The sequence below is a fragment of the Ornithorhynchus anatinus genome, chromosome 9, assembly GCF_004115215.2.
Source record: "Ornithorhynchus anatinus isolate Pmale09 chromosome 9, mOrnAna1.pri.v4, whole genome shotgun sequence".
In the NCBI taxonomy this organism is placed as follows: Eukaryota; Metazoa; Chordata; class Mammalia; order Monotremata; family Ornithorhynchidae; genus Ornithorhynchus; species Ornithorhynchus anatinus.
Genome location: NC_041736.1, coordinates 35223526 through 35295614, shown reverse-complemented (window position 1 = coordinate 35295614; position 72089 = coordinate 35223526).

The window sequence follows — 72089 nt, the reverse complement described above, 5'->3', positions numbered from 1 at the left end:
GTTCATAAAGCGTCACACAGATATTATTGTAATGATGTTTAAATGCTCATTTTGGGGTTTGTCATTTACAATTATGCTTTTACTCCTGTTGCCTATTTTATATTTGGCAAATTATGCTCATGTGCCTTCCCTGTTAGGCTGTAAGCTCATAGATGTCAGAGTCCAGCAGCTCTCCACACACAAAACGTCTTCAATAATGCCACTGATGATCAGGATGGAACTAACTCGCTGACCTTGGACTGTGAGCCCCATGTGAGATGGGGACAGTGTCCAGCTTAAATGACCGGTAGTTACCCCAGTGCTTTGAACAGTGTTTGACACATAATAATGTTGGTATTTGTTAAGTGCTTACTATGTGCAGAGCACTGTTCTAAGCGCTGGGGGAGATACAGGGTAATCAGGTTGTCCCACGTGAGGCTCACAGTCTTCATCCCCATTTTACAGATGAGGGAACTGAGGCACAGAGAAGTGAAGTGATTTGCCCACAGTCACACAGCTGACAAGGGGCAGAGTTGGGATTCGAACCCATGAACCTCTCACTCCCAAGCCCGTGCTCTTTCCACACATAGTAAATATTTAACAAATACTATTTTAAAAAAACCAAAACTGTCAACCACTATCAAATTTCATTTCCAGATATTTCCACTGGATCCAAACAGCTATAGAATATTATTTGAGATAATGAAACTCACTACATATTTGACATTTACTGAATATGTGTTTGGTTGTGTTTTTTTTTTTAAAAAAACCCAAAACTGTTCAAGTTCTTTCCCCTATCCCTAATCTACTTTAAATGAGTGTTTCCGACTTTAGACTATAAGCTCCTTGTGGCCAGGATTCCTGCCTACCAACTCTTTTGTATTGTACTATCCCAAGCACTTAGTATAGGACTCTGCACACAGTAAGCGCTCACTAAATACCATGGGTTGATTGATCGATCTGACATCGTCAGAAGAATGGATTGCATATATGGAATACCTAGTGAATTAATCAACAAAAAATGCCTGATAAGAGAAAGCAGCTATTATGGAAAATCATTGTGTATGTATGTCATAAATCATTTTATTGGACAGCAAAATGCACTGAAAATGAAAAGCGGCTAGGCATGTGATTCACTGCAGTAGCTACAAAACATTACTTTTCCCTTTTCCAGTTGTGGATTCAGTAATTATATATTTTGTAGCACCAGCAAAGGAATCAAAAGTTTTTGAGTCAAAGGAAATTAGTGAATGACCTTCTTAACATGTTGAATTGATTTTGGAAAATGTGTTTTCCTTCCTTTCACTCCAACACCTCCTCCCTCCCCAAAATTAATCTACACAGATTGTCCAAACAGGACTCATGTGCATGACACAAATGAAATGCCAATCTATCCAGCTACAAGAAAAAAACATTTTTAGAAAGCAGAAATTCAGTTTTACTGTAGTTTTGCCTACGGTGAATTTGGCTTACAGATTGAAGTGACAGCCTAGTAGAAAGAGTATGGGTCTGGGATTCAGAGGACCTGGGTTTGAATCTCAGTTCAGGCAACTGCCTGCTGTGTGACTTTGGGGAGGTTGCAACTTCTCTGAACCTCAGTTTCCACATCAGTAAAATGGGGATTAAATACCCATTCTCTCTTCTACTTGGACTGTGAGACTCATGTGGTACAAGGACTGTGTCCAACCTACTTAACTTTTGCTTGCTGTGGGCAGAAAACCTGTCTAGTACATAGCCAGTGCTTTAACAAATGCCACAAAAAAAGAGCAGTCCCCTTACATTTTTTATGGTCTTACTATGTGCCAGGCCCTGTACTTAGAGCCGGGGAGACACAAGCTAGTCAGGTTGGATACAGTCCATGTCCCACATGGGACTCACAGTCTTAATCCCCATTTTACAAATGAGGTAACTGATTTACAGAGAAGTGAAGTGAATTACCCAAAGCCACACAGCAGACAAGTGGTGGAGCTAGGATTAGAACCCAGGTCCTCTGATTCCCAAACCCATACTCTTTCTACTAGGCGACGCTGCTTCTCTGCACATCTTACAGAGAGTCACTAAAGAGATTAGAAGAGTATTATTCCTTCCTTTTGGGTGCCAAAGCCCAACTATTTTTTATTGCACTTGACACTGCAATGAGAAATTGAAGAAAAAAAGACAAATCTCATAAACACGGAAGATTATTTTGTCCAACAGAAGTCGCATTAAGATACTCAAAGGCCAAAGAAAGTTATACATTTTACATTTTATAGAGGATGAAAAGTCTTCTCTCCTTTTCCTGTTCAGGAGCACGTAGCTTTAAATGGTGCCACTATAGACAGTCAACTAAAGAGTGGGGATCTTTCCTCTGACAGTGAAAGAACTCGGAGGTGAGATATAGGGTAAGAAAAGCTTTGAGGGTTAAAGGTTTTCTCATGGAACTACTTTAAATAGCCATGCAAGGCTATCAGCATGATCCTGTTAGGAAAACTTTGTTCTAAGTTTGATGCCATCTATAAGAAAGCAGGGCCCTTGACAGATCATCCTAAAGATCCTCCTTCTATATAACCAGAAGCAATATCTGCTGAATTACATACCCATAACATGATTTTTTTATGTTATTTGTTAAGTGCTTGCCACATTCATTCAATCAATCGTATTTATTGAGCACTTACTATGTGCAAAGCATTGTATTAAGCGCTAATGTGCCAGACTCTGTACTAAGTGCTGGGGTTGATACAAGTTGAGCAGCTTGGACACAGTCCCTGTCCCATATAGGTCTCACAGTCTTAATCGCCATTTTACAGATAAGATAAATGAGGCACAGAGAAATTAAGTGACTTGTCCAAGGTCACGCAGCAAATGCCAGAGCCAGAATTAGAACCCAAATCCTTCTGACTCCCAGGCCCAAGCTCTATGCATCTTAATTTTAAATATCTCCAAGAAAAGTGTCTTCTTTGACACTGGGCTTATAGGGATTAATCCCATTACCTACATTACCAAATATCATGAGAATTTGTATTTTTATTAACTAGTCCTAAGTGGGAAGAGAAGCAGGATGGCCTAAAGGATAATGAATGGCCTGGGCATCTGAAGGACCTGGTTTCTAATCCTAATTCCGTCATTTGACTGCTGGATGACCTTTGGCAAGTCACTTAACTTCTCTGTGCCTCAGTTCCCTCATCTGTAAAATGAGGATTTACACTGGGAACACCCTGTGGGACATGAATTGTGTCCAACCTGATTAGCCTGGCACATAGTAAGTGCTTAACAAATACCATTAAATAACAATTTTAAAAAAGTACTATGGGGCTGGGTGAGGGATTCATTCATTCAATCATATTTATTGAGCATTTGGGGTGACTAACAAGTGCTTAAGGGTACAGATTCAAGTGCAAAGATGGCACAGGAGGGAAGGTAAGAGTTTAGTTTGGGATGGTCTCTTATAGAGGAGAGGATGAGGGGACAGGGAGAGGAAGAGAGGGGAATAGGGATAGGGAGAATGGGATCAGAATTACAAATAGAAACTTTCCCTGCCCACAAGAAGTTTATACTAACAAAGGAGACAATCTTGAAAATATTTATTAGCAGAAAACTAGAATGAGAAAGCAGTGCAAATAGTGGAAGTCCAGATTTTAGGTTCTCAACATATTATCTGTGAATTTCAGCCAAGGTCTTTTCTAACATCAGCCAATCCATATTATGCTTTGGACATCAAAGAAAATAAGGCATATTACTGAGGTAATACTTTGTACCTCACATTCATCCAAATGTAATTAGGATTTTGCTTCCAATAGCTTTTTTTTGCTACTAGGAGATTTCTTGAAGGATATTTCCTCACTCTAAGATCAGGACACTACTAGCCCAGTTTGCATAGTGAGAGCATAATGGACATACTCTATCCAGCCATGTTTGAAAATGTAACAGGGGAGTCTGAAATCTGGTGTGAAAATACTCTCCCATCCCTCCAGAAACTTCCATCCCAATAGGGCTGGATCAGTGCCTCCGTTACACTACAAAAGGTGATGGATGGCTGCTCCTGCAACTGACACAGTCTCTACCTGGGTTGGAACGCTACCAGGCTGTAGATGGGAGAAAGGGGTAGGGAGAACGGGGGAATTGGAGAAGCAGAACGCTTTCTGCTTTTGGGACTAAATCTCCTCTCTACCTGAAGTAAAACTGACACAAGAGAAACAACTCATGTTTTTTTTGTTGTTGCTGTTTTTTATGGTATTTGTTAAGCTCTAACTAGGTGCCAGGCACTATACTAAACGGTGGGGTAGGCACAAGCTAACGAAGTTGGACACAGTCCCTGTCCCACATGGACTGACAATCTTAATCCCCATTTTACAGATGAGGTGAGACAGACCCAGAGAAGTGAAGTGACTTGCCTAAGATCACCCAACAGACAAGTGGCCAAGATGAGATTAGAACCTATGACCTTCTGACTCCCAGGCCTATGCTCTATCCACTAGGCCATGCTGCTTCTCTTGTTTTTCCTTTTTGGGGTACATTTGCACCTTAAAGAGCCTGATGCTGGGCCCCAAGGCTCTAACCCCAGAAGTCCTGCATGTCCTTTTCAGAAGGTCAAGACAAAGCTACCCACCCAGAAATCCTCAGCTTCACTCCCCATATCCCAAACTCAGCCTATCACCCCTAGTCTCCTATCCGCATCCTGACACACACAGACACACACAAAACCTCTCTCCAAACAGTAATGAGAACGCCTGGAATCGAGGCTACCAGCACAGAGAAAATGCTCAACCCTGTAGATCTTAACTTGGCAGGACACATGAGGGGCAAAGAGAATAGGCGAAGGGATAGGAGTAAAGCAACTGATGCTTGTTCAGCTGAAATTGGGTGATCATCAGCAGAGAGGACAGGATGAATGCTTGCAAGGCACCAGGAAGGATCACTTCAGATGAAGTGGTGCAGTGATGTAATAAATCATCAGAAGAGGGCTGGGCTTCCTCGAGCAGCCTTTGGCTCAAGTACGGTACTAAAAGGAAGAAAAGAAAGCAGCAGCAGGTGCTGCACGTAGAAAATGCAACAGTCCAGTGCACTTAGGAAATCTCCTCTAGGCTGTAAACTCGTATGGGCAGAGAATGTGTCTGCTAATTTTCTTGTACTATACTCTCCCAAGCAGAGGATCAGCATAGCCTACTGGATAGAGCATGGGCTTGGGATTCAGAGGGGCCTGGGTTCTAATCCCAGCTTTGTTACTTGTCTGCTGTGTGACCTTGGACAAGTCACATCTCTTTTCTGGGCCTCGGCTGCAGCATCTGTAAACTGGAGATTGAGATTGTGAGCCCCATGTGGGACAGGGACTGCATCCAACATAAATAGCTTATATCTACCCCAGGGCTTAGAACACTGCCTGGCACGTAGTAAGTGCTTAAATATCATTAAAATGAATAAAATAAAAAAGTACTTAATACAGTGCTCTGCATATAATAAGTATTCAGGAAAGAACACATTGATTGATAGGTGCTGGCCTTTTCAACTACAATACTCATGGATACGGCTCACCATTCACCAAGCATGACTACTAGATAGAGCACAGGCCTGGCAGTCAATAAGATATGGGTTCGGATCCTGGGTCTGCCACTTGGCAGCTGTGAGCCCCATGGGGGACATGGTCTGTGTCCAACCTGAGTAGCTTATATCTGCCCCAGCACTTAGTACAGTGCCTAGCGTATACTAAGCAATTAGCAAGTACCATTCATTTTTTTAATCAATATTCTCTTCAGAGAGTGCACACTGGGAAACAATCTTAGAGGAAAAATACCAATCCCAATACCATTTATTGGGTGCCTAAATTGTACAGAGCACGGCATTGAACACTTGAGAAAATACAATAGAATTAAGAGACATGATGTCTGGCCTCAAAACATTTTACAATCTAGATGGAGATACAAGCTCAAATAAATTACGAAAAGGAAATAATGGCATCAAAGGCATGCAATAGTGAGAGAAGGAATAGGGCAGATTAGAGTCTGTTATTTGGTGAAAAAGGAAGTAATTGATGATGGAGAGAGAACAGTTTCAGCAGAGAGAAGAGTGTGGAAACCAGATTGTAGAGGTTCAAGAAGGGAGTTTCAGGAGAAGAAGTGGAAGCAGTGAGCGAATAAAACCTAAATGAGGACTTTGGAGAGGAGTGAGAGAAGAGCAATGGGGCGATAGGTGAATGATCCAGAGAAGGATGAAGAGAAGCAGCGCTGGCCTACTAGTTAGAGCATGGGCCTGGGAGTCCAAGGGAACTGGTTCTAATCTCAGCTCTGCTCCTTATCTCTTTTGTGACCTTGGACAAGTCACTTAACTTCTCTGTGCCGCAGTTACTGCATCTGTTAAATGGGGATTAAAAGTGTGAGCCCTATGTAGGACAGGGGCTGTATCCAATCTGATTAATTTGTATCTACTTGTATCTGCACTTAGCACAGTTCCAAGCAAAGTAAGCACTTAAAAACCATAAAAAGGTGTGCTCTTTGTCGGATAATGTGATGTGGGTATCTTTGAAGGGAGAAAGGAAAGAGTCATCAGAGAAGCAATAGCTAAAGACGGCAGTCTGGGAGGGAGTTGGAGCAAGCACAGGTGTTGTTTCAGGAGGTGGAAAAGGATGGGGGTCAGAGTAACAAGAAGGAAGAGGAAAGGGGAAGATCTCCTTCATAGATGGCTAAGAAGGATGAAAAGGTAAATGAGAGGGATGAGGGAATTGAGGAGGTGAGGTGGAAAATATTATGAGCTCACACTTTAATGCTTTGATTTGATTAACAAAATAGTTGGCAAGGTCATCAGGTAAAAAAAGGAAGAGGGGGAGGTAGTGAGGGGTTTCAGGAAGATGGTTTCAAAATACCCTGAGGAACAACACTAAAAAATTCAAACATCAAATCCTAATGTTAGCTGGCTCACATTCTGGTTATAAACAAGTGGATTCTATCAAACTGTTTTAATTTGTGTATCTAGAGATACATCTACAGAGGCAGTGCTGTCTAGTGGAAGGAGCCCGGGCCTGGGAGCCAGAGGACCTGGGTTCTATTTCCACCTTCGCCACTTGCCTACAAAGCAGGTAAGTGACAACTTCTTTGGGCTTCAACTCCCTCATCTGCAAAAAGGGGATTCAATACCCATTCTCTCTCCTATTCAAGCTGTGAACCCCATGTGGGATCTAATTAACTTGTATCTACCCAAGGACTTAGAACGGTACTTTGTGAATAGTAAGCACTAAACAAATGCCAATATTATCATTAATATCATCCCTTTCACATAGTGGACACTTCCTGCTTGGGGAGCACGAAAGGGAGGAGGAAGCAGGGGGCAGGGTGAGTGGATTTACTTAGGGAGGTTTTGGAATTTGCTTTTACAAAGGTTCTTAAAAACTAGAGTGCCATCTAGGTGACAGCATTTAGAACTGGGCATGTCTAGATAGAGACAGGAGCCAAGAGCTAATGACATTTAAAAATTCTTCTCTTCCCTGCCTATGACCTTAAAGGACCAAGAAGGAGCACGACCTAAACTATGCAGCACAGACCAGGAATTCAGAAGGATCTCAGTTCTAATCCCACTTGTCTGCCATATGACCTTGGTAAGTCACTTCTCTGGACCGCAGTGACCTCATCTGTAAAATGGGGATTAAGACAGTGAGCGCCTTATGGGAGCGTCTGTCTGCACGTTAACTTGTAATAATAATGACAGTAATAATAATATCTAAGTGCTTACTCTGTGCCAAGCACTGGGGTAGATACAAAGTAATCAGGTTAGGCACAGTTAACAGACACAGAGAAGTGAAGTGACTTGCTCAAGGTCAGACAGCAGACAAGAGGCAGAGCGGGGATTGTATATACCCCAGCATTTAGTACAGTGTCTGGCACATAGTAAATGCTTAACAAGTACCATAAAAAAGAGCTTATCAATATTTTATGCAGATGCCTTACCAGTCTAAAATTTACTGATGTCCTATGAATATTCATCTTCGGTGAATATTTGCAATATTTGTCTTCTGACGTCCTTTATCGGATTGAAATGGTGCTCTGAGTCTGGCGTTCGATTATCAACAGATGGGTCGACAAATGGATCCCCAACTGCTGCAAACCAAACCTTATCACTTGTGGTAATGGATTTTCATTTTTCAGATATTACACTTAAATGCAATGAACAAAAGTCAACCGTTCATTTAAAATCTTTTTACCTTAGTGATGGTTGCCCAAAACAAAGGTGCCATGGCCTGATGAAGTTAGAAGAGGAGAGAAAAAGGATTGAGGAATATTTCAGCCTTAAAATGTAAAGGAACTAGGCACATTAAGTTGTAACCCAAAAGGGATGTTTAGAGGAAAAGATTTAGTAGTCCTTGGTCTAATGTATGCTGTCCAGTTTGTCCAGTGGGATAGAATCCAAACCATCCCATCTTATTGAGCAACACATCAATAGTATTTATTGAATGCTTATTGTAAGTAAAGCACTGCTCCAAGAACTTAGAAGCAGCATGGCCTGGGAGTCAGAGGACCAGAGTTCCAATCCCAGCTCTGCCAAGTGCTTGCTGTGTGACCTTGGGCAAATCACTCAACTTCTCTGTGCCTCAGGTCTCTAGTTTGCCATCCTATTGTGAGTTCCTTGTGGGACAGGGACTGTATCCGATCTAATTCAAGTGTATTTGCTCTGTAACTATCCCAGCACTTAGAACTTTGCTTGACATATAGTAAGTGCTTAACAATATCATAAAAACATACAACTGAACTAGTAGATACAATTCCTGTCTTCTAGGAGCTTACAATCTACTGAGGGAGATAAATACTAAACTAAATTACAAATAAGAGAAATTATCAGGAAAATTTCTGGGTATTAAGGCAAAAAAAAGATAATCCCCAAATCAACGGAATGTATTATAAATTACTTATTCACATTAATGTCTGTTCCCCCACCTCTTGATTGGAAGCTGATTGTGGGTAGGGAGCATGTCTGCTAATTCTGTTGAATTGTGCTCTCTCAAGTGCTTAGTACAGTGCTCAGCACATAGTAAGCACTCAATAAATATGATCAATGGGTATTTATTGAGCGCTTACTATGTGTAGAGCTCTGTACTGTCTGGCCTGTACTACTGCCCCCAACTATTTGTTCCCCAGTTTCTTTGTATAATTGAAATAATTGCTGAGTAAATGGGTTTGGCCCATATCTGTTTTCAAACATACATTTTGATAAATCCATTTTCACAGAACCTGGATCGCAGAGACCCTCCTCCGAAAGCGGCTCCCAGGGTGGTCTGTCTATGGTCATGGGGTCACCCAGCAGTTCACTGTGACCCAGATGGGAGCTATAGAAACTTCCTGACATTCATCTGGAATCCAACTACACCTCAACCGGCCATCTGTCTCCTTGGATTGCACCCTTCAACCGGTTTTCATTCCTTCTGACTATGCTTCTCCCTCAAGCAACTTCAATTAACTTTGTAAGTCAAATTTGGTACGATACAGTGTCAGATGCTTTAGGAAGAAGATAGAGTACAGTTATTAGAGGGATTTCACTCCCTCCAGCTATTAAGTTGGTGACTACTAAAAAAAGCAATCAAATTGGTCTGGCCTAATTTGACCTCTAGCGTACTACCAGAAACTTTGTTTTTCGCTCTTATAATCCCATTTTCTTCACATGTGGCCATTTCGGGAATACTTTCTTTCCACAGGATGTGTTTTTGTGACTGCATTAAACTAAAAAAAAACCAAAAAACCCCACCCTATATCCAGAGCCAAGACCAGAGCAGTCTCCCAAACCCCTAGGGTGAGTCAATAAAATCCTTAGATTCCTTAGATAGAAGAGCAAGTTTTCACAACTGTGGCCTCACAGGGCACTACAGCTATATAAAGGGGACTACTTTGCCCATTAAATCTTCAGCCCCATGCCTTCTCTTCTCCCCTCCTATATTTTAGTATTCCAGGCATGTTGTCACATGAAATTGTGTTGAACTCCTACAGGGAGTTCCCTCATCCAGCTCACCACCCTCCTGCCCCTCCCACAGGGTCAGACAATGCCGTGCAGTGCAGCAGAGGGTATATCGGATTCTCACTCACAGCTTCAGTATCGGTATTCCGACATGGGCCTTAATGAACGGGAGGAAAGGCAGAACTGCATTTCCCCATCATGCTGAGGGAAAGTGAGCCAAAATCCAGCAAAGCCTAGCCCTAATGGTACATGGAGCATCAGGGAAAGGGGGCCATGATAGGGGTGTCATTTAGGTAAGAGGAATTTGGTTGTGCATCCTAACAGATCAGACACTCTCTCCAACTTCAAAGCCTTATTGAAGACATCTCCTCCAAGAGGCCTTCCCTGACTAAGCCCTCATTTCTTTTTCTCCTACTCCTATCAGCGTTGCCCTAATTTTCTCCCTATTTCAGCCCCCCGCCCCCAGCCCCAAAGCACTTATGGTACATACCCATAATTTATATTGATGTCTGTCTCCCCCTCCTAGACTGTAAGCTTTTTATGTGGGCAGGGAAGATGCCTACCAACTCTGTTAGGTTGTACTCTTTCAAGCGCTTAGTACAGTGTGCTGCACACATTAAGCGCTCAATAAATCAAAAGAGATTGATTCAACTAATCCCTAGTTGAAGGAGTTGGATTATGATCCAACATGGCACTATCTCCCCACCAGGCATCTGATGCAATCTGATGTTAGGTTGGTATACTCCCCCGGCATGAAGCCATGCAGTTGTGATGGAGCAGTTGGTACAAGTGTGGGCTAAGCGCTTAGGAGAGTACAATATAACAATAAACAGACACATTCCTCACATTGTACATTGTACAGTGCTCTGCACACAGTAAGTGCTCAATAAATACGATTGACTGACTGACCCTGGGCAAAGTTGCTTAGAGAAGCAGCATGGCTAAGTGGAAAGGGCCCAGGATTGGGAGTCAGAGGTCATGGGTTCTAATGTCATGGGTTCTAATCCTGGCTCCGCACGTCTGCTGCGTGACTTCAGGCAAGTCACTTAACTTCTCTATGCCTCAGTTACCTCATCTGTAAAATGGGGATTAAGACCATGAGCCCTATGTGGGACAACCTGCTTACCTTGCATCTACCCCAGCACTTAGAACAGTGTTTGGCACATAGTAAGCACTTACATACCATAATTATTAATTATTATTAACATCTCTGTGCATCAGTTGGCTCATCTGAAATATGGGGATTCAATACTCATTCTTCCTCCCACTTAGACTGTAAGTCCCCTGTGGGACCTGATTATCTTGTATCTACCTCAGTACTGAAGCAGCGTGGCTCAGTGGAAAGAGCCTGGGCTTCGGAGTCAGAGGTCATGGGTTCGACTCCCGGCTCTGCCACTTGTCAGCTGTGTGACTGTGGGCAAGTCACTTAACTTCTCTGTGCCTCAGTTACCTCATTTGTAAAATGGGGATTAACTGTGAGCCTCATGTGGGACAACCTGATTACCCTGTATCTCCTCCAGTGCTTAGAACAGTGCTCTGCACATAGTAACCGCTTAACAAATACCAACCTTATTATTATTATTATTTAGCACATGGTAAGTGCTTAACAATTACCACATTTATCATTATAATGCACAATGTGCCTTGGTACCCAGGGAAACGTAGCCATAGAACCCAACATCCTCCATTTGCTACCCTTTCATTCTCCTTCAGAGCTCTCTTCTAATTCCACTTTTCTCCTTGCATACAGTGCCTATGACTTGGGAGGGAGCCAGAGAGATTAAGACAAAATAAGCACAATGGGAAAAGAATGCTCATTTTGCTTTCTCCCCAGTCAACAGTAAAGATAGGATAGGAGATGGTACCTACCAAAGAATGCACAATCAAATGTCAGTTTTCTCCCTGGCTTTGCACCAGCTTTCAATTCCTCTGATGTTGTTCTAATCCAAGAGAATCGGAAGTAATGTCCTTTTGTTGCTTTATTCATTTCTATCTTAAATGGCATCTCTTCCCCATTAGGCTCACTAACAATTCTCTGGGGGTGTTACCCAGGGTAAATATTTATATCATAGGAAAAATAAATGAGAAGAACCCCTTGAGAGTCTAATCTGGGCCATATATGCTTGCTTGAATTAATTTCAAACTGTTTATCTCTCCCAGTGAATTAAGGACTCAAGCTTTACTCTACATTCAGAAATGATTATACATGGAAGGAAATTTAGATTACACAACAGGAGTTCCTACCTTGTTGGGAACTTGTGTGTATTCAAGTCATTTAGGCTTGCGCCAGCCAATGATAGGCTCTAAAATGTCTTGTTCTTTGAGTGTATTGTCTGAAGATGAGATCTGCCTTAATGGTTTGATTTTCTATGGTGTGTTTTCCATATTCTGTTCATTTCCATGCTAGAAGACTAGTTAAAATGGCTTAGAATCCCCTGACCTTGTAGACTTTGAATCACGCACCATTAAATGTTTTATTGTTCAAGTTCTATCATGAAGCCCTTCGGACAACTAGAGGTTTTTTGGTTGTTGTTTTTTCCCCAAAATAGTATCTATATGATTTTCCTTAGAGAAAAATTACTTTCTGTGGATTCAGGCCATATTTACTCTGTCCTCGGATCTCTCTGATTAGAGAGAGGGATGTTTGCAAGACAAAATCAACTTTAGTTCTGGGGCATTAGTAGCATTTCCTGCCACTTGTTATCTGAAATAAGGTTTTTTGGTATGGTATTTGTTAAAAGCTTACTATGTGTTAAACACTGTTCTAAACACTAGGCTAGGTACAAGTTAATTAGGTCAGACACAGCCCCTGTCCCGCATGGGGCTCACAGTCTAAGTAGGAGGGAGAAAAGATAACCTCATTTTACAGTTGAGGAAACTGAGGCTTAGAGAAATTAAGTGACTTGCCCAAGGTCACACTGCAAGCAGTTGGCAGAGTTGGAATTAGAACCAAGGTCTTTCTGACTCTGTGTTCGCTTCACCAGGCCACGCTGTTTCTCCAAATTTCTCATTCAAGGGTAAGGACACTTCCATAGCTGAGGGAACTGGAAAGTTCTCATAGTCACAATGAGGTCAGAGATTCAGACTCGCCGAAGTTTCCAACCAGGCCCCGCAGGCTCAGCCAAGCTAGCTTCCAACCAAACTATTAAAAAGGAAGCACTAAGAAATATCAAAGACTCAATCAGACTTTGGACAGGAGCTTTGTTCTTGAACTTGAATCAATGACAACAACAATTTTGAGGCAGTTCCAAAGAAGTTTTTCAATGAAAAAAAAAAAGCCTCACTTCAGTGAATGGCACTCACCAGAAAGAATGCTCAAAGCAGCGTGACCTCGTAAAAAAGCATGGGCCTTGGAGTCAGAGGATCTGAGTTCTACTGCTGACCCTGCCACATGTCTGCTGTGTGACCTTGGACAAGTCACTTCTCTGGACCTCAGTTACCTCATCTGTGAGCCCCACGTGGGAGATGGACCGTGTCCAGCGTGATGATCTTCTATCTACCCCAGCGCTTAGTAAAGTCCCTGGCACATTGTAAGTGCTTAACAAATACTATATGTATATATATCCTGTGAAAAGTATGTGAGAAGGAGACTTAGTGGATGACCTAGTTTGAGGAAGCCAGTCTCAATTAAGTGATGCAGAAGTTGCGAGCATTCCAACCCCAGCTGCCCTCTGCATTCTTCAGCCAGTCAATAAGAGTTTTGCAGAACCAGATCCAATGACTGCAGGGCTTAGAGGACCAATCAGGCCAGGTTGCCTAGAAGCCAAGGCAGTGATCTCATACTTTCAAAACAACCAGGAGCTCCCCGGTTCCCACCCAATTGTTTATTCCTCATGTTCCAAGTTGGGAGGAACAGCTGAATCGCATTACACTCTTGGATGGGGTTACCCTAATCTGATGATCATTAGCCCATCTATGTGAATATTAACATGGTCTTTTGGGAAATTCTAAGTGGTTCTATTTCACTCTCAAGGCAGTTCTGTTTGCCCCACCCAATGGAAGCTTATAAAAGCCTTAATAATAATGAAAAAATCATAATAATAATTGGGGCATTTAAGGGTTTACTATGTGTCAGGCATTGTACTTAGCACTGGGGTAGATACAAGCAAATCATTTGGACACCGTCCGACACACATCTGAGAGAATCTCCCCAACTTCAAAGCCTTATTGAAGGCATAACTCCTCCAAGAGGCCTTCCCTAAGCTTTCATTTTTTTCTTCTCCAACTCCTTTCTGCAATCACCCTAACTTGCTCCCTTTGTTCTTCCCCGCTCACAGCCCCACAGCACTTATGTCCATCTCTGCGATTTATTTACATTAATGCCTGTCTTTCCCTCTAGATTGTGAGCTCACTGTGGATAGGGACTATGTCTGTTTATTATATTGTATTCTCCCAAGTGCCTAGTACAGTGCTTTGCACACAGTAAATGCTCAATAAAGATGAATAAATTGCTCTTTCAAATAAGTATTTTGCCTATGAGAATTGCCTTTATGGTTTGATTTCCCTTAGTATGTTTGCCATGTTCTGCTCAATTTCCATTCTACAAGACTAGTTTAAATAGTTTAGAAATGCTTGACCTTGTAGACTTTGAATCACCCACAATTGAATGTTTTATAGGTTTAAGCTCTACCATGAAGTCTGCCATCCCACGTCTCTGTGTAAACTAGATCAGTTCCTTTACCTCTGGGTTTCTTTCCCCATCTCTTCCCCAGCTGAGATGGATCCATCATTTACCTCTCCAAAGGGGACAAGGCCAATGGTGGTTACTTCCCCCCAGTTAAGATTGCAGTGTTAGCACCACTTTCAGATCTCAGTGCTTTGAGGCAAAAAAGTTACTGAAAAACATTTCTCTGTCAGTTCCAGGGTCTCACTTCAGCCTCTCCCATCTTGATTCCCTGGAGGACCCTGGTGACTGATGGGTCATCTAGCTGTCTCCCTCAGGTTCTTGAATTTTTTTTTTTCCCCACCCAAGTAGGTCCGGTCGTTTGGGAGCAATGGCTTTGGGTTGTAGCACGGCCCCCCGTCATTAGCATTCAGACTTGCTGTTCCCTTGTGACGGACAGCAGAGTTGATGCAGAAAACCGGAGAGGAGATTCAGAGATGGGGATTTTCCCGCAGGGGCAAAGGGATGAGCCAGATAACCTGTAGGGCTTTTGGATTGCTTTTTCTACAGTTTGCTTTACTCCTGGATGTCTTCCTCCTGGTTTAGTTGGAATCAAACATTTAACCGGGTGCCCAGGAACACGCTAGAGGTTTGTTGATAACCCCTAGATCAACATCATCCTGGATCTGGCAGTACACTGGTTGCTTGGGGCCAGATCCAGGAAAGACTGCAGAGTTTGAGGGCAAGGATGCACTAAGATGTTTTTCTGGAACTTTCTCTGGCTCAGTTCTCATGAGAAATGGGAAGATGCAAATAGTTAACTTTGTCTACTGGGGAGCATGGGAACTCTAGCTTCAATTTCCTTCTTCGCTCTCCGTATTTCTCTGGCCTGTATTATTCCTTTCAAGCCAGCATGAGGGGGAAAGGAAGAGGGATGGAGAGGGAAAGGAGAGGGAGAGGAAAAGAGAGGGAGGGAGGGGGAAAGGAGAGGGAGGGAAGGGGAAAGCAGAGGGAGAGAGAGAGAGAAGAATAATGAGACATTTTCCACTATAAAGTTACTCAGCTGGAGAGCATCTGGGTGTGCAGTGATTGTTTGATGCGAAGTGTTCCGGGAGGTCACTTCCGCCTTAGACCCTGGAGCAAGAAGAATGATCTTGACCCTGGCCCCTAAATTAGCAGCTAATCTAAAACCGCAGCTCAAAAAGGACATCCCTGCAGGCTCCGGAGTGTGGAGAGGGACTGAGTCGAGGTATTCCACACTGGCCCCCACTACTCTCAAACCCTTCACTCCTTAGCCATAGCAGGCGACTAAAGATGGAACTTTTGTGTCTGGGAAACTGCAGGTAAATCTATGTCTCTCTCCCGGAGATGTCTCTTCACTGTTCCATCAACACAGGATATATTACCAGCACCCTCTGCTGTCTAGAGATATATCACCTTCCTGCAGATGGTTTTCAAACGGGTGGTTTCAACCCAGACAGCACCATGAGAGAGGGGATTCTGGAGGGATGCACTCTAGATGACACCAGATTTTGCCTGTCACCAGGATAGATTGGGAAAGCCCTTCCTCCCCTTTGACTGCTGGCACCAGAACTCACCCTATGGACAGTGACAGAGAAAAGCTCTTCTTCCTCTTTGGGGGGCCGTGATTTGATGGATTCTTGGTTCACTTTTGCTGACATACAGGAATCCTAGAGCCTAGGTATAGCTGGAATTTTCTGCCACGAGAGAAGAGGAATAGCCAGGGAAGGAAGAGCTGGGAATCTCCTTGAGGGAAGGGAACGTGTTTATCTCCTTGCTCATGTCCTCCCTCTGGCCTGGAACTCCCTCCCTGCTTCACGGCCGACCCACCCTCACTTCCCCAACTTTCACAGCCTTATTAAAATCACGTCTCTTCCAAGAGGCCTTCCCCGACTAAGCCTTCCTACTCCCTCTCCCTTCTACGTTGCCTATGCATATGTACACTTTAAGCAACTGATATTCATCCTACACTCAGAACTTAAGGATGTATCCATAATTTAATATACGTCTCTCCCTCTAGGCTGTAAGCTCCTTGTGGGCAGGGAACGTGTATTCCTGCTCGACTATACTGTACTTTCCCATGTGCTTAAACAGTGCTCTGCATAGAGTAAGTCCCCAATAAATACTGTCTTTTAGGGTATCTGTTAAGCACTTACTACGTGCCAAACACTGCAATACGCACAGGGGGAGAGACAAGCTAATCAGTTTGGACACAGTCCACGTCACATATGGAGTTCATGATCTTAATCTCCATTTTACAGATGAGATAACTGAGGCACAGGTAAATGAAGTGACTTGCCCAAAGTTGCACGGCAGAAAAAGGGTAGAGTGATATTCTATTCATGTTTCCCGTGGAAAGGGAGCACAAGAACAAGGCAGAAACAGCTGAGATTTGTAATTCCATAGATAAGGGTCACATGTGTCATTTCAATAAGGAGCAGGAGCAGTGACACGAAGCCCCCGGAAGAAATACAAGATGCATCCTAACAGAGAGTGACTGAAGTGGGGAAGACCAATCAATCCTATTCATCGAGCACTTATTGTGTACCCGGTACTACAATAAATGCTCGGGAGAGTACAAAATAGAGTTGGTAATCATGTTCCCTGATCCCAGTAGACCACAGGGCAGTGGTTGTGATATCCCTCACTGCTGCTGAAGAGGGGTGGTACTAAATCAATCAGTGGGATTTATTGAATGCTTACCTGGTGCACAGCACTGTACTAAGTGTTTGGAAAAGTACAGTGCCGTTTGTAGACAATCCATGCCCTCACAGAGCTTAGACTCTGATGGACTGTAAGAAAAAGTCCAAAGTCCTTGAACGTAGTCCGCCCTCCACCCCGACTTTAGCATTAACCCCAGCTCTGCCACTTGCCTGCTGTGTGACCTTGCTCAAGTCATTTCACTTCTCTGTGCCTCAGTTTCCTCATCTGTAAAATGGGGATCAAGACTGTGAGCTCTATGTGGGACAGGGACTGTATCCAACCCAATTCTCTTACATCTACCCCAGTGCTTAGAACAATGCCTGGCACAGAATAAAGCACTTCAAAAATGCCATAATTATTAAACCAATCCAGCACGGCAGAGTGGATAGAGCACGGGCTTGGGAGTCAGAGGTCTAGGGTTCTAATCCTGGCTCCAACACTTATCAGCTGTGTGACTTCAGGCGAGTCACAACTTTTCAATGCTTCAGTTACCTCATCTGTAAAATGGGGATTAAGACTGTGAGCCCCACATGGGACAACCTGATAACCTTGTATCTTCCCCAGCTCTTAAAACAGTGGTTGGCACATAGTAGCGCTTAACAAATACCATCATTATTATTATGTGAAGCAGTGTGGCTTAGTGGAAAGACCACAGATTTGGCAGTCAGAGGCCTTGGGCTCTAACCCCGGCTCTGCCACTTGCCTGCTCTGTAACCTTGGGCAAGTCACAACTTCTCTGTGCCTCAGTTACCTCATCGGTAAAATGGGGATTAAGACTGTGAGCCCCACGTGGGACAACCTGATTCCCATGTCTACCCCAGCGCTTAGAACAGTGCTCGGCACATAGTAAGCACTTAAATACCAACATTATTACCTTGTAACTACCCCAGCACTTAGAACAGTGCTTGGCACATAGTAAGCACTTAAATACCATAATAATATATAATAACTTCATCAAAACATGAATGATTCATTTGAAGCTTAGAACAACTCCATCTTTACGAAGTGGACAATTTAATAACAGATCCTTTCAGAGACAAGCTATCCATCAGGTTCTCTTGGTGTTGTGGGCAGGGAATGTGTCTACTTATTCTCTTTTATTCTACTCCCCCTAGTGCTTAGTACAGTGTTCTCCACAGAGTAAGGGCATAGTAAATACCTTAGACTGATCTACCACAAATGCCCATTCCAGCTTGGTACGCATTAAGCACTTAAATACCATTTTAAAAAAGCATTTAATTAAAAGGCAGAGCCTGTAAATATGACAGGCAGTTTCTGCCACAGAGCAAAGACCACCCCTTGCTCTGCTGTAGCTTTTACTCCCAGCAGTGCCTGGTACCGTTCATCTTTTGGGGTCATTCTCTCCTCTCCCAGTCCCATCATTCTCACCACTCCATATCTTCCCAGAACCCAGCCTGCTGCTGTGCTCAGAAATGCCGTATGATCTGCGCTAACCCTCAGGGCCCCAAAACTAAGCAAAACAACCAACTAAAATGAAAGTCTAATAAGGAACCCTGGTGGGCAGAAGCACACAGAGATGGAATTTTATAGCTATCAAAGCGGAGAAATCATCCTAACAACCTCTTAGCCTTTATTAAGTCAAACATCATCTTTCTGGTCCTCTTCTAACTCACAAAGGCCAAGGGTCTTTCTCTTTCTCCTTCTATCAAATACACTCTAGTTGTCCTACCAGGTCTGCATTATTGCCAAGTGTTATTTATCAAATGGACAAAGCAAAACATGCTACTACCCGGATATGTTATAGAACAGAAGCAGTGTGGCTCAGTGGAAAGAGCCTGGGCTTCGGAGTCAGAGTTCATGGGTTCAACTCCCAGCTATGCCACTTGTCAGCTGTGTGACTGTGGGCAAGTCACTTAACTTCTCTGTGCCTCAGTTACCTCATCTGTAAAATGGGGATTATCTGTGAGCCTCACGAGGGCGACCTGATTACCCTGTATCTTCCCCAGCGCTTAGAACAGTGCTCTGCACATAGTAAGTACTTAACAAAGTCCGCTCAACTGTATATATTTTCGTTACCCTATTTATCTTGTTAATGAATTGTACATCGCCTTGATTCTATTTAGTTGCCATTGTTTTTACGAGATGTTCTTCCCCTTGACGCTGTTTAGTGCCATTGTTCTTGTCTGTCCGTCTCCCCCGATTAGACTGTAAGCCCGTCAAACGGCAGGGACTGTCTCTATCTGTTGCCGACTTGTTCATCCCAAGCGCTTAGTACAGTGCTCTGCACATAGTAAGCGCTCAATAAATACTATTGAATGAATGAATGAATGAACAAATACCAATATTATTATGATTATGATTATCAGAAGAGGAGCAGTGTGGCCTAATGGAAACACTATAGACCTGGGAGTTACAGTACCTTCTAATCCCTGCTCCATTACTTGCCTGCTGTTTGACCTTGGGCAAGTTACTTAACTTTTCTGTGCCTCAGTTACCTCATCTGTATAATGGGATCAAGACTGTAGGTTTTATATGGGAAAGGGACTGTGTCCAACCTGATTAGTTTGTACCTATCCTAGCATTTAGTGCAGTGCCTGGCACACAAGCACTTAAATACTATAAAAAGGAGAGATATCTGCCTTACTTTCCATCAGTCACTATTTAGAATTGAGAGGGTTAATTGGAATGGCGCTTAGTTGAGGGTAAAGGGATGGAACAGAAGTAGGCGGACTACATTTGGGTTCAGCGGTGGGAGTCCCCGCATTTTGTAAAATATTCCGGGCAATTTTAGAAAAAACAAGCAAATGTCCTGGCAATGAGCTGGTCTGGTCAAATTGGTGTGCTTGACTTGCACCAACCCTTAGCTGCTCATTTTGAATGCTTGAAATCCTGTGTCCACTCTCTAATAGTTTTCCTATGTAATGGAGGAAATCTTGGACTCAACTCTTTTAACCAGTCCAATGGGTAAGAGAAACTGAAACCAAGTGTATATGCATGTATTCACTCTCGCTATATCAATCTGTAGTACATAAACACACACACACGAAGCCTTCCCATAAGCAGAAAAAAGCATCTTCAATGAAATGCCTGCACAATTCCTGATGACTGAACTAAAAGGAATTGTTGAACCTTAATTAGTAGAGACGGAGTTGATGTTCAAAAAAAAAAAGTGGAATATTTTGTACGCTATTCCAGTTCAGAAGGCCATATGTTGGAGGAAAACACCTAGTTAAAGCTGAGATTCTGCAGCATATATAGAAATGCAAATACAAACTAAAATCATTGCCCCCCTGGAAAAAAAAATCAATATTTAATCTCTTGTTTAAATGAAATGTTGCCTATTGATGAATAAGTTCAATCGGGAATATTCATATTTTAGAATGATTTTTTTAAAAAAAACTTCGTGGGTGGATTATTTTTCCAAATGACTTTGACTCCAAATTTACCCTTTGTAAATATCTTGTACCCATCTCAACTGGCTGTCTTGGCTCTCCTTTTTAGAAAGACAATACAGTTGGAAGGACTCAAGAAATAATGAGCTAATTCTCTTGGTACAATATGCATTTGGAAAGCGCACTGGTAATGCAGCATATTGCATTATACTCTCCGAAGACCTTAATATAGTGCAAATACTATTGACTGATTGGTATGGGAGAGATGTGGACTAAACAACTCCAGTTAGAGGAGAATTTGAGTCTTTTAAAGTTTTATTCCTAGGAAAATGCTTTTTTTTTTTTTTTTTTTTTTTTTTTTTTTACAAATGGCTCTTCAAAGTTTCCTGTTTCTGGATTTTCACAGTGCTTCCTTGTCTGCATCTGTGGTGGCTTCACTTCAGCTTCACAAATATTCTGAAAAGTAAGTGTCAGAATCAAGACAACCTACACTATATCCCCAGTCCAGAAAGGTGAGGCAATGCAGGAAATGTTTTCTAGTAATCGGGCCAAGAAATACCTTTTTGGTTAAGAACTTTCAGCTCCTGGCATAGAATGGCCTAGTGGAAAGTCCGTGGGCCTGGGAGATCAGGAGACCTGCGTTCTAATCCCTCCTTTGTGCCTTGTGAGCTGGGCCACCTAGGGCAAGTCACTTAATGATAATGACAATTATGGTGTTTAAGCGCTTATTATCTGCCAGGCATTGCCCTAAGCGCTGGAGTGGATAAAAGCCAATCAGGTTGGACACAGTCCCTGTCCCACGTGGGGTTCACAGTCTCAATCCCCATTTTTCAGAAGAGGTAACTGAGGCACAGAGAAGTCAACTGACTTGCCCAGGGTCACACAGAAGACAAGTGGAGGAGCCAGGATTAGAACCCAGGTCCTTCTGACTCCCAGGCCCATGCTCTCTCCACTTTGCCACACTGCTTCTTCTTTGCCACACAGCTTCGTGGCCTCAGTTTCCTCACTAGTACAATGGGGATTCATTAGTTGATCTCACTCCCTGTGTCCAACCCAACCCCAGCGTTTATGAAGCACTTGGCAGCTAGAAAGTGCTAAACGAATACCGCAGTCATTATTATTCTAAACTTGACAGAGGAAGATTATCAATCAATTGCATTATTGAGTGTTTACTGTATGCAGAACACTGTACTAAGAGCTTAGGAGAGAACAATATAACTAGAAAAGGAAGAATGCTCTATTTCTTTGCAAAGAGATAGCCGCCAAAGAAAAGTCATTAGATAGGAGAAAGAGGCCACAGAGATCGGAGAGAAAAGCGGGGGAATATACCAGCCACAAGTAATTAATTGAAACCTCTGATCAAGTCTCAGCGTATTCTAATGAGTCACAGCCCGCATCCTTCTTCCCAGGATAATCACACATGAGCCCTGAGATTTCACGTTATTTTACAGTGCTGCCTAATCCAGTATAAATGGGATTGGAGGAAGAAAATATGTTAATGGCTGAAATGTGGAGAGCGCACTTAAGAATTTTTCACACTTCATATAAAATTAATTCTCAAGGTAGCATGTCTGAGCTCAAAGATGGCAGATCCCTTTCCTCCTGGAAGAAGTCCCTAATGAAATGTCAGGATCCTTGTTTTATCGTTTTCTAATTTTCCTACCCCATTCACCAGCCATTTTGCTTTGTTTTTCATGTTTATGATTTCCTTAGGAATACTTCTTTTCCCATCATCCCTTGACATGTGAGATTCGCTCCTCTGTCCCAACCTCCTTTCATATACTCCTTAAAACCCTAACTTTACAATGGTATTTCCCCTCCGTAATTTATTTTAATGTCTGTCTCACACTTTAGACTGATAACTCCTTGTGGGCAGCAATCATGTCTACAAACTTTACTGAATTGCACTCTCCCAAGTATACACAGTAATCCCTTAATAAATAGCACTGACTATTTTGGGTTGTGGCTTTGTTACTTATCCAGGTTCTTTCTATCTCCCTCCCTTAGATTATGAGCTCTCTGTGGGAGAGGGACTGTTCACTAGAGGCTTAGTGCAAAGCTCTGCACGTAGTAAGCATTAAAGAAATACCATTGATTTGTAGTTCACTCAGTTCTCCTACGTTCCCTGACAAACCTCATGTTAAGCTAAACTCTAGCTATAGTGTCTGCTGTAAATGCACCACCATTACAACCATTTCTTCCGACATTACATCACATCCCAGTTAGCTAGCTATGCATTGTTAGAAGAATGTTGCCTAATTTCCTAATCATTCTCTCACAAATGGGTAGTAAAAACATCCATTAAGGAAGATCTTAGTGCATCCTGAATCTACTGTAGGGCTCAGCAAAGCTTAGCTTGTAGTGACGTTGGCGTCTCCTTCTGACAGTGACAGATGAACCTCAGAGTTGACACTTTGGGACAAAAAGCCTACATGAAGGATTTGGCTATGGTGATAATTTTTCTTGCAATTCCATTCAAACTCTCTCATTCCTGCTGGTAGTGTTACTTCTTAAGCACAGATAATAATAATAATTAGGATACTTGTTAAGCGCTTACTCTTTGCCAAGTACTGTTCTAAGCATTGTGCAGATTCAAGTTAAACAGGTAAGAAACAGTACAAGTCCCACATGAGGCTCACACTCTTAATCCTCATTTTACAGATGAGATAACTGAAGCCCAGAGAAGTAAAATGACTTGCCCCAGGTCCCACAGCAGACGTGTGGTAGAGCTGGGATTAGAACCCAAGTCCTTCTGACTCCCAGGCCTGTGCTCTATTCACTAAGCCACACTGTTTCCACTAGCAATCAAGGGAACCGAAACATAGAACTGTTGCCATATTGTATTGCAGGGAGCTAGCAGGTGGTTGTCTTGATAGTCACTGCTAATGAAGCCGGCTAATTTTCAGGGTACCAGATGGTTCTTGAGACAGAAACTTTCACCACTACTAAATAACCCTAACTGGCATTCCTATACTTGCAGAGAGGGGATTAGAACCCAAGTCTCCTGATATCTACAGCAGTACTCTTTCCTCTGGACCAACAGGAGGCTTCTAGCTCTAGTAAAAATTTTATACCATTAGTAACTTACTAACTACTGACCAGGATTCTGTCCAGTTCCTGTGAGGTGACATTACCCTAAAACCATATGATTCTCACCTATCGACAAGTCACCATCAATAGCTTTGCTTGAACACCTGCAGTAGATCAGAAAAAGGCAGCCAAGCTCCTAGAGAGAAGTATTTTCATTTCTTTCCTACCCCAGGCGAGCTCTCTTTCCCATTCTAAGATGATGATTAATGTACTGTAATTCCTTGCATAAGACGCACGATACAAGTGTCTCCTGCTGGAGAATAACTCTAAATATCATGATGATCATCAAATATGATGATGATCGTCTGCATTCACTGAACACTGCCCATCTGCAGAGCACCAAACTAGGTTCTTGGAAGTGAACGATGGGAATAGGCAAGTTTTTTTTTTCCCCATCTGCAAGATGGAAAGGTGTCTCGAGCAGCTACTTAGCTGGTATTTCTCTTGCTGGGCTGATCCCCAGGAGACGAGAGTTTTGTGGCATTTACAGACAGCGTGAAGACAGATCTTTTCCTCCCTTCGTTTTTATAGTGGAAACAACATAGGGACATTTGCACAATTAGTATCCAGAAATGACATACAGATGGTAGAGAATGAATGATGCAGTGTTATTTGAGAATGACTTTTATTTCAATAATAAAATTTCAGACTCTCTCAAGGGGTCCTGGGCAAATAGGCCTCAGTTTCCACTGCGTCCCGGCTCCACCCAAAGGTCAAAAGGATAAGAAAGATGCAAGCCAAATTTGGAAGGACTCCAGCCTGCATCTCCCAGTAAAAGCTCTGTTCTTTCTTGCCTGCATTTACTCTAGTTTTGATTCATTTAAACTTCACTGTCTATAACTAGAAGGAAGAGAGGGAGAAGAGATATTACTTCTGCATGGTGACTCCCCATTATTTCTCTATTTCAAATCACCAACACTAAGAGGGTTTTTTTATGAATTCTTTTTAAGTGTTTACTATGTTCCAGGCACTGTTCTAAGTGCTGGTGTACATATAAGATATTCAGATTGAACACGGTTCCCGTCTCTCATGGGGCTCACGATTTTAATCCCTATTTTATAGATATGGTAACAGCCACAGAGAAAGGACTTGCCCAAGGTCAAACAGCAGACAGGTAACAGAGCTGGGATTAGAACCCAGGTCCTTCTGACTTCCAGGCCCACACTCTAACCAATAGATCACCTTGCTTCTCAAAGCTGTGCAATCCCTTCCTGCCTTCCAAGCATACAAGTGCGAACTAACTTCAGCCCTATAAAGTGAGTTATTTATCTCCAACCCAGCAGTGTCCAGGATGCCAGCATGTGCATGAAACCGTCAAAGCAAGCCATTTGATCGGTTTCCCAGGCAGAATAGATAATAGTGTGGGTGGAACCTCAGACTTTTTAAAAGATTGTTGGCAGATGCTTGCCAAGTCAGAGCCTACCCCTGCCAGCCCTGAAGATTTAGGAACGGGCAAAAGAACAAAAACAGCATTTTTATCAGATATTCAATTCTTTTTAGTAATTCTCTTGAATAGGATTTGAGTCCAAATCACAAGACTTTATATGGCAGTAACTGCCAGAGACTTTAAATTGGAAAATCCTCAGTTCTGAAGCATTGTATACTTAAAGGAGGGCAACACAGTCAACTGGATTTATAGTGACAAATCACTACCCCCTAGCCCTTTCAGACACTCCCCATTTAGAAGGGGCTGACCACAAACTAGATATAGGCTGGAGCTCATTACAACGGGGAACACGTCTACCAGATCTGTTATGTTGGACTATCCCAAGCATTTAGTACAGCCCTCTGCACACAGTAAGCGCTCAATAAGTACCAATGATGAATTGATGGCATACGATGACAAAGATTTAATATGTCTAAGTAGTGAATGCTTAGGGGTGGCACTACCCAGAAGAGACTCATCTCCTGTTGCTTGGACAGGATTCCAGAGCAAAAAAATTCCCCAAAACCCAAATAAGATTTCCATCCCTGATGACGTGCTGGGTCTGACTTTCCCCCTCCAACCCGTACGCATCTTTTCATGTTTTGTGTTACTATATTTCAGGAAGTTTGCCAGTGCCACATTTGCCATCTTTCAGTGGTTGCTTGATGACAATACTGTTTATATTAAAAGCTTACTACGTTCCAAGCACTCTACTAAACGCTGGGGTAGATGGAAAATAATCAGGTCCAACATGGGACTCACAGTCTAAGTTGGAGGGAGAAGAGATATTGAATCTCCATTTTGCTTACAAGGAAATTGAGAGCCAGAGAAATTAAGTGACTTGACAAGATCACACAGTAGACAAGTGGCAGATTGGTATTAGAACTCAGGTTCTCTGACTCTGTTCCAAGGTGATGACAATGATATTTGTTAAGTGCTTATTATCTGCCAAGCACTGTTCTAAGTGCTGGGGTAGATGCAAGGTAATCAGGTTGTTCCACATAGGGCTCACAGTCTTAATCCCCATTTTACAGATGAGGTAACTGAGGCACGGAGAAGTTAAGTGACTTGCCCAAAGTCACACAGCTGATAATTACCCTGTTTATTTTGTTAATGAGGTGTACATCCCCTTGATTCTATTTATCGTGATTATGTTGTCTTTTGTCCGTCTTTCTCCCCCGATTAGACTGTGAGCCCATCACTGGGCGGGGATTGTCTCTATCTGTTGCCAAATTGTATATTCCAAGCGCTTAGTACAGTGCTCTGCACATAGTAAGCGCTCAATAAATACTATTGAATAAGTGGCAGAGCGGGGATTAGTACCCACGACCTCTGATTCCCAAGCCAGGGCTCTTTCCACTAAGCCACGCTGCTTCTCAAGGTGAGGCAGAGCACCAACCATCTCAAGGTCAAATGCTATCACATTACTATCCGAGCTAGCAAGCAGAACTTGGAAGTACTGATGGGACATGACCCCAGCAGCCAAAACCGCCAGGCATTCCAGGCCAGGAATACAGACGGTATTCCCTCACCTCCGTGCCAGTCAAATAAGGTATGGAGAGGGGAGAGAAGCATCGTGGCTCAGGGGAAAGAGCCCAGGCTGGGGAGTCAGAGGTCATGGGTTCGTATCCCAACTCCACCTCCTGGTCGGCTGTGTGACTTTGGGCAAGTCACTCGACTTCTCTGGGCCTCCGTTACCTCATCTATAAAATGGGGATGAAGACTGGGAGCCCCACGTGGGACAACCTGATCACCTTGTAGCTACCCCAGCGCTTAGAACAGTGCTTGGCACATAGTAAGCGCTTAAATACCAACATGAGAGGGTGGAGATTAGATAAGCAAAACCAGAAGCCCAGGTGATATCACCCCCCTCTGATATCCTGAGGAGCAAATCGAGACTTGTAACAGCTGGCTGCCTGTCACCTCTACCCAGAGCGTGGGATACCGGATATGTCTACACCAAGCGAGGATCAGGTGAGAGTTCACACTGAACACTCGTGAGAATGGAAGCGAAGACGCTTTGCCACGTGCCTGTAATGCGTAAGGGGATTCCTCCAAAGAGGGAAGCATTCATGGGTGAGAGCTAGATGCTTCGCCATGTGCAAGAAACACATAAGTGACCCCCGAGTGGGAAGTGCTCATGGGCAAGAACGAGGTACTTCAGCATGTGTGAGCAAAGCCTAAGTGTACTCCTCCTGAGAGGGAAGTTCAAATCACCACAGTTGAATAACTGAAATAAGTGTATTCCTCCCTGAAGGAAAGTTTAACTCACCACATAGAATAAATCTTGCATGGCTCAGTCTGACTCTGGTCTTTCCCTTTTGCCACGTTAATCCTTGAACCCATCCTCACACGATGTGTGACAGTCTCCCAGGCCTCTGCTTTTTAAATAGTCTTGTTTTCGAGGGAACATCCCAGCACTTAGGCAGTTTTTGTAGTAACCTCCAAAATTTCTGGTCAATGTTCTGATAAGGCTAGGAAAATATTGCCAGAATGATAATAGGAAATCAGCTGCCCAGTGAAAAGTGAGCCAGAGGAGGAAGAGGGCTTTTCTGTGGGGCTCCTTGACAGGTAAGAAGAAGAAAAGAACACAAGATGCTTGGCCTAGTGGATAGACCACAGGCTTGGGAGACAGAAGAACCTGGGTTATAATTCAGGTCCTGCCACTTGTCTGTTGTGTGATCTTGGACAAGTCACTTCACTTCTCTGTGCCTCAGTTCCCTCATCTGTAAAATGGGGATTAAAATTGTAAACCTCATGTAGTAACCCAGTGCTTAATACAGTGCTTGGCACATAGTGGGCATTTAATTCCATTTAAAAAAAAAACAACACCCTCCAGAAGTTTATTGGCCAGGGCTCTACTCTAGTAGCCCAAACCAGATTCCAATCCATTTCCCTCACAACACTACTGCCATGGGAGAGAAATGACCCATGTGGAAAAGAAGGCAACCACTGCTCCTGAAAAAAACATGGAGGAAGCAGGCTTGGCAAGGGATTACCACAGCATGGGAAAATTTAAATAAAAAAGGGCAAAATTTCAGGAGGATCTTATAAAACAAAGAAGTTTTCACTGAGCTTATACAGGGTCCTTCTGGGAGGGAAGGATTCAAGTACCTTTGATTTGGAAAGCACATATCTTTCGAGAAGGCCAAGTGGTCTTTTGTTTCTTTTTTGCCCCTGTCACTTTTCCCAGGGCTCTTATATTCTAATGTAACTTGACAAATCAGAGATCCCCACAGAGCTTTAAGTAGGGAGGCAGGAAAGAAATCAGGTGGAGAGAAAATAAGAATTGATGTTTCACTGCCATTAGATGCCTCGTAAGTCTCATCTTAACCAAGGTGGAAGGAACTGGTAAGATGGGTCCTGGCTGGTTGATTTTATAAATCTTTCTGCAAGGCTATTGGTTGTTACTGAATCCCACTTTTTTTTTTTTTAAGTGAAAGTGGATCAGGGTGAGGGAAGTAAAGAACTATGAGGAGAGGCGAAGCAGCAGGAATGGGTTGTGGGACATGGCAATTACAGGCAGACATTATAATTGACCAAAGAGAAAGTCTGATTATGCAAGTTAGAGCTATTTAGGTGCTTCCTCACTGCCTCTTTATAAAGTTCCTGGTATTGTACCCAGTAATAATAATAATGGCTATTGTTATTATAGTACGCAATATGGGCAGATATATGTGCAGGTCAGATATGATTTGTTACATATGAGGCTCACCAGTCTAAGGAGAACAAGTAGCAGCATGGCATAGTGGATAGAGCATGAGCCTGGGAGTCAGAAGGTCATGGGTTCTAATGTCAATCCATCACTTGTCTTTTCTGTGTGACCTTGGACAAGCCACTTCACTTCTCTGTGCCTACGTTACCTCATCTGGAAAATGGGGATTAAGCCCATTGAGCCCTGTGAGTCACATGTGGGAGAGGCAAGGACTGTGTCCAACCCAATTTGCTTGCATCCTCCCCAGCATTTAGTGCAGTGGTTGGCGCATAGTAAGCACTTAAAAAAATACCACAATTATTAATCTCAATTTTATATATGAGGAAACTGAGTCAGAGAGACATTAAGTGACTTGCCTGAGATCACACAGCCAAATGGAGTCAGGATTAGAACCCAGGTCTTCTACCTCCCAGGCCTGTGCTCTGTCCACTAGGTCAAACCACTCCTCAATGCCCCTCAGTGAACTATTTTATAGGCAGTTCCTTTTCAAGCCAGCAATTAATAAGGAAGCAAATGATACTATCGACCATTGCCTGAAGAATTTAAGAGCTCCTCTAACCAGTTCTGACTGCTGTTCACTTGCAAGGCAAAACCTACAGTTATATGAGGCACTTAATGAGCACAGGTAAAAACTCATCCATTAAAAAAAGCCAAAACAAAAACAACAACAAAAAAAAATCAATTCTCTCAATAGAAATACCCTATTCAGTTAAAGTATTGGTCCATTCTCAAAAAACAAATATATAACATGTATGTATTTGTTTATTGCCCTGTCACTGGCCCAGTGCTAAGTGTTCAGGTCTTAGTTCACAGCTCTGCCCATATTAAGAGCTCAGTAAATATCAGCAATTGATTCACTCTGCTTCCCAGATCATTTTTCTAAAAAACTCTCAGTCCACGTCTTCCCACTCCTCAATAATCTCCTGTGGTTCCCATCCAGCTCCACATCAAACTCCTTGCCATCAGTTTTAAAGTACTCAATCACCTTGCTCTCTCTTACCTTACCCTTATTGATTTTCTACTACAATTCAGCCTGCATGCTTAGCTCTTCTAATGCCAAGCTACTCACTGTACCTTCATCTCCTCTATCTTACCACCAACCCCTCACCTACGTGCTCCATCTTGTCTGGGACTCCCTTCCTCTTCATAACCGACAGACCACCATTCTGTCCACGTTCAAAGCCCTCCTAACAAGCACATCTCTTCCATGAGACCTTCCCTTAAGTAAACCATCATTACCTTACTTCCTCTCCATTCTGAACCTCCCATGTCCTTGGATGTGCATCCTTTATCCTCCCCACTCACATCCCCACAGCACTTATGTACATATTGGAAATCTGCTTTAATGTTCATCTCCCGCTCTGGACTGTGAGTTCCTTGTGGGCAGGAAAGGTCTCTATGAACTCTGTGGTGTTTTTCTCCACCAAAATGCTTAGTGCAATGCTCACTGATTGAGTCAGGGAATCTGGATACCTGCGTTCTAGCCTTGGTTCTACCTGTTTGGGCTATATTATCAACGGAGAAGCAGCGGGGCCTGGTGGAAAGAGCATGGGTCTTGGAGTCAGGGGATTTGGGCTCTAATCTCGGCTCTGTCAATTGCTTGTTGTGTGACCTTAGGCAACTCACTTGACTTGTGTGCCTCAGTTTCCTCAATTGTAAAATGGGAATTGAATAACTGTTCTTCCTTTTAGACTGTGAGCTCCATGCTGAATAGGGACTGCCTCAGCTCTTAGAATACTTAACAAATATCGTTTAAAAAAAATGGTGAAGGTTTCTGACCAAAGAACCACCAAGGGTTCTCTGCAGTGGGGAATCCCCGTTGGAATCCTGAAAACGCTTGGTTAACGTGGGCAACAAAGACAGCAGCAGCTACCAAGGCAAAAAGTCTCCTCCAACTCTGTGGGTGATTCAGTGTCACTAGCTCTACCCTAGCCCTTTAGCTCTCAGGAGCAGGCTTATTGATCTCCCCTAATGCGAAATCATCATAAAACATAATAATAATAATGTTGGTATTTGTTAAGCACTTACTATGTGCAGAGCACTGTTCTAAGCGCTGGGGTAGATATAGGGGAATCAGGTTGTCCCACGTGGGGCTCACAGTCTTAATCCCCATTTTACAGATGAGGGAACTGAGGCCCAGAGAAGTTAAGTGACTTGCCAACAGTCACACAGCCGACAAGTGGCAGAGCTGGGATTCAAACTCATGAGCCCTGACTCCAAAGCCCATGCTCTTTCCACTGAGCCACGCTGCTTCTCCAACATATATGTAGAAGAAAATGAGGTAGTGCAAATAATAGACACGCTTCACACACTCGCCTTCTCAAACTTCGCTCTCGACTATGGGAGGGGGCAAACTAGATTGTGGCATTAATTGAATGGCATTAATTAGTACAGTACATTGTCCCTGTCCACGAGAGGCTTACAGTTTAAGTAGGAGGGAGTAGGATTTAAGTTTCACTTTACAGAGGTGGTACCTGAAGCCCAGAGAAGCACTGTACTAAGCGCCTGAGTTGACACATTCCCTGCCCAGATATTTATATTAAGACTCAGAAATAGTTTAGGCTAATATGATTTTCATTTTCTGCCCACAGATTCTTCAGCATTGCTTATTATTATGCTTGGAACTTTTTTATTGCATTAACTTGTTCCTTCTACATTAAATCTGGTTTAAGGAGAAATAAAGGTCAGCCTTTATTTTGTCAAATCATCTTCTGATACCTCATGGGAAATGAACTCAAAGTTCTATTTACTTAGAGAACGACTACTCTGTTTCAAGGTTTTGTTAACTATTTGACAAAAGATAGAATGCTTCGTTTTAATGGCATTTATTTGATCCTGCTTCTTATTCTCTACCCATTGTTGTAGTTTCAGGTTTGAAGCCCAATAGCTACTATATAACAGTTCCATTGAAACTTACATAATTATAAAAAATTATGATTCCAGGTAGGGAAGAATTTAGGGATTAATTTCTTTTTGTCTCCCCCATCCTCTTAAATCTCCCCCAAAAAGTGGCCTTGCATTTTTGCAAGTATTTTTGGAAACTGGGCGATAAGGGAGAAAACTACAAGGGGGATTGGCAAAAGTGCAGCCTATAGAACATAACTAAATTTACTCATTACATAAAATTAGCCAATGCTTTAAAATTTTGAGAAGCAGTATGGCATAACGGAAAGAACGTGGGCCTAGGAGTCAGAGGACCTAGATTCTAATCCCAGCTCCATTACTTGTCTGCTGTGTGACTTTGGGTAAGTCACATCTTCTCTGTGCCTCAGTTTTCTCATCTGTAAATTTGTTTAAATCCTACTCCCTCCTACTTAGACTGTAAGCCTCATATGGACAGGACGATGTCCAATCTGATTATCTTGTGCCTATTTCAGCTTGGTACACAGTAAGCACTTAAATACCATTTTTAAAAAGCGCTTAATAAAAAGGCATTTGTGATCGATCAAAGGTATTTATTGTGCCCTTACTATGTGGAAAACACTGTACTAAGTGCTTGGGAGAGTAGAGTAAAAACAGAATAGGTAGACATTCCCTACCCAAAACACCAAGAGAACCTGATGGATAGCTTGGTTCTGAAAGGATTTGTCATTTAACTCTTAAGCTTTCATGCGTTGGGATCCATCCCAAATTTAAGATTAAGAGGGTTTTTCCAGAGATCTAGAAATCTTCTATGCTCAAATTAGTACTTGAAAATAGTTTTAGGAGACCCCTGGGTCAGCTGCTCATAGACCTTCATGGATGATAAGGAAATGCATAATTAAGCTTCCTTTAAGAGTTATCTCCTCTCTCCCCAACTATATAAAACCAACTCCTTTACCATTTAATCTTAGGGCTCAAATCCTAAACTTTTCATTATATGTGCTGCCTTATCCTGGAAGCTCATCCTCTAGACTGGAAGCTCACTGTGGGCAGGGAACATGATTGTTATATTGTTGAATTGTACTCTCCCAAGTGCTCTGCACTCAGTAAGTGCTTAATATTCACTGTTGCCCTTCCCTAGGCAATCTTGTATTGTTTCTCTCCCCTCCACCGGCAACCCACTCAATATTAATCTGTCGGCAAATCTTTGTATAATTCTTTTTGCTCATGCTCATTGTATTCACATTTCACCCTATCTGAACTCCCTCCTCACCTAAACCTACCACCCCTGATCTGACTAATCCAGTTGTCCTTTCGAGCAGTTGAGTTTCATCTATTTGAATCTTCCCGGTTACTCATTTTCCCAGACTCTTACCAGGTGTTTCAGTATCTGCTTTTGGGTTTCATCTATTCATGTCTTCCATTTATTCATTTTCTCACTCTTACCAGTTGTTTCAGTATTAACTGATGTTTGCTACTCTCCTCGATTAGATTGTAAACGGATTGAAGGCATGCACTGTAATCTTTCATTTTTATTATACTTTTCCCTAACACCTAGTACAGGGCCCTGCACCCCCTAGACACGCAATACTTTTGATTATCATTTTAGAGTTTGAGATTATTCTTAAAGTAAGCAGGATATCAGCCTTCAAAGCTATTACAGCAAAACCAACTAATTTATCTCATTTGTCATGACAGACTTCCCCCAATATTTTGACAGTCCCTCTGTCAAGATTGAATGTTGATGTCACTTTATGCAAGCTTCATGACAATCCATTTCCCTGAAGAAAAATACAATTAAGAGCTCAGAAAATTCCTGCTTATGTAGCATTTATTGGATAAAGTTCGCCCTTGTTTGGATCAAGGATCATACCCCTCTGGAAGCTCTTGGTGGGTATGGATTGCGTCTACCAACTCTTTTGTGTTGTACTCTCCCAAGTACAATGCTTTGCACATAGTAAGCACTTCATAAATACCACTGATTAATTGAAGATGATCCAGACTGGAACCAAATCAAAAGCAGAAGTCCTACTGGAAATGTAACATTGTTAAAGTGGTGGATTTCCTCCTTTTCATTGCAACCTGCCGTCAAGGTAAGAGATCTGCAGAGCATAAAAATTATTCCAAAGGAATCCTTTGTTTGACCTTCTAAGCCACAGGTATATAGTCAACCTAGCCCATTAATTTGCTGGCATGATGGAATTTATTAATCCAGTCTACTCATAATGGACCCTATTCTGCTGATAAATGGATAGCGAGAACCCTACTTTTAATAATAAAGAACTTTAACATTTGTTAATAATAATAAAAATGATGGTATTTGTTAAGCGCTTTTATGTTCCAAGCACTGAAGTAGATACAAGGTAATCAGGTTGTCCCATGTGGGGCTCACAGTCTTAATCCTCATTTTACAGATGAGGTAACTGAGGCACAGATAAATTAAGTGACTTGCCCAAGGTCACACAGCTGACAAGTGGCAGAGTCAGAATTAAAACCCATGACCCTTGACTCCCAAGCCCATGCTCTTCAACTAAGCACTCTGTGCCAAGCACTGAACTAAACTCTGGGGTAAGATACAAAATAATCAGATTGGACAGAGTCCCTGTTTCACATGGGGCTCACAGTCTAAGGGGGGAAGGAGAACAGCCATTTTACAACCCCATTTTACAGATGAGGAAAATGAGGCACAGAGCAGTTAAGTGACTTGTCCAATTCACTTGGCAGAGCCAGGATTCGAAAGCAGGTCCTCTAACTCCAGGCAAACAGCCTTCATTTTTTAAGTGGTGTTAATTTACAAGTACTCTTTATGATCGACACATACAGTATGCTAATCTCATGAGTTAATAAACCCCTATCACTGGGGGCTTCACGGAATGCAATCCTATTTCACCAGAAACTTCATCGCTTTGATGATTAGCTGCCTTTGAGAGGCTGAAGCACTTTAACACATGTGTAAATGGAGCTGAGGGAAGGGAGGAGTAGAGATGCCTCACAATTCTGAGGAGCTACAAAGAGTCAATCAACCCAAGGTCTCCTTGCCTTCAGCACCACACCCTGCTGGAGGCCCCGTGACACCTTGACGGAAGACCATGTCTTTGTCTCAACCTTGACCTCCTTCGGATGAACTGAAAGGCAAGAAATCAGTCTTTCAAATGGGTGTTCCTGACTCCGATGAAGATCGGTATTACACGAAAATCGGCTCCCTTTTTCTTTCCTGCCACAGGCTGAGCCCTGTGGATCGGTTGTAATAAAGTGCACTGCTGGGAAACTAGATTTCCATAAGCACCAAAAACCCTGAACATAATATTTAGTAGAAAGAGAAATATCACTATCATGAATCCCAAAAGATGTCTAGACCAATTATTAAGACTTGTGCTGGCTCTACTGATAATTACTGTAGATAGTAGTTTGCACTGCACACACATTCAAAATTACACTGTAATTCCTGGTTCATAGCCTCAAGAAGTGTGCTAGAATCAGGATGGCTTAGGGGAAAGAGCATGGGCCTGGGAGCCAGAAGGACCTGTGTTCAAATCCCAACTATGCCAATTGCTTCCTGTGTGACCTTGGGAAAGTAACTTAACTTCTCTGTGCCTCTGTTTTCTCATTGTAAATTGGGGATTGAATAACGGTTTTCCCTCCTCTTTAGACTCTGAGCCCCATGCAGGACAGAGACTGTGCCTGACCCAATTAACTCATACCTACCCCAACACTCTGAACAGTGTTTTACACATAGTAAGTACTTACAATAAATGCCCTAAAAAAAAAAAAGACTGGAGTAGATTGTGATTTTTTAAAAAAATTCCATTTGATTTAAAAGCTTTCTGTTGTAATGCAGTGTTTAGAACCCAAGCTGGGCAAATGCCATCGTTACTGGGTTCTTGCTATACTTGGCTAGGGTAACCAGCTCTATAGAAATAATTCCACGAGAGGCAAAATAATATGCCAAAGAAGATCACCTCTATAAGGTCTTTCCTATCACTAGATGATTAAGCCGTTCTTATTGACATCCATTAGTTTGAGTTATATGACCTTTTCTTCCCTGCTGAATCTCTGAGAAACTGTTTGACTAAATTGTGATTGCACATTTTTTCCACAGCAGCCTACAGTGCTATTGTATAACAGTAAAATGCCTTTAGCTTCTCTCGAGAGTATCACTCTCTACCTGGCCTGTCAAAAACACCTCACAACTGCCTCACCTGAAATTCATTTGCTTCAAGTTGGGTTAGATTGATATTATGTAAACTATGTTTATAGTGCTCTTTATTGAATCAAGTCTCCCACTTCCTTTTATCAGTGACAGGACGCCCATTTCTAATCTCACTTTCATTTTCTTTCAGCCCCTTGTGCTGCACTCCTGTTTGCCATTAGTTGTTTGTTTTGATACAGAACTTTCCTCCAACATCAATATTTTCCCCTACAGGCTTGCATTCTTTAACTTTCCCACCCACCAGTTCTTTCCTTCATCTGTAATTTATCCTTCCACTTGTCACCTTCTCCCACGCTCATTTTTAGAATGTCTGGAAACCCTCACCATGTTTCCCATATTTTAATAATTAAGAATAACTACTGTGGTACTTAAGTGCTTACTATGTGCCAAGCAATGTACTAGGTTCTGGGGTGGATTCAAGATAATGTGCTTCTTAACAAGATCAGATTAGAAACTTTCCCTCATCACTTCCGTAACCCTGTCCATTCCTTCATTCACAAAAATCAGAATTAAGCATTTTTTCCTTGCTCTCCCCACCTTTCCACCATCCCATCCTGCTAACAGCCTTCCTTTCTCAATGCGCCCTGTTCCCTTTGATGCTGTCATGCCAGCAGCGAAATGCTCCTCAGGGCCAGCTCTGAGGTTGGTGGAATACTCTTCCAAATAGACAACCACTTCCAATCAAGGGGTTTTAAAACTGATGTCACAATTGCCATTCCTTTTCTCCAGCTCAGTTCTTCCCTCAGGGTTTCTGTTTTTTGGACAAAAGAGGTTTTGAGTGAATACATATTATATTTTCTGATGTTAGCCCCAAAATTAAGCCTTGCTACCAAGCTGAAGGAAAACTTCTAGTCACTGCTACAGGAGGAGCTCATCTGCTCACATTGACTAGCTGGGGGCTTGTATATATTTTTAATACCCTATTTATTTTATTAATGAGGTGTACATCCCCTTGATTCTATTTATCGTGATTAAGTTGTCTTGTTTTGGTCCATCTGTCTCCCCTGATTAGACTGTAAGTCCGTCAATGGGCAGGGATTGTCTCTATCTGTTGCCAATATGTACATTCCAAGTGCTTAGTACAGTGCTCTGCACATAGTAAGTGCTCAATAAATACTATTGAATGAATGAATAATAGGACCAAGAATTCATAGGGCAAAGAGGTCTCAGTTTTGCCTATGCCAATCTTGTCTCTCCCTTCTCATCTAGGGGGCTCCTTCTAACAATCTCTTCCTATCAGTCTTTCCAAACAGAGTCCAGACTATGAAGCAGCATGGCCTAATGCTAATCCCAGCTCCACCGCTTGTCTGCTGTGTGACCTTGGGCAAGTCACTTCACTGTGCCTCAATTCTCTCATCTGTAAAATGGGGATTCAGACTATTATCCCCATGTGGGATAGGGACTGAGTCCATCCAACCCAATTTGCTTGTATCCACCCCAGTGCTTAGTAGAGTGCATGGCACATAGTAAGTGCTTAACAAATACTACAATAATAATAAATTGAGGATGCTGGTGACCGGCAGCAGCTGGGGGAACTGGCATGGGTGGCAAAGAGGAGTCTTGTGTTTGGGGCAGGATTGTTTCAAACCAGTTCCCATTGCCACGAGAATTATTGCAATTCATTTCTTTGTCTGACCCAGCTGTTGCTGAGCAAGGTCTTGCCCAAATCCAGGTCCCTACGTCACATAGAAACTGGGTTGTCTCATTTACCCCACTATTCTTCCAGTGACAAATGTCCCTAATTCTCCACTCATGACGAGACTGTCAAGAGGAAGGGATAGTTAGGTGTGGGAATGTTAACATTACTGAGAGAGAATGGAGCCAAAGCTAATTTGGGTTAAATGGAAACTTCTGAGGCTCATGATTTTGGAAAATCCCGTATGCATACAAAGGGGAAGGTAGAAAGCAGTGTTTCTTATTTTTTGATGAAATATATAGTCCAAAATGAGCAAGTTGTTTTAAAAATTCAGCAGTTTTAGTAAGGGGTCCAAACAGACTAGAATGCTGTATTGGATTGAAAACCCCTTAAGGGCAGGGACTGTGTTTTGTGTCTGGAAAATTCTTCCAAGCACTTGGTGCAGTGCTGGTCCAACATCCAGTGCTTAGTAGAGATCACTGTGGAAAGTTAAAAACCACACTCCTCATGACCACCTTGCCTAATTCGAAAATAATCATACAGCCTACCAGCTTCCTGATCAGATAAAAAGAAATAATTATGGTATTTGTTAAGTGCTTACTATGTGCCAGGCACTGTACTAGGTCCTGGGGTGGATTCAAGCTAATTGGGTTGGACATAGTACCTGTCCCACAGGGGGCTCACAATCTTGATCCCCATTTTAAAGATGAGGTAACTGAGGCACAGAGAAGTGAAGCGATTTGCCCAAGGCCACAAAGCAGACAAGTGGCAGAGGCAGGATGAGAACCCTGACCTTCTGAATCCCAGGTCAATGCTCTATTCACTACACCATGCTGCTCCTCAAGACCATGAGGGTGAAAAATGTCCTTAAAGATCCAGCAGGCCCTTCATTTGGGCTGCTTCTCCAACCAAATACTTTTCTCTAAATCCCTTACCTTTAAAAAAAAAATGGCATTTGTTAAGTGCTTACTATGTGCCGGGCACTGTTCTAAGGAGTGGGATAAATACAAGGGAATCAGGTTGGACACAGTCCATGTCCCAGCCTTAATCCCCATTGTACAGGTAAGGGAACGGAGGCAGAAGAAAGTGAAGTAACTTGCCCAAGGTCTCCCAAGGTAAGGTAAGGTCAGAAGGAGAACCCAGGTCCTTCTGACTCCCAGGCCTGTGGTCCATCCACTAGGCTACGCTGGTTTTCACTCCCAAAGTCAGACTAGAGACTCATGAGGTATTGTTTGGCTGAAATGGAATGGTTACTGCACACACACAGAGGCATCATTAAGACCGAAGTATCCTCCTGCACTTAATACTTCTCTGAAGACATCATCCACTCTCATTGTTTCAATTACCAGCTCAGCGGCCCCATTCATGCAAACTGCCACAGCTCCTCATGCGAAGACTTGTTTCAATATATTTTTGATGATGGCGACACTATGGAAATTACACTGCTCTAAAAGCTGAAGCAAAGTGATTTGAATTCGATTTGGGCACGGAGCTACCGAGTCCTCTGCCGTAATGAGAAATAAATGAGATTGGAAGATTAAAAACCCACTCCAGGTGGATGGGTTTGGGATTCCTGTTGAGCTGGGATCTAGCACGCTTTCTGAAGTAGCTAGTCCGTTCTTTAAAAAACAAAAAAAAAAAACCAAAAAAAGAAGTTTAACCAGATCAATCCACAATTTATCCATCATTGGGAAAACTGTAGGTCTCCTCAAACAGGGTGGCTTATTAATCATTTTGCCCACTCAATAATATTAATTGAGTACTTACTCTGTCCCCTCCTAGCGTAGCACCTGAAGAGTTTCCAGTACTCTAACCAGTCTTGACTACAGGAGGGATAGTCAAGCAGAGGCATATCCATTCAATTCCTAGCTTGGGCAGTGGCTAACGAGTGGAAGGCAAGTTACTACAAGTCAAAACTCACCTGTGCTGGGCAGCAACAGAACAGGAGAGAGTCAAGGGCTGACACTCAAATTAATGCCCAGAAGGAGGAGATGGTAAAAATGGGGAAGTGGTTTACTGAGAAAACTCTATGGATACACTACCATAATGACTGCAGATGGAGGTGGGGTATTCTGGGAGAGATGTGTCCATGGTGTCGCTATAGGTCGGATACAACTTCACAGCATGAGACAAGACTTACTCTGTGCAGAGAACTGTCCTAAGTGTTTGGGAGGGTACGACAGAGTTAGATAGGATCCCTGCCTTCAAGGAATTTAGAGTCTAGTTTTCAATCTACCCATTCCCCCTGCTGGCATATAAACCACACTGGAGCATCTCCAAGACAAAGCTTCAGACAAGGTCATGGTAAATTCCAGATACTATTTATCCCAGGCAGACTGAAGGCACCAAGGACAATGATTAGAATGACCAACTTCAAGGCATTCATTACATTGCTCTTCTAATTTTATTGTTTTTTTATGTTATTTGTTAAGCACCAGGCACTCTACTAAGCTCTGGGGTGGACACAAGCTAATCTGGTTGGACACAGTCAATGTCCCACATGGGGCTCACAGTTTTAATCCCTATTTTACAGATGAAGAAACTGGGGCACAGAGAAATGAAGTGACTTGCCCAAGGTCACACAGAAAACTAGTGGCAAAGCTGGGAATAGAACCCATGTCCTTCTGACTCCCTGACCCGTGTTCTATCCACTAGGCATACTGATTCTTATTCTAATTTCTATTCTTCTAACTCTTCAAAATAAACAGTACTTTGCTTAGAATGTCTTTGTGAGGAGTTCACATCATTTAAGGGGTGGTAAGAAATGGCTTCCTGGGTGAGTCAGGTACCTCTGGAAGAACATGAACTGTCCAGTACTTCACCAGAGTGTTTCTCAAATTCGTCATTATGCTCTTTTCGTGCCCTAGACCAAAAGAGTGATTTCAAAGGGAATTGATTATATGGGAGATTTTTTAAAAAAAGGAAAGGCTCAGGAGCAGAAAGAGAAGGAAACAGGGAAAAGCTGTGAGGTCTAATAGAACATAGGACTGGGAATCAGGAAACTTGGGTTCTAATCCCTCCTATGCCACTTGCTTGTTGTGTGACCTTGGGCAAGTCACATCTTCTCTGTGCCTCAGTTACCTCATCTGTAAAATGGCGATGAACTAATAATAATAATAATGTTGGTATTTGTTAAGCGCTTACTATGTGCCGAGCACTGTTCTAAGCGCTGGGGTAGACATAGGGGAATCAGGTTGTCCCACGTGGGCTCACAATCTTAATCCCCATTTTACAGATGAGGGAACTGAGGCACAGAGAAGTTAAGTGACTTGCCCACAGTCACACAGCCGACAAGTGGCAGAGCTGGGATTCGAACTCATGAGCCCTGACTCCAAAGCCCGTGCTCTTTCCACTGAGCCACGCTGCTTCCCCAACTACTACTGACTCCCCACTTACACTCTGAGCCCCATGTAGGACAGGGCCTGTGTCTAACCTGATTTAATTATATTCTCAGCAGTGCTCAGCACAGTGCGTGACACATAAACACCTCATTTATCATCAGTATTATTATTGGAAAAGCTAGGGGCTCGAAGAGTAGTAAAAGAGAAAAATCTAGTCCTTTCAAAAAAAAATCCTATTAAAATATGCAAGCCCTTGACATAAGAATGAGCCCTCAAGGCGCACCAATATTCTTGCTACAGCTGAAGTTTGCTTGGGGCTTTTGTAACTTTTTCCAAAGTGGCTGCTTCTATTTTAAGTGATTTTGAGGAAATGTATATGCATCAGGGCTGGCTAGTCATACCGGATACCATTTGCTGGGAGAGTTGCTGCCAGCCCAGTAAGATAGACTCTAAATTGAAATATCAATTACCGCTACCTGCCACAGGTACCCTGCCATATTGGTAAGAGCCAATTGTCAGAAATGGTGACATCTCCTTTTAATTAGTGTCAGAGAGGTGCATTTTTACAGATGAGATAATTGAATCTATGAAAAGTGACTTGCCCAGGGTTACACAATAGAGATTGGTGAAGCGGGGATTAGAACCCAAGTATTTCTAACTCCCAGGCCCAAGCTCTATCCATTAGACCATGCTTCTTCGCATTGCCCCCTCCTCCTCCCTCCACCTCAGAGACTACCACTCTTCTTCCCCAAGTCCCGCTTATGTATTCATATGGAGAGCCAGAATTTTATAGTTTTGGAGGTGAATGAACCTTGGAGGAAATGGACTATTTCTGTTTCCATTTACCTGAAATTTTTCCCCAAATGATGTTAAATGACCCATGAGATTGATTGTGCTAGAGATTTAATGGGCTAACTTAATTTTGAGGCACGTTATTTTTTATGATTTATAATTTAAGCTCTTGGTTCATTTGAATATGAACCTTAAAAAAAAAAAAGATTTGTACCCAAAAGTGACCTTCTCAGGCCCAGAATGTAAGCCTGAACTCTGAAGACGTCTTGTCCTTCTGAACAAGATAGAGTGGTTTGCAGGAAAATAACATTTTCTATTCCATCAAAAATTTCCAGGAGCCTCTTCTGACAAAATATGACAGTCATAAATACAATTCACATTTCAGGGATAGTTCATCACCTTATTACAGAAGTCTATTTCCATAAAGTGGGGATATGTACTTTCCTCACTATTTAGTATTGTCATGTGAAATGTTATTTACTTCTTTTCAAACTAAAAATTTACTATATCTAAGCTTCCCTCATAGTAGGTTACATTTCTTTCTCCTCCAAAAGCTTTATCAAATGTTCTGAAGAACCACTTACAATATATACTTTTTACCCCTAGTACTGTTGTGATAAATACTTTTGCAAATTTTCTTTTCTGTCACATGCATCCTTTGAAGAAATACAGTGGGCGACAAGTGTGCTAAAGAGACAAGATTAAACTACCTCCAACATTTGCAATGTATCAGAATGTCTGGCAGAGCTTTGAGGCAAGACTTGACATCATCCCTAATAAATGGTTCATTTCTTTGAGAAATTTTGTGCCTTGACCAAAAGTATCACTAATGAATGGCTCACTTCGTTGAGAAGCTTTGTGCCAGATCTCGGCTAATAGCCAGATGTTGATTTCACCATGAAAAGTTTCTGTTCTTCCTGCTCCCTGAATTTCTGTCTCCCTAAATTAACTCCAGTTGAAATGCCTGGTAATCTTCAGGCATTTCCAAATATGCCCATCACCTAAAAGAACAAATTACTTAGCAGCGAGAGAGGCAGGGCTTTCCGAGTTCTAGAACTTAATGGAAATTTTAAGGGATTATCATCCGTGTTTTTTCTGTCCTGATCTTTTTTGATGAATTTCATGGGAGCTTGTGCTGGAAAAACATACTTTTTTTTCCCACCTATAGGGACGTGGGGACCAGACACGAGAGGGTGGCATGAGAGAATCCGTGAATTTGTGGTTGCCCACTTGAAATTTTGACCAGGCTCAGAGCATTTTCAAATCAATTTGTAAATGCACTTTGAAACAACCCTTCCTGCATTCAGAATCTGTGCCATGTTTTGGCTAGGAGTAAATAGTTTTTCCTTCTACTTAAAATGCCATCTAAATTCCTGAAACAGAAGAGGTCAAAGCAGAGGTTTTTACCTAGGGTGTGTGCCAAGGGACAGACATTTTAGAATGAGAGTGCTCAGACCCTCATCTAGCTGACCACTTAGCCAAAATGTAGAATCTGATTTGCTAGAGTACTTCAGGAAACACTGATTTGCAATGGAGAGCAACTAAAGATTAACAAAATATTCTCCACATGCTACACAGTCACACTGTCTTCCAAGTGCACCAACTGGGAAAAATTGTTTCTATTTTTAAATCAACAGCAATTTCCCCCCCACCCCCCACTTCAGTGGGATTCATTGAACCACTCTCTTAGAGCACATATCACTCGAGATTGAAATAGTCCCTGGGGGAATGTTTTCAGTAACGGAGAGGTTACTTGAATGAGCCGACAGGTTGTTACTTAAGCAGAGTAATAGTTTTATGCTCTTTGTATGAGTAGGTGAAGCTCGGGACTCAACACAGCTCAGAAAGGAAAGTAGTTTGAGTAGAGCACTAAATTGAAAGTTTTTTGGAGGCAAGGAACCGTGCCTTCTCTATTTCAGAAGAGTAGGTGTCTGGGAGGAAATTAGACTTGATATTATTTGATCAATTAATCCAGAGGTCTTTACTGGGTACTGTGTGCAGAGCACTGTGGTAAGAGTTTGGGAGTGTATAGTCCAGAGTTGGTAGACATGTTCCCTGCCCACAAGGAGCTTATAGTCTAGAGGGACCACCAGCAAAATTTGGCATGCTCCCAAGTTAGTAATAAATTCTTTCACCCTTTAAATCATTTTTCGTATTTATCATATTTGGTAAGCACTTTCTTTGTGTCAAGCAGTGGGGTAGATACAAGATGATCAGGTTAGACAGTCCATGCCTCACATGGGGCTTAGTCTAAGTAAGGAGAACGGGTTTTGAATCTCCATTTTGCAGGAGGGGAAACTGGGGCAAAGAGAATAATAATAATAATGATGGTATTTGTTAAGCACTTACTATGTGCCAAGCACTGTTCTAAGCACTGGGGTAGATACAAGGTAATCAGGTTGTCCTACGTGGGACTCACAGTTTTAATCCCCATTTTACAGATGAGGTAACTGAGGCACAGAAAAGTTAAGTGGTTTGCCCAAGGTCACACAGACAAGTGGCGGAGCCAGAATTAGAACCCACCTCCTCTGACTCCCAAGCCTGTGCTCTTTCCACTAACCCATGCTACTTCTAAAGCCACACAGTAGGCACGTGGTGGTGCTGGGATTTTGACAATCAATAATGTTTATTAAGAATTCTACTAAGTGCTTTGGACAAATGGGAAAGAAGTGGCATGGCTTAGTGGATAGAGCACAGGCCTGGGAGTCAGCAGTACTAATCCCAGGTTCACCACGTGTCTGCTGTGTGACCTTGGGCAAGTCACAACTTCTCTGTGCCTCAGTTCCCTCATCTATAAAATAGGGGCCTAAGGGTGTGAGCCCCATGCGGGACAGGGACTATGTCCAACCTCATCAACTTGACTCTACCCCAGTGTTTAGAACAGCGCTTGGTACATAATAGTGCTTAACAGGTACCATAATAAGAATAATGAGCATTAATTACATATAATATATATTAGAAGTTAATTATAAAAGAATGATTAGTAATAAGTATTCTATTATGCTAATAGTATATATCATACTAATAGTATTAGCAATAAGAATAATTAGTATTTTTAAAAGACAAGACACCTGCCCTCAAGGGACTTAAGATCATTTCCTTCCCTTTATGAATCTTTATACCTTTACACACACATTCACACAAACACGCTAATATCTTGTCTTATGATGTCGAGTCAAACACACACATAAATATGAGCACTTAACATCTAGATGCTCTTATTGGGATTCAGACTGGGTGGACACTTGAGAGTGGTGTAAGGTGTGAATGGAAGAGGAAGAAATGAGAATGAGCGTGTGAGTGTTTCACACCACCTTCCTTCCCCCAGAAAGCCCGTCCTCTGTAATCCTGCCTAATTCCTATTTATAGCTCTGCAAAATATGGTTACTCTACCCTGAACCCCTCCAATTCCAGCTGGGAAGGAAAGCTTCTACTTCGGTTGCTCCCACTTCACACCTTGTTTGGCAGATCAGTTAAGTGGCTTGCCTAGGGTCACGCAACCAACAAGTGGCGGAGCCGGAATTAGAACCCAGCACCTTCTGACTCCCAGGCTTGTGCTCTATCCACTCTACCATGCTGCTTCTCTAAAGGAGGGAAAACAGGGGAAAGTCTGGATACTCTAGATCGTAATCTCGCTGTGGGCAAGGAATCTGTCTACCAATTCGGTGGTACTTTACTCTCCAAGTCCTTCGTACAGTGTTTTTCCACTCAGTAAGTGGTGATAAAAATACTCCTTCTGCTCCATCCACTCCCGCACTCCTGTCCAATGAGCAAGGAAGCAGCGGGGATTTGGGCAAGGGAGCTGGTTAGGCAGCAAGGAGGGCACTAGGGACAGGATGACTGTCAGGACAAGCTGGAGAAGGGAACAGGAACAATGATAGAGGCAGGAGCTACAGCTTCCCCTCTTCAAAGCCCTGCTGAAGGCACAACTCCTCCAAGAGGCCTTCCCAGACTGAGCCCCACTTTTCCTCATCTCCCACTCCCTTCTGCATCACCCTGATCAGCTCCCTTTGCCCTTGCCCCTCTCCACCCCACAGAACTTAAGCATCTACCTGTCATTTTATTTATATTGATGCCTGTTTACTTGTACTGATATTTGTCTCCCTCCCTCCCCTCACTGCTCCCAGACAGTGAGCTCGCTGTGGGCAGGGATTGTCTCTTTATTGCTGTATAGTACTTTCCCAAGCACTTAGTGCAACGTTACGCACATAGAGTTATTGAGCATTTACTATCTGTTGCTGAATTGTACTTTCCAAGCGCTTAGTACAGTGGACACAGTAAGCACTCAAATGTAACTGAATGAAATATGATTGAATAAACTAAGAGCATGGGGAAGAATGGGAAGTTTTCAGTCAGAAAAATTCATGGATCACCATGTGCCATTACTCCGGGGCAAAGAGAGGGTACACACACCCTCTTCACTGATGTTATCTTCCCTGTGCTTAAGTTACCTCATCTATAATATGGGGATTAAGGCACTGAGACCCACGTGGGACAACCTGGTATCTACCCCAGAGCTTAGTACAATGCCTGGTACAGAGTAAGTGCTTAACAAATACCATTTTAAAAAAAAATTCTGAATCCCACCTCACAGCCTCAAGCAATAGATGGCAAATAAACGGTTGTTTCTTTCCCGCTCCCTCTTGGCCAGAAAAAAAACCCACCCAAAACATCTAACAGAACAAGTCCAGCTATCATATTTACCGAGTGCTTACTGTACTCAGGGTACTGTACTAAGTGTCTGGAAGAATATAAGATAAACAGAGTTGGTAGACACATTAGAGGTTTGCTGATGTAGATTTTACTTATGTTATAAACTTGGAAGGCTCAGTGGATGTAGTCTCTTTCCAAATATCGGAGTATTTTCCAAAAGACAGTCTCTGCCCTACTTCAAGATGACTGCAGTGTGAGAACAGGCATATGTTGTAGTGTGGTCTAATAGTAAAGAGCAGGGAACTGGGAGTCAGAAATCCTGGGTTCTAGTCTTGGCTCCAGCCACTTGCTTGCCAGTATGACCTTGGGCAAGTCAACTTCTCCAGAGCTCAATTTCCTTAGCTGTAAAACGATGATAAACTCTGTTTGCTCTCCTCAGACTGTGAATCCGCTGTGGGACAGGGGCTGTGTCCAATTATTTCGTAACCACTCGAGGAGTTAGCACCTCATACACACTTCCAAAATATCCTTATCATGATTACAAAGGAAGAGAGGAAAGCTGTTTGACTTCAGATGTTGATTTTGTCCTGGTATTATGTCTCACAGAGGATTGCAAAGTTAAAGCAAGAATGTCAAAACCAAGAAAAGTGAAATTTGGATAATCTATTGAAGTTTCAATTTTCACTCATTCAACAGTATTTAATTTAATTTAAATTCTGTTTAGGGCAGTGAGTCTCACATTGAAAATTTAATTCAATAGACGCGTGCCTGGATTCCATCATCGTTGCTGAGCTGAGCACTCCACAGCTCCAAAACTCTTTGGAAAAAGGTAGAAGAGTAGAAAGTAGAAAATATGTTCTCTGTCCTCAAGGAGTTTATAATTTGATGAAGTAAGCAGGGAGAAATGAATTACATTTAAAAAGTGAGAACAGGAGGAAGAATTCTAGCAAGATTATGGAAAAGTGAAATAAAGTCAGTTTTGATAATGGGGTTACCTCATCTGTAAAACAGGGATCCCCATTTGGGACATGGACTGTGTCCAACCTGATTAGCTTGTATCTACCCCCATTGTTTAATAGAGTGTCTGGCACATAGTAAACACTTAAATACCATAAAAAGGCTATATTTTTGCAAAATCCTGCATTAAGAAAAATTTGATTGATGTAACGGGGATGGGGACAACTGTTCCTTCCATTTCTGAATCATATCCTAAACAGATTGGGTCACATTGTCCAAAGAACATTCCCTAATTGCTCAATGATATTCTATCCCAAATTCCCAGTTAAAAACCCACAGTGTATGAAAAACTAATAAATGGAGTTCCTATGTCTTCCCCTGCCTCCATTCTTCTTAGAGAAGCAGCGTGGCTCAGTGGAAAGAGCACAGGCTTAGGAGTCAGAGGTCATGGGTTCAAATCCTAGTTCAGCCACTTGTCAGCTGTGTGACTTTGGGCAAGTCACAACTTCTCTGTGTCTCAGTTACCTCGTCTGTAAAATGGGAATTAAGACTGTGAGCCCCACGTGGGACAACCTGATCACCTTGCATCCTCCCCAGCACTTAGAACAGTGCTTGGCACATAGTAAGCACTTAAATGCCTTAATTATTATTATTTTTATTCTTCAAATGAGGATGATCTTTTTCGGTTTAGGAGTATTTTAATATTTTAAATGGCAGCTAACATCAGGGGATAGGATATTATTAATTCAAGTCCAGCATTCTTTTTTAATGAAATTTAAGTGCTTACTATGTGCTAGGCACTGTACTAAGCACTGGAGTAGATACAAGCTACTCAGGTTGGACATAGTCCATGTCCCACATGGGACTCACAGTATTACTCCCCATTTTACAGGTGAGTAACTGGAGCAAAGAGGAAGTGAAGTGACTTTCCCATGGTCACACAGCAGACAAGTGGCAGAGTCAGGATTAGAACCCAGTTCCTTGTGACTCTCAGGCCCTTGCTCTTTCTACCAGGCCATGCAGCTTATCATTCAAATCAATCAATAATAAATAATATTTACTGAGTGGTTACTGTGTACAGAATACTATAGTGAGCACTTGGGAGAGTGAAATACACCAAAATGCTCCTGACTGAATACAATGCCTGGAGCTCAGATGAGATTGTTTGCTTCTGAAATCCTGGACAAGCCACTTCATCTGGGTCCCCATTTGCCTGCTTATAAAATATCTTTTTTTTCCCTCATCTGTAAAATGGGGATTTAATACCTGTTCTCCCTCCTAGAGTGTAAGCCCCATGTAGGACCTAATTTTCTCTCTAGACTGTATGCCTGTGGGAGTGTGTCTACCAGCTGTTATAATGCAACAGCTCTACACACAGTAAGTCCTCAATAAACATGATTAATTGAAAACATCGGCAGGAACCCCAGAAGCTGCTATGGGGAAAATCCAAAAGGCTCAAGATACACAGAATAGTTACCCCAGGCAACACATTTCCCTGCCACCAGCATTCTGGGAGTTCCAAGTGAAGAAAAAGAGGCTACTGAAAAGGCAACTCACTAAGTAAAGGCTTAAAGGGTCTGAGGTGAATGATGATGCATAAATAGAAATCAGCTGCTCTTTGCAAGATCTGTCTCCTTTATCCTCTTCAACTTGTGCTGGGCTTGAATCCGCCTCAGTAAATTGTGAGCACTGCAGGGGAGGGGAAACCAGAGAAGTGGGTAGAAAATCTGCTGTATTGTACTCTCAAGCACGTAGTACAGTGCTCTAGACTGCAAGCTCATTATGATAGGGAATGTGTCTACTAATTCTGCTGTATTGTACTCTCTCGAGTAATATAGTGCTCAAAACTGTAAGCTTGTTATGGTCAGGGAACGTATGCTAATTTTCTGTTGTACTGTACTCTCTTGAGTGCTTAGTAAAGTGCTCTACACAGTCAGTTTTCAATCTGTATTGACAAAGAGAGTGCTAGCGGGTGTTTGGAGGAGAATGCTGACCCAGGAGAGCCAAGATACTGAGAAATGAAGATAATAATAATCATCATGATGGCATTTGTTAAGCACTTCCTATGTGCCAAGCACTGTTTTAAGTGCTGAGATAGATACAAGGTAATCAGGTTGTCCCACGTGGGGCTCACAGTCCTAATCCCCATTTTACAGGTGAGGTAATCAGGCATAGAGAAGTTAAGTGACCTGCCCAAGTTTACACAGCAGACAAATGACAGAGTGGGATCAGAACCCACAACCTCTGACTCCCAAGCCCGTGCTCTTTCCACTAAACCACACTGCTTAATTATTATAATAATAATAATAATTAGTATTTAAGTGCTTACTATATGTCAGGTACTTTGCTAAACTCTGGGAAAGATACAATATAATCAGAGCAGACACACCTTGTTCCACAAGGGGCTCACGATGCAAGGGGGGAGGGAAACAGGTACTTAATCCCATTTCATAGATGAGAAAAATAGAGGAAGATAGAAGTGAAGAGACATGCCCAAGTTTACCCATCAAGCAAATGTTGAAGGGGACCAGGATTAGAACCAAGATAGAACTGTGGAGATGGGAGACAGCATAGCCTATCAGACAAAAAAACAGGACTGAGATCCAGAGGCTCTGGGTTCTAATACTGGCCCTGTCACTTCCCTGAGTGAGCTTGGGCAAGTCACTGCAATTCTCTCTGCCTCAGTTTTCTCAGCTGCACAATGGGGATGTAATGCCTGGTCTCCTTCTTGACTAAGCCCTATGTGGGACAGGGACTTACGTCTGGCCTGATTAATTTATAATCTCTGGACTGTAAGCTCTTTGTGGGCAGGGAATCTTTCTACCAACTCTGTTATATTGTACTCTCCCAAGTGCTTAGAACAGTGCTCTGCACCTAGTAAGCACTCATTAAATATCATTGATGATGATGGTGATATAGTGACCAGTGCTTGATACATAGTAAGCACTTTAATACCACAGTAAAAAACAAAACCCAAGTCTCCTGACTCCCAGGCCTGATTTCTTCTTACTAGACCATGCTGCTCCTCAGAGCTGAGTAAATCGGCTTTGCCTGCCTCTTCCGGACTGGTCAAAGAGAGTCCTGGCAAAGGGAATGGGAGGGAAAGTCGGGGGAAGAGAGTGGGGGAAAGAAAGGGGGGGAGATCACCCTTCATCTTCCCTTGGGAGTCTCTCTCTGCTACTTTGCAGGCACAGCAGCAGAATGCACAGTATTCATCCACACTGCCCAGACTTGCTGCTTCAAGTGATTTAAATTTGGAGCCTATGCAAAAAGATCTGCGGTTTCCACCCCGTGGACATGTCTTAACACACCTGGAGTGAAAGGAATCAAACCCAGAGAGAAAACCTGTGTTTCCAAAGCCTCTTCCAGTTGCTACCCTTGAGAAAACAGAGGTCAGATGTTAGGTCATCTTCAGCATTGTTATATTTTCTCCTCTCTTGAGAGAGTTTTTGAAGTGTCCCCCTTTTGCAGTCTCAGTAATTTCCTGCCATTAGGGGAAAGTGGAGTCTCTAGGCAATGAAGCAACTAAATGGCTCACACCTGACTCAGCTGAAATTAATTGAGTGTGCAGTTAGAGAACTAAGACAAGCTCTCAGCCTCTTAGGACAACAGAACATTTTTCAAGGAGATATTTAGGACACAGGGCTCTATCCCGGAATCAAGATGGGGGACCGCTGATGTGATTTCCATTAGCCCAGTAGCTCGTCACGGCCCAGTCTCATATATACATTTCTAGACAATCATGAGAGCACTGTACTATAAGCACTTGGGGGAGTACAATATTCATTCATTCAGTCATATTTGAGCACTTACTGTGTGCAGAGCACTGTACTAAGCACAATTCAGCAACAAAGATGATCCCTGCCCACAATGGGCTCACAGACTAGAAAAGGTGACAGAGACATCAAAACAAGTAAACAGGCATCAATAACATCAATATAAATAGAATCATAGATCTACTCACATCGAAACAAGTAAACAAGCATTAATGCAAATACAAAGAATTATAGATATGTACAAATATACACAAGTGCTGTGGGACAGGGAAGGGGTAGAGCAAAGGGAGTGAGTTGGGGTGATGAGGAGGGAGGAGGAGCTGAGGAAAAGGAGGCTTAGTCTGGGAAGGCCTCCTGGAGGAGGTGCACCTTCAGTAGGATTGTGTAGATGTCTTGTTGACACCTCAAATTAAACATGTCCAAAACTGAACCTATCTTCCCACCCAAATCTTGTTCTTCCCCCTCTTTCCCATCACTATAGACAACATCACTATCTTCCCTATCTCACAAGCCTTGGTGTTGACTCATAGCTCTCATTAAACCCACATAATCAATCTGTCCTAATATCCTGTCAGTTCCACCTTCACAACATTGCTAAATGCTGCCTTTTCCTCTCCAAACTACTACCACACTGACCCAAACACTTACCCTATCCCTCTTTGACTACTGCTTCTGCCTCCTCATTATCCTCCAGGCCTCCTGCTTCTCCCCACTCCTATCCACACATACTTCATTCTGCTGCACTGGATCATTTATCAACAAAAACATTCAGTTCCAGTCTCCCCACTCCTCAAAAACCTCCAATGACTACCCATCCATCTCCACACTGAACAGAAACTCCTTATTATTGGATTGAAGACACATAAATCAGTTCGCCCCATCCTACCTCAGTGATTCATTCATTAGTATTTTTTGAACACTTACTGTGTGCAAAGCACTGTACTAAGCATTTGGGAGAGTACAACAGGCACTCCCTACCTACAACGAGCTCACGATCTAGAGGAGGAGACAGACATGAGTATATATAAATAAATCTACTACAGCCCAGCCTGCACACTTGGCTCCTCTGGCTCCAGCTTACTCAGTGTGCCCCAATCTTATCTCACCACCAACCCCTTTCCTACATCCTCCCCGTCATGTGGAACAGTCTCCCACTCCATGTACTCTAGACTATAAACCTTCTCCACCTTCAAAGTCTTAAGTTCACATCTCCAAGCGGCTTTCCCCAACTCTTCTTTCTGCATCATCTGTGCACTTAGATCTGTGACCTATGAACATTTGATATTTGCCCCAACCTCACAGCACTTATGTACATATCTTTAAATTATATATTAGAAATTATTTATTGATATTAATGTCTGTCTCCCCCCTCAGACTGTAAGCTCATTATGGGGCAAAGAACATGTCTAATTCTTTTGTACTCTCCAACTGCTTAGTACAGTGCTGTGCACATAGTAAGCACTCAAATACCACTGAATGACACATTCCTTGACCATGAGGAACTTACAGTCTAGAGGGGGAGACAAATATTAATATGAATAAGTTGTAGACTGACCACAACATGAATAATGACCAAATAATCACCAAAACACAGGAAACTCACCTGTGGAGTCTCTTCTTCTCCAGGACTGGACCTCCCAGACCCAAGCTGGATTGCACCCAGTGCTGGCAAACAGGAAGGACAGCGTTTCTGAAAGCAGTCATTAAGACAGGCCCATAAACCTAGCAGCAGGTAGTATGGCTGCCTGAAAGCATCGCTAACCTCAAGTGTTTGCTGAATCAGCCTGAAGTTTTTCCCCTAAAAACTAAGCTTCTCTGGCATAACCCAGTGCCCTTAGAAGCATTCTTTACACCACCAACCTTCCACACAGCAGAGCTGGCTAAAAGGAAAAGAGAACATCCCTGCCTGATTTCCCTTTGCCTACTGCTCCCATTTAACCAACTCACAACACCTGGGCCCTTGTTCCCTTCCCGTTTCCTGGAAACTGCTAGGAGTGAAGGCAGCTGTGGCTGTTTCTTTTTTTAACTCAGTAATGAAGGCTCTTTCTGTCTTTAGGAATAAGTATTTGATTATGTCTAACAACTCTATTGCATTTTACTTTCCTAAAATGCTTAGTACAGTCCTTTGCACACCATAAGCACTCAGATATAGAGTCCCAACTAGATTTATTATATATCTCTTATAATTTATAAGAGAGATTGATCTCTCTTTTTCTGGCCAACATTGACCCCTTTCTCCTCAGGCTAAACATATTGTAGAGACATAATATTATACTATTACCATTGTCATCTCCACTCCCTTTTTTAACATTTTTTGCTAAGCATTTACTATATGCTAGGTACTGTTCTAAGCACTGGGGTAGCTACAAGATAATCAGGTTGGACACAATCTCTGTCCCACATGGGGCTCAAAATCTCGGTCCCTATTTAACAGATGAGCTAACTGAGGCTTGCTCAAGGTCACACAGCAGACAAGTGGTGGAGCTGGGATTAGAACCCAGATCCTTCTGACTCCCAGGACTGTGCTCTATCCACTAGGCCACACTGCTTCTCTAGTGGTTTGATGCTGAGCACCTCAGTGCTCTGACCTCTAGAGAATCATGAAGGGGAATTACTTTAAGGATGAAATGTGAAGAGCAGCTTTGCTAGAAATATGTCTGCTGTTACTAGAAGTAGCTCTTAAACAGCAGAAAATAGAAAAAAACCCAAATTAGCCACCTCTTGCCTAATAAGCAGATGCAATAAAATGTTTTTCCCTCTACTCAGTTATATTAGGCTGTGAGAATTATTAGAAACACATAACCTAAGTGGAAAAACTATGGGCCAGGGAGGCAGAAGACCTGGGTTCTAATCCTGCCTCTGACATTTACCTAAGTGATTTTGGGCAAGTAACTTAATTTTTCTGTGCCTCAGTTTACTCATCTGTTAAATGGGGATTTAATGCCTCCATTCTTCTCTCTCTCACCACTGATCCTTTTCCCATATCCATGCTCTACCTGGAATTCCCTCCCCTCCATATTTGACAGACCACCACTTTCCTCATCTTCAGTGCCTTAATAAGGTCACAACTCCTCTAAGAGGCCTTCCCGTAGGAATAATTTGTAAAATTCTGAACATCAAAAACAACTAAAACACCATACCAAACTCTAAATATCATATAGACCTCTCAAGTATAAGCTCCTTGTGGACAGGAAATGTGACTACCAATTATGTTGTATTGTACTCTCCCAAGCATGCAGTACAGTGCTCTGCACACATGCTAAATTAAAGCTCAATAAAATCTTTCATTTATTCATTCACATTTATTGAGTGCATACTGTATGAAAAACACTATACTAAGCACTTGGGAGTGTACAATATAACAATAAACAGTCACATTCCCTGCCCACAACAAGCTCACAATTTACAGACAAGCTCAAATACAAATGATTATCTGATGGGCACCAAATTCATTTAGATGGACAGAAAAATTCACCCCAACAATCTTCTTCATAATAATGCAGTAAGATGTGTTGGTAATATATTGTTTTTTTCAGCCACACTGTCATGCTTGGATAGGAATTTACTGGCAGTAGCATCATCTTTGAAAAAAAAATTAATAGCATTGGTAGGACCTCACAACAAACCTTCTAATTATTAATTTCTCTCAATCATTCCTATCTTTTGTTCTTTTGGCAAATTGAATACTTCCTCCTGTTATCAATGTCTCAACTGTAAATACACTCTTCACATGCTTCCATTTTTTTGCCATTTGCTTAAGCTCTATGAATTATTTTCCTTAATCTTTGATTTCATCTAAAATGTGTTTGCCTTTTGGTTATTTAAGCAGACAAAATTTCAATCTCTTTTAGGCCTAACCTTATTGAGAGACCAAAGAGTTCAAAGAGTATGCCTTTCCTCCCCACAGAATCAATCAATGGTATTTATTAAGCACTTATATTTGGACGACAGTATAAAGCACTTGGGAGAGTACAATACAACATAGTTGGTAGACCCATTCCCTGACCACAATGAGAATCACTTCACTTGGCTGAATCTAATGACACAATGTGTGCTTTTGATTGAAGAGAAGCCCGAATGCTTTTTGTTTTAACGCAAGAATTGTTTTTCTGCAGTGAAATCAAATTTACAACAACGTTTCTGGAGCCTATATAATAGCTTGCAATGCAGCAAATTATGAGTCCTGGACATTTTAACTTTATTAATCAACAATTCCATTTCAAGAAACATTGATCCACTCGCACCATACTATAAAGATGCAAAACACTACCCTATCGATAATGGGGAAGGTCCTAATAGAAACGAGTCAGCAGGAACTTCGAATTTTCCATTTGGAGGCTCCTGGGAAGGAAAAGCAATGGTAACATGATTTGAGTAACAAAAGATGAGAGGTTGGAGGACAGCTATAAAGTGAGGTTTGGATCATAGGTTGCCCTCCCTGAAGGTTCATTACCTAGTTAGTTCTTGGTCTCTTGTGACTTTCCTTCATGAAGAGTTGCACTCACTTTGGGGCTAGTTTTTTTATTATTTTAATCTCATTTGGCTTCCTTCTGGAAGTGGAACCTTCTGGACATCCTTAGAGCAACCATCCCACCCTTAGAGATGGATTTGAGGCAAGACAGAAGCCAGGATCCAGTTGGGGCTGAGGTTGAGATGAATATCAAAGTGCTTAGACCCAAGTGCAGAGGCAATGCAGAGGGGCTAGGGTGGGGAAATGAGGGGACAAGGAAGGTTCTTAGAAGGTTCTTGCTCATATTATTTTAGTCATTCAATAATAAGCTCCTTCCAGTGTAAAGATTCATTTCTACAGATGTGTAAGCAGGAAGGTCCAAACAGGACTAGCCCTGACCTTATAATGAGAAATTATGCTGCCTTTTTTTAATGCAATTTGTTAAGTGATAATTACGTACCAGGCACTCTATTAAGTGCTGGGGTAGTTACAAGATAATTGGGTTGGACACAGTCTCTGTTCCACATAGGATTCAGTCTTAATCCTTATTTTAAAGATGAGGTAACTGAAGCGCAGAAAAGTTAAGTGACTTGCCCATGGTCACACAGCAGATAAGTGGAGGAGGCAGAATTAGAAGACAGGTCCTCCAACTCTCAGGCCCATGCTCTTTCCACCAGGGCATGCTGTTTCTCTTTTAGTTTACTGCCACACTGACAAGGCAGTTGGTCTTCCTCTGCTTCAGGTCAGTGTTCATTCAATAGTATTTACTGAGCACTTACTATGTGCAGAGCACCGTACTAGGCGCTTGGAATGTATAATTCAGCAACAGATAGAGACAATCTCTGCCCAATAACGGGCTCACACACTGGGGCTTTGATTTCTAAATTTGACCAGGCTCCTGTGATGAAAGACCAATTCACAGGGACACCATGAAGGAGTGATGACAGTCCTCAGCTCAAACCTGATGCCTTAATATGAACAGAGGAGAGGGAGCAAGCGAAGTATCATCATCAGTGGTTATTTACTGAGCAATTAATGTGTGAAGAGCACTATACTAAAGCATCTGGGAGAGTACAACAGAGTAGGCAAGCACATTCCTGCTCACAATGAGTTTACTCATTCTGTGGCAATGAGTGTACGTTCTAATGAGGGAGTTAGACGTAAATGTGTTTACAGAGAAATCAAGATAAATATTTGAAGATATAACTGAAAAAAATATATTCATATACGTGCTGAGGGTGGGTTTAACTACATCTGTGCTGGAGATGGATGATGGCTTTATATGTCTTTTCTTTTTATGGTATTTGTTAAGTGCTTTCTATGTGCCAGGCACTGTTCTAAGGAATGGGTTAGTTACAGAGCAATCAGTTTGGACACAGTCCATGTTTCCAGGGGGGCTCACAGTCTTAATCCTCATTTTAGAAATGAGGTAACTGAGGCACAGAGAAGTTGTGTCTTACCGAAGGTCACCCGGCAGACAGATGGCAGAGCTGGGATTAGAACCCAGGTCCTTCTGACTCCCAGGTCCATGCTTTATCCGTGCTCTAGCCATGCTCCTGCTTATATGTCTCGGGATGCTGGTTTTTAATCGGGGAAGGCATATTGTATGGGGAGAGATTTCAGAAGGATTTTGAATATGGGGAAGACTGTGACCTGTTGGATTTGGGGAGGGAGGAAGTTTCAAGGCGGGGGAACAGCTTGAGGCAGGGGAGGGAGAAATGAGAGATTTGAGAATGAAGTCCAGTGAGAAGGTTAATTCGGAAGAAACGAAGAGTGTGAAGAGGTGCTGGTCTTACCTCAAGGGTGGACATTTATGCATTTAGACCTTTGTTTTCTTGTTATTATTTTGCATTGCATATTGACAAATGAGAAAGAGGATGGTTTTCATGGAAGGTGGTTTGGATTCTTCTTCCACTAAGCTTCCTCTAAACTGTGAAAAAATTGACTACAACTTTGAAAGTCTGAGTTTATCTCACTCTAATTCTTAATTACATTTCCTGAGCCCTCCCGCTCTCAGGGTAGACTGTCAGAAATTCTACTTCTTTTCCTTATTTTCATTTCACTTATCTGTTGCTAGGTCCGTACCAGTAGAGATTAATAAAGGAATGGTTGGCAGGCATTTAAATACCTATTTAAAGCACTGGATGCAGGCATTTTTGTACCCCAATTTTCAGAGTTAACAGCCCCTGAACTTCGGGTGCAGGGATCCTCTGCTCCTATGTCTGCTTCTGGGGGATCACTGATAGTGAAAAGTTATTTTGAAGAAGACGTTCCCTCAATCTGCCAATATGTAATAACCTGAAAATGTGCAAAGGATGTATCAGATTTCCCCTCGCCTACTCGAGGGAGCAGGATTCAGGCTAACGAGTTATTTCTAAGATAGACGGAGTTTATGAAAAAAAAAGATACAATTTTTGAAGTTCCTAGGAAGCCTGTGAAACACATTTTTTTTGTTTGTATGCCCTTCCTGTTAGTGAACAATCATAGTTCACATCTTTTCATTGCTGCAGAACTCTTCCTTGAAGCGACAGAAGCCATGTATTCTAATTGAGCTATTTCTTTTTCATTTTTATAGTTTGTACAAATGATCACGGGGATATTTCACATAAGACGTACATTTGCTTTAGTGTTCTCTCTCTTTCAGCATTCATCCCCCTCACAAATCCCACTGGTAAGGCGACAATTACATTACAGATGATAGAGTTCAAATGAAACGGGTTCTATCGGTGGTGCCACCACTAGCAGCAATGAGCAAATTTATTCTAAATATGTCTATTATATTGTTATATTTTCACCTAGTGGATAGAACATGAGCCTGGGAGTCAGAAGGACCTGGGTTCTAATCCCTGCTCTGCCACTTGTCTGCTGTGTTACCTTGGGCAAGTCACTTCACTTCTATGAGCTTCAATTCCCTCATCTGTAAAATGTAGACTAAGACTGTGAGCCCCATGTGGGACATGGACTGTGTCCAGCCTGCTTAGCTTGTATCTACCCCAATGCTTAGTACAGTTCCTGGCACAAAGTAAGCTCTTAACAAATGCCAGTATTATTACTAGTAATAGTAGTCTCCCAAGTGCTCTGCACACAGTAAGCACTCAATAAATATGATTGACTGACTGATTAATCTTGGGTCTGCCACTTACCTGCTGTATGACCTTGGACAAGTCACCTATTTCCTGTCCACCTTAGTTTTCTCATTTGTAAAATGGGGATTAAATACCTCTTCTCCCTCCCCCTTAGATTGTGAGCCTCATGTGGAAAAGGGACTGTGTCTGACCTAATTATCTTGTATCTTCCTCAGAGCTTACTATGGAGCACATGGAACACAGTAAGCTCTTCATACCACAATTAGTGTTAAATTTTTGGTGGAAAGTTCCACTGTTAGCAAAATGCCATGCAGAGCAAACCTGATACTCAGCAGTTTACACAGATGACAGCGAGCAAATCACAGGTGGCTTGTGAGAGATGAAATCTCCACTTGACAAAAGTGCCAACGCTGGTCAAAAGAATGAAGCGGCTCTCCAAAAATCATGTAACCAGTTGGGCTTAGGACCAGATCCTCTGATTCCAAGCCCAGTTCTAGTGAGGTGGAGAGTTAGAGGTGAAGCTGAGCCACTGTGAAGACAGACCTTGTTAGGTCTCCTGTGTGTTCTTGGCATTTTGGTGCTTGGACCAGAAGTCTTAGTAAACACGGGTCAAAGTGACAAAGGAAAACAGGAATAGTTCCCAAACCCTGAAGATCCATTCAATTTTACTGAGGCTCTACTCCTGGGATTATTTCCTTCATGATCCGTTTCAGAGCTGGATAATGATAATCTGTAATGGGTATTTTAACTTTGTTCTCCTGTCCTCTTCAGTACACATGCATAAAAGGTTTGAAATATGTCCAAAGTTACAACACACATCATACTTCTGTCCTGGAGTCCATTCATTCATTTAATTGTATTTACTGAGTGCTTATTGTGTTACAGAGCAGTGTACTAAGCGCTTGGAAGAGTGAAATATAACAATAATCAGACACATTCCCTGCCTACAAAGACCCAACCATAGCTGAGAAAATCAGGGCAGAATATATACTCCTGGAGTGATTTTTGTCCATCTTCTTTTGGCTTAATTCTGTTTCTCCTTTTATCAATCAAATTGAAAATTCCTCTACAGTATCTTCTGTCCCAATTGCCTTAACTTAACTTGTATCTTACCTAGTGCTTAGAACAGTGTTTGACACATAGTGAGCACTTTAACAGATACCATAATCGTAATAGTAATTGCTAGGATAATGACTGTGGAATAGACTTCCCCAGGTTAAATTCCCTGCATGGGAACTAGTAAGAACATTTTCCCACAGCTTCTTCTTCTTCTCTACCCCCATGGGTCATTTCAACTTGCCCTCAAAGGAAAAGATATTTTATCCTTTCATCTATTGCACCAGCCTATGCCAAATTTCTGGCAGTATACTCCATGAATGATCATGGCTCATCATAATACACAAGATTAAGTTTAATTGAGTTTCTGGGGAATTCTTGTTTCTTGTACCTATCTGTTTCACAGTGTTATAAAATGGTCCAAAACCAGCTGAGGGAGTAGAACTCTGTTAATTCTTATTAGGATTATTATATCCATTAAACACTTACTCTGTGTTGACCACTGTTCCAAGTCCTGGGGTCGATACAAGTTAATCAGGTTGGACACAGTCCCTGTCCCACATGGGGTTCAAAGTATAAGAAGAAGGGGAAACAGACATAGAATTCCCATTTTATAGTTGAGGAAACAGAGGCACAGAGATGAGTAAGTGATTTGTCTAAGGTCACACAGGAGACACCTGACAGAGCTGAAATTAGAACCAGAGTCCTTTGACTCCCAGGCCTGTGCTCTATCCACTAGGCTATGCCACTTCTCGACTACACTATATAGACTATGTAAAGCCAACTAGGTACTACACAGCTAGAAATACTTCCAGGCTCCTGCTAAAGTCGTGATAAAAGACTGGATTGAAGCTAAAATATATAGGATGCTCATACCTGCACCTGAGGATTCCTTTATTTATAGTCAGGTTTTTTTGATGTTGTTTTACTCTCGAATGGTATTTGTTAAGTGTTTACTATGTGTCAGGCACTGTGTGAAGCACTGGAGTAGAAACAAGATAATCAGGTTGGACATAGCCCCTGCCCCACACAGGGCTCACAGTCTTATTGCCCATTATACAGATAAGGTAACTGAGGTCCAGAGAAGTGAAGTGACTTGCCCAAAGGTACACAACAGACAAGTTGTGGATATGGGATTAGAACCCAGGTCCTCTGACTTCCAGGCCCTTGTTCTATCCACTAGGCTATGCTGCAGTTTTAATTTATATGAAGCGTCTGAACAATACCTGTAGGTTGTAATGAAATGAATACCAGGAATATAGATCTTTTCTGATACCCTTCTGATTTTTAAAGGCTTCCATTTTAAAAAGATTTTAAAAGAATTTTTAAATCTTCCTGCATTGTTTTCATATGGTAATCTCTCAGGGCATGCTATTTGCTCCAATCAAAATAGAACTTGGTATTTGTATTGATCTGGATTTTCACAAAGTTGCTGTGAACTTTAGACCTAAAAAAACAGCAGTCAGCCAGGCAATCGTATTTATTGAGCACTTACTGCATGCAGAGCACTGTACTAAGCACTTGGGAGAGTACAATACAACAATATAACAGACACATTCCCTGCCCACAATGAGTTTATAGTCTAGAGGACAAGCTTAAAGCCTAGAGGAAAGGTTTACAGTCTAGAAGACAAGCTCACAGTCTAGAAAACAAGCTTATAGCAACTCAGCTTTGCAAGCTCACACAGCTCAACATGAGTGATGCCATTAGATGCTTTCATGTGAGGTTTTTAAAATGTTTTGCAAATAACAAAAGTCCATTTCCCCTGTTTTATATTAAGCTGAGACCAAAGTACAAAACTAAGTTGGGAATACCCCACTAGATTTCCTACAGTCAATTTACCAGTTCCACTTTCCTTCCAGATTTAAGGGCCGTATAAAATACACAAATATGATTGCTTGCTTTTGGGGAGCACAATGCTGCATAATAGATAATTAAATAGTAATTATGGTGCTTGTTAAGTCCTTACTGTGTACCAAGCATTGTTGTAAGTGCTGGGGTAGATACACATTAATTAGGTTGAACACAGTTCCTGTCCCACATTGAGCTCACATTCTTAATCCCCATTTTTTACAGGTGAGAGAACTGAGACTTGGAGAAGTGAGGTGAACTTGCCCAAGGTCACGCAGCAGACACATGGCAAAGCCAGGAGTAGAACCCAGGCCCTTCTGATTCCCAGGTTCGTGCTCTATCCACTAAACTACACAGATGCTCATGAGCCCCGTGCATATTCCACGCATGCTCATATTGTTAGAAAGCAGAGTCACACAGTCCCTTGGGTAAGAGCACTGTGTTCTTAGACTCTCTATTTGGGTCTGGTCAGACAAGGTAAAAATGACACGATTCAGGAAGGAAAGAGGCTGGTTTGCTCCATTGCCCAGAGATCACTGTTTTTTGTCTTTTCCGTCAGGCATATTTCAGATTCCAACCACAGGATCAAAACAAAGGACTCAAACATATGTTCTGCAGTATTTTCCGACAGAACTCAGAGTACATGCGCTCTACCAGAGCACTTACGTTCAATCACTGCAGGTAAGTTAATTTCCTCCCTGCTTTCTGCTCTCTGCCTCCTACTCCCTCCTCATCCTTCTCTCTTTCAGGGATGGGGAACAGAAAAATCCATCAGGAACAGAGGGGAAGGGCAGGGGATTTACACTGAAGTCTTACTTCTGCGTAAAGCTTGGCGGCCACATCAAGACTTTTTCTGGAAAAGATTACATGTACTAACCTCAAATAATCTTTGGGCAAATCTACTCCATGGTTCATCCGTTCACAGTAACGACAAGTACTATAACCCAGCTGCATTGTGAGGTATGCCTGTCCTGAATTCAGTATAATAATAATATATATTATATATTCCCTGCAACTGCAAATGATCCAACCATAATCACCTGGCACCCACAAAAATAAATTACTTTGTGCTCTGACCTGCTTCTATAATAATAATAATTGTGACATTTGTTAAGCACTTACTATGTGTGAGGCACTGTATTAAGTGCTGGGGTAGATACGAGGTCATCGGGTCGGACACAGTCCATGTCCTACCCGGAGCTCGCAATCTAAATCCCCACTTTACAGCTGAGTTAATTGAGGCATGGATAAGTTAAATGACTTGCCCAGGGTCACAGAGCAGGCAACTGGCAGAGCTGGGATTAGAACCCAGATCTTTCTGACTACCTGGGCCATGCTCTTCCATAGGCCATACTGCTTCTTTACTGCAGTATTGCAGGTCTCTTTCTGTGGGTTCACAGGAAGTCCATCCCGCTGTCCTCTTCTTGGGGCAGAGTATTATGGGCCAGGGCAGGAAGTAGCATGGCCTAGTAGAAAGAGCACAGGCCTGAAAGGAAGAGGATCTGTCAGTCAGTCAGTAAATCAGATTTATTGAACGCTTGATGTATATAGAGCACTGAACTAAGCAATGGAGAGAGTACAATAGAACAGACACATTCAGTGGCCACAAAGAGTTTACAGTCTAGAGGGTCCTAAATTCTAATCTGGGCTTCACCAGTTGCCTGCTGTGTGACTTGGGCAAGTCACTTGACTTCTCAGCACTTCAGTTGCCTCATCTGTAAAATGAGGATTAAATACCTTTTCTCCTTGCTACTTAGACTATGAGTCCCATTAGGACAGGGGTTGTGATCAATCTGCCCCAGCATTTACTACAGGGCTTGGCATGGAGTAAGTGCTTAACAAATGCCACCATTTTTGTTCTTAGGGAGAGAAAAAGGGAAGGAATGGACTGGCCCTTGGCCCATTTTCGGACAACATTTACCCCGGTCACTGTGATAGCAGCAGCGGTGGCTACTCATTTAACACTGTTTCAGTTGACCTTAGGTCTGATCCACTTCTTCATCCTGATATTGATTACCAGACCCAATCTGACCTAGAACTTTTTTCAGGTCAGGCCAGCTAAAGTGCAGCAGGTCTCTCCCACAAGTCATTTCAGTCCTTTTTCTTCCAGAGATGCAGTGATCCGAGTTCATTCGATACACCCTAGGAACAGCTGTCGCTCTCAGTAGGCAAGGCGCATTTCTCTTTTATTTCTAATTTTTTTTTGCACCAACAGCAGCCTAATTACCGATTGCCTTCATATATCAACATTTTAAAGGTATCTCAAATCCGTTTATCAGTGTACCAAACATCTGCAAAAGAAAACAAACCAATCCAATCCATTCGGAGGCAGAGGATGTGTCCATAGGTCTTAAATAAAATGACAAGCCCATCTGTTTCACTGTTAATCATGTCAAGCTAGATTTTATAATTTTGAAAATATGCTGAGGGCATCATTATATAGAAAATGAGCTTTGCCCACACTTTAACCAAACATAAAACTAAACTGATCAAATGTGAGTGATACTTTAGTTTTCCACAGAAGACATTTACATTTGTATTACACCTACCGATGATTTCAACTCAAAATATTTATATAGTGTACATCCCTTGAGCTTATTTATAAAGTGAAGAAAAGAATTTTGGGTTATGGTAAAGTCAGTCCTTAGAGAAAGAAAACACTTGATGAAGATTTATGTATAAAACAATCAGTAAATCAGTGGTACTTACTGAGTGCTTACTGTGGGCAGGGCACTGTACTAAGGGCTTGAAAGTACAATACAATAGAGCTGGTATTCCCCTACCACAAGGAACTCACACAACTGTAGGAATTATTAAGCATTTACAACTCTCTAAGCATTTGGGTAGATACGAGTTAATCAGGTTGGACATTGTCCCTGTCCCACATATGGCTCAAAGCCTAAGGCAGGGGGAAAACAGACATTTAATCCCCATTCGAGAAGCAGCATATTCAGGGAGTCAGGACGACTTGGGTACTAATCCCACTATGCTATTTGTTATCTGTGTGACCTTGGGCATGTCACAACTTCTCTGGGCCTCAGTTTCTTCTTTGCAGTGGGATTAATACTGCAAATTCCAACTAGGACTTGGACTGTGTCCAACCTGATTTGTTTCTATCTATCCCAGCACTTAAGTACAGTGTCTGACACATAGTAAGCAGAAGCAGTGAGGCTTAATGCGTGGCTCAGTGGAAAGAGCACGGGCTTTGGAGTCAGGGCTCATGAGTTCGAATCCCAGCTCTGCCACTTGTCGGCTGTGTGACTGTGGACAAGTCACTTAACTTCTCTGTGCCTCAGTTCCCTCATCTGTAAAATGGGAATTAAGACTGTGAACCCCACGTGGGACAACCTGATTCCCCTGTGTCTACCCCAGTGCTTAGAACAGTGCTCGGCACATAGTAAGCGCTTAACAAATACCAACATTATTATTATTATTATTATTAATGGATACAGCACGGGCCTGGGAGACAGAAAGACCTGGGTTCTAATCCTGGTTCCACCATTAGTCTGCTGTGTGACTTGGGCAAGTCCCTTAACCTCTCTGTGCCTCATCTGTAAAACAGGGTTTAAGTCTGTAAGCCCCATGTGGGATATGGACGGTGCCCAAGCTGATTTAGCTTGATTCTATCTTAGCGCTTAGTAGTGTCTGGACCATAATAAGCACCTAAAAAATAAATACAAAAAATTACAGATGAAGAAATTTAGGCATAGAGAACTAACTGACTTTCCCAAGGTCACATAGGAGGCAACTTCTCTGTGTCTTGGTTTCGGTATCTGGTAAAATAGGGATTCTCTATTCTCATCTCTACCTGTTCTGCCTCAACCCTTTAGATTGTGAGCTTCATGTGGAACAGAGATTGTGCCCATTATGATTATATTTGACCTACCCCAGTCCTTGGCATATATGTAAATGATTAACAGCATTATTCTTTTGATTTCTGACTCTGGGCAGGGGTCTACTTATCAGGAAGAGCACCCATCAGCAGTGACCTACATAGCCCGCTCATCTCTGTTCACCACGTCCTTGTTCATCAACCTCAGAACTGAGTTGGCATTTTCCAAACCGTCTATTGTCAGCACTTCCCTAGAAACTGCTATGGTGCAAGAAGGACACCCTTCAGAGGTCTATGGCTCTGAAGCCTCAACCATCACAATGTTTTACCTCTCAAAAGACCACAACAAACCATCTGGTCCAAACCTCCGCCTTGCAACTTTCATGAGATTGCATTCAGCTACACTGTGTCCTCAAGGACTGTAACTGTCTGTCAGACATGAAGAAGGGGGGCATTCCAGGCCAGAGGCAGGACACGGGTGATAGGTTGGTGACGAGATAGACGAGATCGAAGTACACTGAGTAGGTTGGTGTTAGAGGAGTGAAGTGTGCTGGCTGGGTTGTAGTAGGAGAGTAGAGAGGTGAGGTAGGAGGGGACAAGGTGATAGAGTGCTTGAAAAATTAACTTACCGCCAACTACGGAGAATTAGCTAAAGGCAAAAGCAAGTGGAGATTGAGAGGCATTATGGGAAATAGGAAGGGAGGGGAGCTGAGGTCACAGTTACAAGGAGCTCCTATTTCTAACAGATGATTCCCCCCAGGCACAAGCCAACAGGATGGATCTATTAGTGGGGCCTGCAGAGGAAACTGAGGATTCCATAGTGGGAACTCACCACCTGCCTCTGACTGGATTCCTCCATCTGTCAAAATAGAATAATGCTCACTCTATCTTACAGCTGTTACGCTCCCTCATTAGCTTTACATCTCCTGAAGCGTTTGCCGAATAGTGCTCAGTATTATTCTCAGTAACAATGTTCACTCACTTTCACTTCTTACTCCACACAGAGGGAGGGAAATTGACCAGATGTACAAACACTGGAATGGCTTGGACCTAAATAGTAATATCCCCTACATATATCAGATAAATGGGTAACTGGGTATGATGAAATGGTATTCTTTCCGGGTTTCTAACAAATGGATCAAGCCTCCCTATGAATATTTTTAATGTCGTTGGCTGAAGCCTACTTGGGAAATGGGATTTGGTTTTTGTTTACCGTGAAGGATATTTGCAGAGAAATCATAGGCCTGTCCTTTCTAAGGACAGAGGCATAGAGGTTTCCTTTCCACGAAAGCATTCTTTTTGGAAGGTGCCATAAAGGGATGTAAAAAAGAAAATTTTCTCAATGATCCTTAGTGACCTCAAAACCCCACTTCCTCCAGGAAGCACTTCCCAACTAATTTCTACTGTCCCTGCCCAAGTCAGCTACCGTGACCTTATACATAAACATATTTATTCATTCCACCCTAGATATGTCACCCCAACTGCCACTTTAGGTATTTTACAGAATCTATGAATATATTGATTTACATCCTCCATTTGCTAATTCATCCTGTTCCATACTCTTGCAATTCTTAGTTGCAATTGTAATTTTCCTTCACTCCCCCTTGCTATATACCCAATTTGAGTCTATCCACCTTCCTCATGGTAAACCAAGAGGGCAGGGGCTGTGCCTTTTATTTTTATTCTAACACAGAGTGAAGTGCTCCTCACTCCTCAAGATATTCAGTGAATAATAATATTCAGTGATATTCAGTGACAATTCTACTGAATAAACAAAGTGAATTCACCTCCATAAAGAAAAGACTGTCCTGTGACAATCACTTATTATCAATCAATGGTATTCACTGAGTGCTTACCATGTGCAGAGCCCTGTGATAAACACCTGGGAATGCACAGCACACCAGAGTTGATATATGTTCCCTGCTCACAGAGAGCTTACAGCCTAGAGGGGGAGATGGACATTAATAAAAATAAACAATTTACAGACATGTATGTAAAATTCTGTGGGGCGGAGGATGGTGTGACCACAAACAGCCTAAAGGATAGAGAAGCTGCGTGTCTTAGTGAATACAGCATGGGCCTGGGAGCAAGAAGGACCTGGGTTTTAATCCTGAATCTGCCATGTGTCAATGTGTGACCTCACTTCACTTCCCTGTGCCTCAGTTACCTCATCTGGAAAATGGGGATTAAGATTGTGAGCCCTGTGTAGGACAGGAACTGTGTCCAACCAAATTACCTTGTATCTACCCCAGTGCTTAGTACAGTGCCTGGCACATAATACTTAAATACTACAATCATTATTATTATTATTAAAGGGTACAGATCCACAAACTATGTGGGTGAACTCACTGAGAACTGAAGATGAAAAGTGGTATCACAGTTGAGCTACTTGCAGAAAGAGGCAAAAATCGAACTTGGAAGAATATATTTTCACAAATCATCAGTTTGCGGCTCTGGGGGAGAATGCACTGAGGGGATTACAAAACGCCGTTCCTTCCGGATGGGTACACAGCAAAAATTGCAGTCAGAAGTGCGTGGCCAAAAATATCAGAATAGTTTCTCAAAAATGTCAACGTTGTAACTCTGCTTGGCAGTCTGTTATGATTGGGTCTAATTACTTTTAAACAATGCAGCCTGATGGAAGAGGAGCCCTCTCAGCTGTCATTCCTTAGATTCGCCGTATAAATGGATTGGAGCTGTAGGGCTAGGCTGCCAGATCTGCCTCTGTATCAAATGCTCATCCGGTAATACTCCTAACCATTCCCACAGCTGGAGGAGCTGACTGGAAATATCATATGATGGACTCAATGTCAGGGTCACCATCACTGTCGTCATCCCCGGTATGGATTGAGGTCCTGCTAAACGCAGGGTACTGGAGTGGGTGCATATCGGGTGTGGAACGCTGAACCGAGTGGTTTCCCTGGGCATAGTGGGTACTAAGGGTCTACTTGGTGCGGGATACTGTACTGTGTGAAGTGTGCTGGGAGAACAGGCATCTCATCTCCATTTTGCAGTTGAGGAAACTGAGACACAGATAAGTTAAGTGACTTGACCAAAGTCACACAATACGAGAATGGCGGAGTCAGGAATAGAACCCAGGTCCTTTGACTCCCAGGCCTGGGATTTTTCCTCTACGCCATGCTGCTTGTCTAGAACCAGGGCTGTGTTAATGGAAGTTCAGGCCCTGGACTCTCGCGTCTTATGGGAGTCTTGTGAGGTCCCCATGTGACCTGCAGACAATGTCATAGACACTGCTGCATAGTGATGTCACGAGTAGAGGTGGTGCACTCCCACTCCCTTCTGTGTTTCCCCGACTTGCTCCATTTATTTATTTATTTATTCCCCCCTCCTGGCCCCCTGGCACTTATATCCATATCTACCTTTTATTTATTTCTAGTAATGTCTGTCTCCCCCTCTAGACTGTAAGCACACTGTGGTCAGGGAAAGCAGCCGTTTATACTTAAATACTACTCTCCCAAGTACTTAGTACAGTGTTCTGCACCCAGTAAACTCTCAGGAAATACGACTGAATGAACACTGCACTGTGACGAACCTCTTTTCCTAGGCGGTAATTCCTTCTCCCTTCAAATTCCGCAGAACGAAGCTATTCCCAGCGTCAAAACCCTTTTGAAAGCACACACACACACGTGCACACTTCCCGATGCCAGGTAATTTATCAGCAGCAAAAGCGACAAGGGTAGGCCAGAGCTCTCTGGGCTGCCGGTGGAGGCATCAGACCTTCGAACAGCTATAGCCGAGGGGCAGGTTGTCGGGGTGGAGGATGGTGACGGCAGCAAGGACAGACCAGGCAGTCAGGGGAAGCATTGGAAGGATGGAGGTGAGGGACAGAAGGTAGCACAGAAGCAAGCACGAGAGCGACAACACCCGCAGCAGAACTCTAGCGGGATTTCCTTATGGGAGTAACGTAGCGGTGGGGGCGGTGTTTTCAATCCCAGTGGACCCTCTTTAACCTGAATCCCGACGTTGCAGCCCTGTGAACCCCTGTGTTAATCCAGCCCTGGTTAGAAGACAGTCTCTCTGCCTTCCAGAAGTCAGTAGATTGGTGCAAAAGGATGGGAGAACATACAGTTTGTCCAGATGGCAATCTCCAGCCTTAAGACAAAAGCCCTGAACAACAACCTGACTAATTAAAAATAAGATTGAAGTGGCCTAAAGCACTGTCCTCCTTTGCCCGCTCCCTGACACTTTTTCATAGTACAAGCAGAGAAGCAGCAGGGCCTACTGGATGCCTGGGAGTCAGAAGGACTTGGGTTCTAATCCCAGCTCTGCCACCTGTCTGCTGTGTGAACTTGGGCAAGTCAGTTCACTTCTCTGGGCCTCGGTTCCTTTATCTGTAAAATGAGGATTAAGATTGTGAGCCCTCTATGGGACAGGAACTGTGTCCAACGTGATTTATCTTGTATCTATACCCAGCACTTAGAACGGTGCCTGGCACATCGTAAGCGCTTAAAAATTACCATATTTCTAGTCCATATTTCCCAGTCCTCGAGAAGTTCCATTCGTTGCCCACTGACCCTTCCTTCCTCATATCCAACAGACAACTACACTCCCCCTTCAAAGCCCTACTGAAGGCACATCTCCTCCAAGAGGCCTTCTCTGACTAAGCCCTCTTTTCCTTTCTTCCACTCCCTTCTCCGTCACCCTGCCTGGCTCCCTGTATCATCCCCCCTCCCAGGCCCCACTGCATTTAGGTCCATATCTGAAATTTATTTATTTATATTAATGTCTGTCTCCCTCTCTAGATAGTAAACTCGTTGAGGGCGGGGAATGTGTCTGCTACATCACTATTTTGAATTCTCCCAAGCGCTTAGTACAGTGCTTTGCAAATAGTAAGTGCTCAATAGATACTATTGACTGAATGATTGTTATAGGATATCACTAGATATAGTGACATCACTGATTTTCAAGAGACAGTGAGTGAAGCCCTATCAAATGCAACTTGGCTTTGGGAGGGAAGGTAAAGGAGAGTTTGCCTAAATAGATGTGAATATAGAATCATTCATATGTAACAGAGACATCTATCAGATCCTTTTAGAAGTTTTCTGGAAGTATTCTAGGCTCATAACTAAAGATTCTTTAGGTAAAATCCAAGCATCTGTGCCCTTACCTTGACGAATTACGGAACTGAGTTGACAGAAATCTATCTGAGTTATTAGAGACATTTTCTCCTAATGCTTTTTAGACTACAGTCTTACATTAAAGATTCATAGTTATTTATCATTAAAGAATTTACCAATTCATTTATCAAAAGACTGCAAGTGGTCCTAGCCCTTTTGATTTTTACTTTGGTTTTTTATGCAGGTAGTTCTGAAAATTGAGTTAGGGATTACTGTAAATCTGGGTTACTTCGACTTAATATATCGCTCCCTATTCCAAGATAGTGACAACACAAGTCTTCAAGGTTGCAGAGATAAAACTGACTGATTCTCAAAGGGGTAGTGAAGTGGCCTCCTATCTACAGTATTCCATCTATAGCTTGCTTTGGAGAATCTTGTTGGTAAACACTACTATAAAACTAAACCCCTTTATCACATTTTATCAAGAAGAGGAAGTATCTCAAGTGATGAAATGCTGTTAGGGAGAAAGAAGCCTCATTTGTGGTTGAATTAATCAGGAGCACTAAGGTCAGCATTTGACATGAAAATTCTAAATTCATTTTGATGGACCCGGCCCAAGAAGTTCATGGGCTATTATCAAAATTATGCTTCTGGCCCAAATACATTTCTCAGGACCATTTTAAAAAGAGCAAAATAAAAGACAAGGTCACATTAATAAAAGATTTTTAAAACAATTAGTTTGCCATTTGAAAATATGAATGGAAAATAATGGAATCTAATCCAGCCTCTGCCACGTGTGACCTTGGGCAGGTCCCTTCAGTTCTCTGTGCCTCAGTCACCTCATCTGTAAATTGGGGATTATGGCTGTGAGTCCCACATGAGATAGGGACTGTGTCCAACCTGATCAACTTGTATCTGCTCCAGCGCTCAATACAGTACCTGACACATAGTAAGCACTTAACCAACAGCATAAACAACAATAACAAATTTTTTTTTACCTTTCCTCTTCAAACCTGTTACCTATATCCTTTCCCACCTTCAAATCATTCTTAAAATGTCACCTCCTCCAGGATGTTTTCTCTAACTCCCACACTCTTCTGGTAATGCTGTTCCAACAGCCACTTTTATCACTTAGGTAGTCAATCTCATTACTTGGGACAAAATTGTTTCCACAAAAATATGTCTTTAATCGAATGTTATCACATGGAACCCAGGTTTCTCTTAGAAACAAAGTTAGGAATGGGGAAACTGGTTCCTGAACCAAGGTCAAATACCCTTTTTGTGCCTCTGAATGACTCAGGAAGTCCCTGAGGTATTCAAGGAGAGAGGAGCACGGTGTAGTGGATAGAGCTTGGACCTGAGAGTCAGAAGGTCATGGGTTCCAATCCAGGCTCCACCACTTGTCTGCTGTTTGCTCTGGGACAAGTCAGTTAACTTCTCTGTGACTCAGTTACCTTGTCTGTAAAATAGGGATTAAGACTGAGAGTCCCATGTGGGACTGGGACTGTATCCAACCTGGTTTGTTTCCACCCCAGTGCACCCCAATACAGTGCCTGCCATATAGTAAGTGCTTCATAAATGCCCCAATTAGCATTATTATTAGTAGGAGGATGTGGGGTGGGACTGAATGGGAGGTGGAGGAGACCTGAAATGTCATCCATTGCAAAAGTGTGTTGCAGCGAGGGCTTGGGGATGGGCTCAAAGGCAGCATTA